Source organism: Phytophthora infestans, genomic scaffold (assembly GCF_000142945.1).
Source record: "Phytophthora infestans T30-4 supercont1.15 genomic scaffold, whole genome shotgun sequence".
NCBI lineage: Eukaryota > Oomycota > Peronosporomycetes > Peronosporales > Peronosporaceae > Phytophthora > Phytophthora infestans.
The window spans coordinates 2,399,253-2,471,341 of NW_003303744.1; the positions used below are offsets into that span (position 1 = coordinate 2,399,253).

Sequence of the window (72,089 nt, forward strand, 5' to 3'; positions counted from 1 at the left end):
AGCATGTACACCAGCCGAAGTGCGGCACGTACGGGAATCGAATGTACGAAAGGTTATAGGATTCGCGGAGGTGTATAAAACGATTTGGCCACCGCGCAGGCACGAAGAGCTGAAGTGTAGGCGCCGTCGACCTCCTTGGCAGAAGACGGGGGGTCTCTGGCGAAGATGCCAACGACCCGTTCTCGCTGAGCACAAGCAGTTCGCGATTAAGCGGAGCATATGGGCCAGATGCACTTCGGCGGGCTTCACGACGCCCATGGCGAGCCGCAGATGGCTTCGAACGTGCTGCAAGTCGCACAGGAGAACGTGGAGGAGTCTCCAAAAGCAATGGGGAGGATGTCGTAGGACTGGCAGGTAAACGACGACTAACCGGACTGCGAGTTGCAGCACTCAGATCCTGCGATATTGGCAAGTTCGACTTGTCCTTCGGCACGCGATCCGTGAGCCCGGGCGATAACCATGGAGGCGTAGCAGTCCCTGACGACGTCAGATCGGACTCTGTGCTCTGGCTATCGGGTACTTTCTTGGTCTTCGGCGATGTCCTACCCTGCATGACGTTTGGAGGAGTATTCTCGTCGTCGCTGTCAAGCACGCAGCGAACCTTCCAGTGCAGTCCGGGGTGTCTTAGATGCACCATGTCTCCTGTAGACACATACATGAGCGTTAACTAGCAACACATAAACTTCACTGCTTGTCACCCACCTCTTCTCGCCTCTGGCAGAAATCGAAAGTGATGGCCAACTTGAAGTTGCGGAGCTTTATGCCAGAGTTTAAGTCGCTGGCTTCTATCATAGTGATGGTCGACATAAAGTTTACAAATTTATATATTAAATTTTAAGATGGCTACACGACATAAATCTAGGGGTAGGTGCGTCTCGTGAGACCACATATACGTCTCACGAGAATTTATGTCATCTTAAACTTTGACATATCTGCTGCAAATATGACACGTGCTTATGCTATTTATGGAAGGCACCCACTGCATGAGCTAATGCATAATGCTAGTTAGTTATCCTGCATATCCTGCATATCATATCATGAATATGCAACTGGTACTCACATGAGCGGCGACGTTTCTGCTTGTCCGTGGCAGGCGGCTTGGGCACTTTTCGAGTGCGCTTCACTTGCGTTTGTCGCGTCAAAGGCTGCTGAGTACCTGAAGAAGATTAAAGTGGAGACGTGGGCTGGGTGGTGGCCGCTTGAGCGGGTGGTGATCTTGTTGTGACAGCAGGATCAGCAGGAGGTGCTGGTGGCGTCTGGAATGGTTCAGAACCGGTAGACGAAGGCTTTTTGGAAGCTGTAACATCATACAAACAATTAGTTAGACTGTGTAGCCAGCAATCGCCACCATCTCGCTTACCACCACTGTAGTACTCCAACAGCTCTTCCTCCCCAAGAAAAAAGTCGATGCCTTTTGTGCCGTTAACATGTCCGCCAGGGCGAACGTACTTCCATCTCGGATCTAAGTCCTTCGCTCGCGGTCTTACAGATGTCCATCCCTGCTTCTTCAGCTCCTTCCACGCCACACCAAACGGGATGTTTTGACTGCTTACGTACTTGCCTCGGACAGCAGCCATTTCATGCAGAGAGCCTGGCTCCGTTCTTTTCCAGCGCGAATTCTCGAATGAGTGGCTGGAGAGGGAGCGAAAAAATTACCTTTGGAAAATAATGTAAACTCATGTTTACCACATAAACTTTTATTTCTTCTATTCAAATTTAGAGAAATATTATCTGTCTCGTCGCTTGTTATGTGTATCTTCTATGCTACCACACGTACAGAGAGCCTGCACTTGTAGGATTCTTTTTGACTTAGATTTTGTATAGCCGAGGATTTGAAAAAGTAACTATACAAACTTTAAGTCATACTTGAGCTTAACCTGCATTATGCAGGTTATGCCTTTTTGAAAAGCTGCATATGCAGGCTCCTGGTTTGAAGGGGTTAAGAACCCCAAGGATCCGGTGTATCCTTTGGTGACGGAGTTTGCGGACGTGGTGAACAAACACCCGCCGACCCAACTCCCACCGGATCGAGGAGTACGGCATGGGATTGATCTCGTGCCTGGCACAAAGTATTGTGTCGAAGCAATGGCCTCTCCCGCGCGAACAGTGCGTGGTCATTGATGCCTTCTTCGCCGCAAGAGCGAAGGCAGGCATGGTGCGGGAGTTGAAATCCGCGCACTTGACGTCGACTTTCTGAGTTTGAGAAGCCGAGCGAAAAGTGGCGTCTAGTTCATGCTTACAACATGCTGAACAACACGACGATGCCGGCCCAAACACCAATCCCACGAAAGGATTTGTTGTTAAACAACATGGCCGGGAGCGTACTTTACAGTGCGCTGGATTTGGTAGACGGATACTACCAGATCCCGATGCGAGAGAGTGACATCCCGCCCACCGCGGTAAGCACCCCAAGCGGCATGCTTTCGGAGTGGCTCGTCATGCCGCAGGGCTTGTCTAACGCCCCGGCGATGTTCAATTGCCTGGTGACGCAATTGTTCCGCCCTTTGCGTACCTTCGTACAGACGTACTTCGACGACATATTCGTCCATAGCCGTGCCGAGGGAGGTAAGACGGCTATGGAGGTGCATCTGGGGCACCTTCGACGAGTGTTGAACGTAATGCGAGCAAACAATCTCTACGCCAACATCGACAAGTGCGTTTTCGCGTCACCAGAGATTAAAGCTCTCGGATGCTTCGTAAGCAACGTGGGCGTTCGGGCTGACCCAGACAAGGTCAAGGTCATAGAAGCATGGCCCACGCCCCGATCCCAGAAGGATCCTCGAAAGTGGTTGGGCTTGGCCAACTACCTTCACAAGTTCAGTGCAGGGTACGCGGGCTTCGCTAAGCCCTTGTCGGGTCTCCTTCAGAAATACGTCGACTGGCGCTGGGAGCAAGAGCACCAGGATGCTTTTTGACAGCATCAAGGCCAGTCTCCAAGAGGCCCCTGTCCTGGCCCTGCCGAACGAGACGAAGCCGTTTAGCGTCGTATGGGATGCCTCCGACTACGCCATCGGGTGTGCACTGCTGCAGGCCGTCACGGCTGGACATGAACGATTCATCTCGTTCCAGTCCAGGCAGCTCAAAGCCGCCGAGCGGAACAACCATGTCCACGGCAAGGAGCGCCTGCCAATGAAATATGCCCTTGTGAAGTTTCGTGTTCACCTTCTGGGCTCCAGGCCCTCTACATAGACCACGCGTCCTTGAGGACGGCAACTAACTCGCCTCACCTCTCCCAAAGGATGGCGAGGTGGCTGTCCCTCTTCGCGGAGTATAACTTCCGCGTCAAATACAAGCCGAGCAAGCTTAACGTGCTTGCGGACGCCCTTTCTCGGCGTCCTGACTATGAGTTAGCTCAATCCACACGGGTGAGAACGGATCTATATGATCGAATACGCATGGCCTATCGGGATGATGAGGCTGTCGCGCCTATCGTCAAGTTCCTCATGGCAGGAACGAGCGCGAAGTCCGACTGGCTCTCCTCGCACAGCGCTCACGGATCCACCGATATGAGTTGGAGGATGGCCTCCTCTATTACCGGGTGGAGCCCAATGAACCTCCACGGGTGGTCGTACCCAACGACGAGGATCTGAAATTCGACATCCTCGCGGAGGCGCACGACGCGCCCTCCAGCGGCCACTTGGGCGGCGGAAGACCTTTCTGTCGGTCTCTCAGGCCTTCTGGTAGACCTACAAGTACACGTGGGTCGCCCGGTACGTCAAGACATGTGAAACATGTCAGCGGGTTAAACCCGCAGGGCACTCTTCGGCTCCACTACGGAGCCTGCCCGTACCGGCTGACCGTTGGACGTCTATGAGTCTTGACTTCATCTTTGGGCTCCCCGCCGACGGACACGACAACACCGGAATTTTGGTGTTCGTGTGTCGGCTGAGCAAGATAATACATAACTTGCTCCGGTTCCCGTCACTGTTACGGGCGAACAAACCGCAAGGTTGTTCGTCGATGGCGCGTTCCACTATCACGGTCTCCCGGAGACGATTGTCTCGGACCGAGACCCGCGGTTCACGGCTGCGTTTTGGAAAACGCTGTTCACTTTACTGGGAACATGGCTGTAGATGTCCACTGCGGATCATCCACAGACAGACGGCCAGACCGAGCGCGCAAATCGAGTGCTCGAGGACACTCTGCGCAGTGTGTGCGCGACAGCCCCACGTACGTGGGATACGCAGCTTCCAGCTGTTGCGTTTGCGCTCCACCACGCGGTGAACGCGTCTACGGGGTTCACGCCGTTCTACTTGAGCGGCTTCCGTCACCCCAGAGGGCCTCTCACTCTTCGAGGAAGCACTGACTCCTCTATTCTAAGTGGGGGAGAGGCTCGAAAAGCCCTTTCCTTCCAGGTCTCGGATGTGAGACCGGTTTCTCTGCGTAAACAAGTGGAATCCTTTAAGGATACCAAGCTGAGCATTGTCAGCAGGGTCCGCGATGTCATGGCAGCGGCACAAGATAAACAAAAGGAGTACTCCGACAAATATGGAAGAGGAAACTAAAGTGTATTTAAAGTGGGGGACTTCGTGTTACTAGACACGAGGAACCTACCTCTTGACACTTTCAGCTCCGTCGGCAGCAACAAGCTGAAGCACCGCTTCATCGGACCATTTGCAGTCCTGGCCAGCCATGGTGCGTCGTACACCATCGACCTGCCAAACTCAATGACGACGCCCCCGACGTTATATGTTGGACGTCTTAAGCGGTACTTTGACCCGCAGGGGGTTGCTGACTCGCAGACCCCTCTTGACCCAGCTCCTCGAAGCGAGGGCCGGTCACAGTCGTCCACGAGGACGTTGGAGCAGGCACCCAAGCCTCGGTCGGGACGGCAAGGCTGCGGTCAAGACCGTACGCCGGAGGGGCTCCATACGAACGGACCCCGGAGCCATACGCCGAGTACGCTGAGTACGCCGGGTACGCACCATACGCGTACGTCTAGGAGTGTGCCACAGGCGGCTCCGGACGTGGCAACAGAGCCTCGATCCGTCGGATCATGCGAAAGGCCTCGTCCAGATCGGACGAAGAGGCCCGGCGATCCACCCGCAGGTGCAGGCACGCGACCTCTCGCTCTAACAGGTCCAGGCGACACGCAAGGCGAGCGGGCTCGCCCTGATTCCCGGCCTGGGCTGTAGCATCACCGCCAGTCCCAAGGCCAAGTGCAATCTCAAGCACGAGGACACTTGACGGAGGTGGTCAACCTCAGGGTCCTGTGTCGGACCCACAGCCGGAGCACTCCGACCAAAGTGGCGTTCGAAAGGCGCCGAGTACTCGTACGCGTACGAGGGCACCTCCGCCCCTGCTTGACCGGAATGGAGAAGTCCACTTCCACGTGGAGGGGATCCTTCAGGAGCAACGGCGTCGGGGTAAGCGACAGCTCCTCGTGAAGCGGAGGGGTTATGCCAACTCGGAGAACGCGTGGGAGCCGATTGAACGGCTCCTGATTGACTGCCCGAAGGCTGTCGCAATCTGGGATCAGAAGCGGCGGCAGCTTCATAAGTAGTCCGGGGCTTCTTGCCCGAACGGGGTACGGACGATGACCACACTCCGTACCCGCGCTCATCGTGAGCGCCGGAAGCCGCACGCTTCAGGATACCCCTTGGTAGTATGCGCTTGCTGACCAAGTGGGCAAACCGAACACGAAGATCACGCTGGTCCAGGATGCGGGACAGCAGCTGACCTTCATGGAGCTCCCGTAAATCCGTGGGTGAGTACTTGAGAGACTCTACCCACGCCCAGAACATGTCCTCACAAGATCGCCAGGTGGGACAGTTCTCAGGCATAACCCAGGGGTATCCCCAAAGAGGATAGAGACCACCCTGGGTCTCGAGCTTCTTACGACAAGTCGTGAAGTCCTTAAGGGGGATGCGGTGTGGCGCGGGAAGCACACACCGAGTAGCCTCCAAGTTGTCAACAAACAGCTGTTTCTACTGAACAAGGGCACGTTCGTAAATGACCCTAGAAGTGTGGCCACCCACAAGGCCACGAGGAGCGACGAGAAGCTCTAGGAAGAGGTCAGCCCCAGAGCTCTCCTCGGGAGGCCAATACCCTCTTGCGTTAATGGCAGCTCCCTGGCTGACGGATGCCACCACCGAACCCCCACGCACTCGTTGGGCAGCTTGGAAGTTCTCCTGCTGCTGGTCGAGGTCATTCGTGACCTCCCGGGGCTCAGAGATAGCACACGCTTCCTCCTCTTCTTCCTCCTTCTCCTTCTCTCGAAGATGCCCCGATGGGAGTGCCGAGTCGCTTTCTCCTCGCGGAGTGGAGACTTAGAGGCTGTACGCTTCTTCGGGAGCTTGTCGCCTTTGGCTTCAGAGGCCTTAGCACGCGCAGGACCCTCGGCAAGCGAGAGACGTTTGCGAGGATTCTCTTCCTCATCGCCACCAGCTTTGGGAGTGCCCTTGGCCTTGCCGGGCGCACTCTCAGAGCGGACAGACGTCCTGGGACTGTGATCACCTTGATCACTAGCGAGCGACCGCACGCTGTCATCCTTGTATTCACTAGGCACTAGGCTGTGCCCTTTCGCAGATCCCGCAGGAGCATCGTGCGTGCTCTCGGACTCGGCTTCTTCCTCACTGCCAGCGTTGAACTCACGTTCACGAACAGAGGGTTCGAACGATTGTCTGGAGAGGCCGGGGCGACGGGCCGCGGCGCTTGCTTGCTCGCTTCCCCACAGCCGCGTCAGCCGAGGAACCGATCGCCTCGGAGGTCACCTGAGTAGCCTCCTTGAGAGCAGATCCGTTGCCGTGAGGCTTAGTGCTCTTAACTTGCGCCTTACCGGCAGCAGCCTTGGAGCGTGTCTTAGCACCGCTCTTTGCAGTACCACGAGGCATGATAACGATCGAAGTGGAGACCCAGAAGAAGAGCGCACTGACTGCTGCTCGAGGCTCTAACTGTGAAGTGAGCCTCCGCCGCGCTCGCGCAGCCAAGTCGATGGTTTTCGACTTTGAGAATGAAAGTTTGTGACGAACACCTCTTCATTTCGATTGGTCGGTAAACCGAATCTAAGTGGAGGAGGATGTAACGGGGTACGTAGCCCTAAGTGTACTCTGGTTACACGAAGTGTGACACGTCATACTTCGGGATATTTGGTACAAAGTACCAAGGTCGTCTAAAGCCAACCATGTGAATAATGTGGATGTTAATGACATTGCATTTCTATAGGTGACTTATAGATTGTATTTAAACACAAGCTTTATATACCTAAAAATATACACAGTTTACATTATACCTTAATTCGGTCAATCCGCTCTCTTTTGAATAAAGAGGGGACCTGTTAGCTGCCGTTCACTGAGGGTTTGTATACTCTCGGAAGCTAACTTCCTCTAGCGCAAGGTGCTGTGTGACCCCGTCACAGCAGCCAAGCGTTCGTCACGGCGACGACGATAGCGTCGCTGGATGGATGCAAGTCTTGAGCGCTCTCGCTTCGCCGTCAAGGCGTATTGGCCCATCACGGACCGGTAGAGCCGGCCATCGTCAGCCCGGAGTGGGTTGATGTCAGTGTAGAAGTTTGTTAATGCAAAACACGCTCGAGCAAACGAGTCGAACGACGACTCGCCCCACTTGAAGGTGCTGTGCATGATTCTACACAGGAGGCACACGCGCTTGACAAAGCTCTCCACTAGCACTCTATCCGACGATACCCAAGCATTGCGAACGAGCTTATCCGACGCCAGCTCGCCGTTGTATGTTTTTTTTTCTTGGAATGGACCACACGCAGCATTGTCGCACCGCCTTCTGGGCGTGGACTAAGGCGTTGTCCTCCATGAGACGTCGCAGAAGCTCTGCAGCAGGAATAGATGTGGCATTTCGCACTATTTACAGTAGATTTTCGAATGAGACTTCGTAAACTTGCCCAACGCTTCCGTCAGAGCGCTGTCTACCAACCAGCAGATTGGTTGGTGTCTTTTGATCTAGCAAAGTAGCTGTTGACAATTTTGCTATGTTTCAGATAGTAATACTGAATCCAAAATTATTTGGAAAGTGCTCCATTCAGGGCAGAGGTAAATGACTATTTTGTGTATAGCTCGTTTAAATACACAGTTATATTTTTTAACTGTCCAGGATTGTCTTATTTGCCACAGTATCTCATCAATTGGTAGGTAAATGATTTTGGGGTCTAATTATGAATATGTTGTATCAAGACAATTAGAATATTTATTTTTAATAAGGTAAGCATTATGCTACTGGTAATCTAAATTATACTAGTACCCGGATTTATAAAATTAAAAGTTGATTTAGGAACATAGGTCAGTTTTTTTGAATAATTATCCCGCCGAAGCGTAGCGGAGGCGGAAAGGTATAAGAAAGTATAACTAAACCTAAACTACTACCGCGTAGCGGTGGCGCACGGCTAGCTGTAGTATTAAGTGTACTATGTATCGTGTCAAATATTTACAGCTCGTACAACACCGTGCTCATTTCGTGCAGCCTTTAGCCGTTACCTTTATTTCAACCTACTAAAAATTGGTATGTATAAAAACCGAATCAAAATATAACGTTTTTAACTAGCTAGTTTCTGCCCGTAACATTATTAAACCAACATAAATGTTCACTAAAGTTTGAGAGAAAGGACACGATGCACTAAAAGCGTGCTGTAAAGGATCCGGTATGGCACCGGATGAGCTGCTGAAATCCAATTCTTACGTCGTTAATAAGATCTTAAGCTCAAGATGTAGTGGGCCACGCCATTACATAAGTAGGTAGATTTATATTACAAAAGTAGATGCAGCAGCACACGGCTAGCGTGTGCTGAACTGCCGTCATCCTATTATGGGGAGCCAGACCCATTATCAGCCAATAAGGGTTTGACGTGTATTGGAGTGGTCAAGGCAAGCTGCCCTGGACCTAAATAAAAACAGAGTTGATTTTCCTTCAGACTAAGCACTTGGTTTCACTATCGCGGAACTTGCACGTTTCCTCATTATTACGTGTAAGCTAGTAACGGACACTCTAGGCCCGTCACACCTGGTAGCACTTTGTAGTCCTTCCCATGACCAAGTTCCCAATGAGCCAAGGCCAGCCGACTGAAGCTTCAGGGTCAACCCTGGAGCATGCTGCTTTCCCTCATCTCACTCGTGTCGAGTGGATAGCCTTTCACCGCCTTGCGGCGGTGTCCGGTGAGGCTGTTGTCGCGTCGCTGCTGAGCTCAGCGACTCCCGAACAACAACGTCAAGCAGCTCAAGAGTTCATGGAACGTCAACAACGTCAAGCAGCTCAAGAGTTCATGGAACGCGAGCTCGCCGACGCGAATCGGCGAGCGACAACTCCCTCGCGTTCCTCGAGGAATGACATCGTCAAGTTGGAAACGTCGACCTACTCCGGTGAAGGAGCGAATCGCCTTCCGTTGAATCGCTGGTTTCGCGAAGTCGACATCGCTATCGCCTCGAGGATGATCGAGGCGCAAGGAGCGGAAGTTAACTTTTTACTTTCCCGACTGGCCGGGAAAGCCAAGGCGTGGGCACTCAGCAAACTGGTCGTAAACAACGATGCGTTCTCCACCCTGGAGGCCCTCCAGAGTGATCTTCGTCTCGCCTTTAAGCCTCCACAAGACGAGTCCCGAGTCCGCGCAGAGTTCCTCGCTCTGCGACAAGACAAGATGACCATGCGCGACTACGTCCAGAAGACACGCCACCTTGCGTCCTGCATCGTCACCAATCCGATTGACATGCATCTCAAGTCCATGTCTTCGTGTTCGGCATGCGTGAAGGCATGACGCGATACTGCCTGACTCGAGCGGAACCCTCCTCACTCGAGGAGGCATTTGCTCTCGCACTTCGTGAAGACTACGTGGTGAGGGCGTCGTACGCGTGGGCAATGTCCGCGTAAGCTCAAGTGTCAGCTCCGGAGCCGATGGAGATCGACGCGATTGGCGCGTCGAACAACCGCCGTCGTGCAGTCCCTCGCGCGAATAGTGGTCGTCCCAGTCGATCCCTCACTTGCTTCCGCTGTCGGAAGGTTGGACATCGCGCGGCTGAGTGCCGCGCGCCCGCGCCAGTGCTCACGCACACTGTCGATGCCTCTCCTACCGATCAGCCAAAAAACGGTCAGGGCCAGTAGGTGCGGGGCGCCCTACTGGCCGGAATGGAGGTCCGGGTCCCCCGGTGGCAACCCACCCTTCTAGCCCTCGCGTGCTACACCCACACTTCAATGCCACCACAGCGTCGGGCGACACAAGACTGATCATCATCAGCCTCCATGTCGCCGGCGCCCGACGTCCACTTCGCGCGCTTGTGGACTCAGGAGCGACAAACAACTTCTTCCGTGAGTCGTGTTTGTCGACGCTACCCAGCGAAATCGCTGTCCGCAACGGTCGCGGACAGGCTGTAGTCAAGCTTGCTGACGGAAAGCCGCGCCACGTCGCGCGGCGAGAGATTACGTTGCCGTACACCTACGACGGCTTTCGCAGCAATGACGACTTCCTCGTGATTGAGATGAACTGCGCATTCGATTGCATCCTGGCCATCCGTGGTTGTCACGGTATCAACCAGAGATTGACTGGTTGGACCGCTCGGTTAAACACCGCAGCGGTTTCGACGTGAGCGAGGTGTTCACCCACCTCCTGGTTGCCCAGAAGGACTGGCCCCCGTCACCGTCGTGGACCGGTCGTCCACGACGCAGGCTGGACACAGAGTGAGGGATGGCCCTCTCTGCACGGCGTGCGCAGTGCTGTTGCACGAAGGCTCCTCGCCGCGAGGCGAGGGCAAGAACACGATGGCGGTCGAGCAGGGGCTCCCGCAATACGAGCAAGCGGTCGAGCATGGGTTCCCGCAGCGCACAACTGCGGTCGAGCATGGGTTCCCGCGGCGCATCACGGCGGTCGAGAGTGAGTTCCCGCAGCACAATATGGCGGTCGAGCATGGGTTCCCGCAATGCAACACGGCGGTCGAGCAGTCGAGGCTCCCGTCACCCGAGCCGGTGGTCGAGCAGTTGGAGCTCCCGCTGAACGACCACGCGGTCAAGCAGTGGCCCCCGCGTGTGACTGGCACAGTCGAGAGTGAGCTTCAGAGCCTAGAACGGGGTGATACATCATCCAGCGAGAGCGATTCTTCCTCCTCGAGTACACACTCGAGGCGCCGGGCAAAGAAGTCGAAGCGCCGTAATTTGAAGCCACGACGTGAAACTGCACCGAACAGCATCTCACAGACGGAGTCGGTCTGTGTCATTGAGCACGTGGACGACGGCATGGGCCGTCAGCGCACCGTCGATCTTGCGTGTCCACCTCGCGACGCTCAATCGATCACCCGGCTTCCAGGTCGCTCCTGGAAGAGCTTCCTTCGTGGTCTCAAGGTTGGTGAGGTTGAGCAGGTCTGCCTGATCACAGACACTTCGTCTACGCCACTCGAAGGAAAAACAGTCAGTGATGACGACGGATCCACCCGTCCCAAGAGCGCCGAACCGAAGTCCGCTCGCGAGGAGCGATTCGCAGCGCAGTCCTGGGAGTCCTTGCGCGAGCCTGGACATCCAGTGTACGAGACCGTCCGCGAATACGCGGACGTCTTCCCCGATAAGATTCCAGCCGAACTGCCTGCCGATCGAGGCGTCCGCAACGAGATCGATCTCGCGCCGGTTCGAAGTACTGTGTGAAGCGGCAGTGGCCGCTGCCGCGAGACCAAGTCAAGGCCATCGACGACTTCTTTGAGAATCGCCGTAAAGCGGGTCACGTGCGTGAGAGTGTCTCGCCACATTCGAGGCCAACGTTCTGTGTGAAGAAGGCCACAGGCGGATGGCGCATAGCTCATGCCTTTAACAAGTTGAATGATGCGACCATCCCCGCGCAAACCCCAATTCCTCGGAAGGACATGGTGCTCGACACCATGGCGGGCAGTGTCGTCTTCAGCGCCATCAACTTGACCGATGGATTCTATCAGATCTTGATGAGACCGAGCGACATCTCCCTGACAGCGGTCAGCACCCCCAGCGGTATGCTCTGGGAGTGGCTTGTGATGCCACAAGGCTTGAATAATGCTCCCGCCACGTTCAATCGCATGGTCTCCCATGTGCTGCGTCCGCTTCGAGACTTCGCACCGAGCTACTTCGACGACATCTTCGTGCACAGCCGCGCTGAGGGGGGTCTCAGCGTGATAGAAGTCCACTTGAGGCACTTAAAACAGGTCTTCCAAGTGATGCGCGAGAACAAGTTGTACGCGAACCTGAAGAAGTGTATCTTCTGCGCGCCGGAGATTCCGGTGCTGGGCTGCTTCGTGGGCAAGGACGGCGTTCGCGCCGACCCGGAGAAGGTGTCCTCTATCTGCGCATGGCCGTCACCAAAGAACCCCACTGAGTTGCGTCAGTGGTTGGGGCTAGCAAATTATCTCCACAAGTACACGAAGAATTAGGCCGGATTGATCCAGCCCCTCTCATCACTCCTGAAAAAAGATGCCACATGGGTCTGGTCAGCCGCGCACCAAGCCGCCTTCGACTCAGTGAAGAAGAGCCTTGCTGAGGCGCCGATCCTAGCTCTTCCCGACGACTCGAAACCATATCACGTGGTTTGCGACGCGAGCGACTTTGCCATCGGCTGTGCGCTGATGCAGTTTGACGACGAAGGACGTGAACGGGTCGTCAGCTATCAGTCTCGACAGATGAAGCCAGCGGAGCGCAACTATCCTGTCCACGACAAGGAGCTTCTCGCGATGCGCTACGCCCTGATTAAATTCAGAGTGTACTTACTCGGCGAGCAAACCTTCGCAGTGTATACCGATCACGCATCGCTAAGGACAGCGATGAAGAGCCCTCATCTTTCCCAGCGAATGGCTCGCTGGTTGTCGTTCTTCTCCGAGTATAATTTCGTGGTTCACTACAAACCCGGCAAGAACAACATCCTTGCAGATGCTCTGTCTCGTCGTCCAGATTACGACCCACGCGATTCGCTGGGTCGACAACCGCTGCATGATGAAGACGACGAAGACAACTGTCCTATGTGCTTGGCGTCGGGATTGAACCTGACGAGCGTGTCTTCAGAAACCCCACTTCGCGACGAAATCCGGACTGCGTATGAATTCGATCCGGTCTATTCGAGTATTCTGGAACATCTCCGCTCGCCCAGTGAAAAGACACTGAGTACTTTGTCCCGCTCCACACGCCATCAGATCGATAAGGATCGGATTGAAGACGGGCTGTTAGCGTACAGCATCGATCGCTTCGATGCTTCGCGTGTAGTGGTTCTAAACGATCCTGACTTGCGCTCGCGGATCATCCACGAGTTCCACGATATCCCCCTTCGAGCTATCAGGGACAAAGCCGCTGATGTCGACGGCCGCTCATCCGGAGACGGATCGCCAAACCGAGCGAGTTAATCGCGTCCTTGAGGGCGTACTTCGCAGCTATGCGACGTCATTTACGAGCTGGAGCTCGTTCCTTCCGCCTGCTGAGTTCGCGCTGAACAACGCGGTCACGCGTCGACTGGCTTGACTCCTTTCTTCGTCAACAACGGTCGGCACCCTCGCCTTCCAGCTCTCCTCGCCGTGGGACGGCCCACGGCGCCGTGTGGCTCCACTCTGGGTGGGGGTGAAAGAGGCGACAACCACTTTGTGACAGCTCCGGTTTTGAGCCCATAACCCGTTACCATACCGGTTGCCGACAAGCCTTCTACGCCAACACCGGTAATGGACCATCAACCGGTTTCCATACCGGTTGCCGACTCCTCCTCGAGTGCAGCCTCATCTTCAGAGACTGTTAACGCAGTGACACACGCCCAGGCCAGATAGGCCCTGACGACCCCCCGCGACGCAGTGTCCCCTCTCGCCTCGTGGACGAATCGTGCCCTGATCAGTCCTGGCACCGCTAACGCGGTGTCTCCAACAGCGAACTACGCGCCAAAGCTACCGGCACAACCGGCTGATAAGACTGCTGTCTCAGACTCCCTTCTCCAGCGCCAAGCAGTCATCCGATACGTCCGCGACGCGCTGCAGACGGCGGTCGACAAGCAGAAGGAAAAACGCGGACAAGCGCGGCCGCAAACACACAGTAAACTTCGCGACAGGAGATCGAGTGCTCCTGTTGACTTCAGGAATCAGAGACTCTGCCGTCACCAACCTCGGCGCGAGTAAACTCGCACCGCGCTTTATTGGGCCTTTTACGGTGACATAGGTTATTGGCGAGGCTTACACACTGGATATCCTCACGTCGCTGCGACTACATCCGACGTTCTACGTCGGACGACTCAAGCAATACCTGCCCGCTACGATTCCTTCTTCGACTCAGTCTCCTGAGTCGCCGGCGCATACAGCGGCCGCCCCACCCGAGGGGCGCGCCGAGCCATCGCGCCATTCACACTAGGCGACTGCTCCACCGTCCCGCTCTGCAGACTACCATGTACCGCGCGCTCAAGAAGCCTCACGCGCGCCAAGAATTCCCGATTCGACTGACGAGTCTCAGTCTACTACTGTAGTACCATTGTAGCATACTTCAGGCTAAGTGCCATTTATCGTAGTAATTGTATGATCCAACAATCAGAAGTTTTGATTATAAAAAACGAAAGGAAGAGAAGACACCTCAAAGAGGGAAAGGCCAGCTCTCCAAGCCCTCCCGGGCCCTTTGGCCGGCCGGGGTTCCTGGGCCCTCTCCCGCCCTCCTGGAAAAGCCGTCCAGAAGCTCCCCGCGAGATCTTCCTCGCGGCTCCTAACCAGAACGTCAGTCGTATCAGCGGGACGGTCCCCCGCCGATTGTCGACTCAGCTGGCGAGATCCGCTGGATAGTCGAGAAGATTGTCGATCACAAAGACCCGCCCCGTCGGACGGGGCAGCGTCATGTGTCCACCAGTCGCACGGCTCCCGCCGTTCGCCGCTATAGGGTACGATGGCTTGGCTTTCCGGCGGACCAAGATACGTGGGAGCCCCGCGCGAATCTCCTTCGCGATGTCCCGGATGTGATCCAAGAGTACGACTCCAGTCTTCCTGCGCCAGAGAGCGCCGCGAATAATCACGCGGCGGCCGAGAACGAGATCTCCAGTCTGCACGACCACGCGAACGTGATCGAGAACGACGCTGCTGGCCAGGATCTCAGCGTCTCGTCCATCACGTGGGTGCCGCGTGCCGCGGTCGTCGTGCTCGTCAGCGACGTCGCCGTCGCTGGAATCTGCTGTTGCTGTTCCATCGTCCGCTCCTGTTGTCTGCTGTGCAAGTCGTGTTGTACTTCTCCTGCTTGGCGCAGGATCTGTCTCGTCCCCGCCTCGATCGTTCCTGTTGGCCACGTTTTTCTTCTCGTTTCCCTTTTGTTTGATTTGCTCCCCGCCCGTCGCTTATGTTGCGTAAGTGCAACTTTAAGAGGGGGGTGATGTAGTGGGCCACTCCATTACATAAGTAGGTAGATTTATATTACAAAAGTAGGTGCAGCAGCACACGGCTAGCGTGTGCTGAACTGCCGTCATCCTATTATGGGGAGCCAGACCCATTATCAGCCAATAAGGGTTTGACGTGTATTGGAGTGGTCAAGGCAAGCTGCCCTGGACCTAAATAAAACAGAGTTGATTTTCCATCAGACTAAGCACTTGGTTTCACTATCGCGGAACTTGCACGCTTCCTCATTATTACGTGTAAGCTAGTAACGGACACTCTAGGCCCGTTACACAAGAGGTGTAGATGCCTTTTACCAACGCTGTTTACCCCTTCCAAAGAAGGTCTACGAGAGTGAAAACCTTCCAGTTCATGATACCATATGTTGCTCAGTATTGACCGGGTAGTAGCCCGATTAAACCTTTTTACACGTTTTTTGCGTTTGATTCGCTATAAAAGACCAAGCAATACAGCGTACAAACCAAGACGATTTAGACAAAATTTTAGTAATTTATCCGATTTGTCAACTATCCATAATATCGTATTCCACTACACTTATGTTTTGCTTCCTAGATCTAAGTTCTCCTGTGATATCGATCGAGCTTTGCAAAACCGAGTTTAGTTGGTTTTAAGATTCAAATAATTTTCGAGGAGCTTCCATAATCCAGTACTATTGTATTGTTTTTTTTAAGAAGGTGACTATTAATAGAACTGCTTTCAGTACATTTTGAGCTCGTCTTTAGCTTTTTACGAACTTAAGCTAGTCGTTACTCCTGATTCGCTACGCGTTCGCTGCGTCATGTAGATAGTCTTTTGCGTCATCTTAGTCGACTTTGAGCTTCCACGGAGGGTTTTTAACGGTCTCCCGTGTTAACCAACCCATTGCATCAGATAAAACTCTAAATTAGGAGCCCAGCGCTTGACGTAGAGGCGTTCTACATCGTAGAGCTCTTCGATCTTTCTGCGCCGAGCTCGACAGCTGCCAAACAAACCAGACCCCCCTCTGAGCGATCGCCGTTGTTGTCCAAGCCTCTTCGTTACTGGGAGGGCGAGTAGGTAGGTTTTTGCTAATCTTGAGCTTGAAGAAGGATCCGTCTGCCTTTTGATTGAAGTTCCTGGCGTGGTTTTTTGCGCTTGTTTTGCGGCGGCATCTTGATAAATCTAAAATGAGGCTTTACATCTCCAGATGTCAATGTAGAGCTTTTATCGGTCAATTTTTCCCAGAGATCCTGTGTTTTTAGCGACGATTAACTAAAAATATTCCTGGCGTTTCCGAAAACTTTCCACAATGTCGCCTTTGAGCCGGTCGTCAATATCACTTTACATCCGTGAAATTAGATTTGGGCCCAATCGAAGCAACGAGATCGGAGAAAGTCACTGATTGGCATACCGTTATGGGTATCCGTTGAGCTTGCGTGCATGTGCAACATGCCATATTTTCACAAGCGATGTAAGAGCTTAAACGTCTTGTGTACACCATTTCAGGTTCGTTCTCCCCACCGCAGGAGTTCGATACAACCACCCCAAAGCCGACTTGCACATAGGACCGAACAAATCTCAGTTCAAAACACCCAATACCTGAGTTCAATACACACAGGTGACTCTTTTATTTTTTTGCCAATTACTGCGAAAGTACCAGCTTTTGTCATTTCGAGACCATTCTAGAATTCGAGACAATTCCACCCAAGCCCGCGTAGTCTCCACCACAACGTCGTTGTGAGCTGCTACCAATCGCCAGTTCTCACCCTCCTTCGCTGCCTCGAGAACACGTGCACGAACGTCTTCAGGGTAAGTGTTACCCATTCTGCCAAAACGAAAGGGGCGCGAGGCGAAGCGATGAATGGATGGATGCCTTTGGATTCTCGAATGGTCTCGAAATGACAAAAGCTGGTATTTTCGCAGTAATTGGCAAACAAATAAAAGAGACGCCTGTGTGTATTGAACTCAGGTATTAGGTGTTTTGAACTGAGATTTGCCCGGTCCTATGTGCAAGTCAGCTCTGGGGTGGTTGTATCGAACTCCTGCGGTGGGTAGAACGAACCTAAAATGGTGTAGTGTTACGAAGAGCAGTTGATGGCTGTGAAATTGAGCCCTCTACACACGGAACGCGTGTAAACCCGACATGTTTTGCGTGATTGTGAGCAAGGTTTGCTTTAGGCAGTTTCCACACGGCGTTTAACCCATTGACATTCACAAAAAATGGACACTGCAAATTTTCCGAAGGGGTTATTTGATCAAAATACAGGACGCCATTCAGTTTCTTGCAACCATATTTTGCGTTACCAGAATTGGTGGTCTTGACGTTGGTTTGCTGGACAAAAATCTGAAATCCGCACTGCATTGCAAATGCCTTGACACGACCTCGACCAAGCTCTGCGAGGGGAACTCATCTTCTGCAATATTCGCGTTGCGATTGTATGCAATTCCGTAGGATTGCTGCGAGGAATCTTCGATCTGGACTTGAACTGTAGGAAACAGAATCCTTAGCTCTAGTGCAGTTGCTAGATCCGCTGTGTCGACAACGAAAGTGCTTTGCAAAACTTTTCTGAGTTGGTACAGATGCTGCTACTAGCTTGAGCACAGCACTGCGCCGTGCCTTCTGCAGCATCGATACGTGCGTCGGCAGTTAGTTCTGGAGGAGAATGGGCATTTGACGGACAGTGTGCTCTTGGAGACGTCAATTCCAAAATGAGACGACAGGGGGGGAAATGACAAAATGTGAGTGGATACACTAAAGTTGTGACAGAAAGTTAAAGGTGTGTCAAAACGTGAGCAAAGTGGGGTCGGTATCGCCGGTAGGTGTGGGCGTCAGTAAGTGAGGAATATAGGGAACAAACGTCACAATGTGTGTCCAAATGATTGAATGGCTGAAACAAGGTGGGCCGGACTTAAACCCGAAACCTGTTGCATACTAGTGTTCGACATGCGTATGAAGACCCAAATCGTACACTCTTGTGGAATACGGCACACTAAGTATCAGACGACATTGCTTGAACAGACTCAGCGAATACCGAGAGGAGGCGCGTGCCTCGATGGCTCGTGTTTCGCTCTTGCGTGCCTCCAAGACATATCGGCAACCCGACCGGCGACAGTGAGGGGGCGGCACACGCCGGCGACCAGGAGTAGCCGGTGGCACGCGGCTACTGAAGCAGCAGTAGGAAGGACAGGTACCGCTGCCGCAGGAGCTCGTAGATAAGGATAGTTTGAGGACTCTTTGACTAATCCCACTTCGCAACTTGGTATACAGCGCGCAGTACGTCATAGCTCTTAAGTCTTAAAGCCACTTAGTACGACTGAGGGACGCAAAATGACGTAGACAATCGACGGCATCGCTGATGGATTGGACAGCGGCGATGCGGAAAACACAATTCAGGTCGGAATGACTTTTGATACTGCTTCACATGTTCCTCATGCTGTTCAAGACTACGCCTTATCTCATGGGAGGTCTGTACAGTACGAGTTTTACGTGCGTGTCTATACTCAGTACTGCGACCGCTGTAGCATAACATGGTTTCATGCAATACCAGTGTCTGGTGAGCCACAAGAATACACCGCTACAGGTCCGGATCACCTAGCCCAGCTCGTACTTGAGCAGGAAATGGATGGATTTTCAGTGAGCGATCTGCAGGCCTATTATACGACGTGGCTGTGTTTGTAATATATCCCCCTGAGTCAGAATAATTAGCGCGAGTTAACCTGACTTTCTCCTTGAGTCAGAATAACTCGCGCGAGCTAATCTGAATTTCTCCTTGAGTCAGAACAACTCGCGCGAGTTAATCTGACTTTCTCCCTTGAGTCAGAATAACTCGCGCGAGTTATTCTGAATTATCTGAGTCTGATTCGTTTTGAACGGCTGGTTCCGGTGGCCAATCCCGAATTAAGGGCGCGATGTCCAAGCGCACGTGCACCCAGCGGGCCGAGAGAGAGAGAAGATAGAGCTGCTGAAAAGTGGAAAGCTTATCCAGAATGGACTGCAGCAGACGCTTCGCGAGAGCTAAACGTCAAGGAGCCTACCCTGCGGGGATGAAAACAACAGTATTGGGATGCACTAGACTGGGGGTTCTGTGATTACCGGTATCGTCTCCCAATTGGGATTGGCTCCCACCGACCAACAAGGGATTTGCTGAATGCCAAGTTGTGACAGTAAGTGAGTCGGTACGAAAGCTGTGTTAACCATCTTCGTCTGATCATTTTACACTTTTTGTCACAACTTTCATGTATCCACTCACCTGGTGTCATTTTCCCGACAGGGGGGCTGTACGTACTACTACTTCTAGCACTACCAGGAAAAACATCAAACAGCATAAACTTGCCGGAAAGTCTCCCCTGGCTTTTAAATGTCCTTTACAGGATGACCGGCGATTTGCAATTTACCGCTATCTAAAGCTGATTTGGTCAGTGCATAGATTGCTACTAATAATTGTCAACCTGAACTAGGTATTTGAAAAAATCATTTTTGCCTTTCTTCTACCAAAATCAAATGAGGCTGATGCTTCCGGTGATCTAAGCTACACCACAGGCTGGATGCTTGTCCAGATGGCACTGACCACATCAAGCTCATCACCGCTTCTGCCTGCGAAACCACACAGCTGATAGCCATCTTTTGCATTGTCCGATCCAATCTTGTCTGTCCGTGTGCCGCCTTCGATAAAGTTCCCCAAATTGGTGGTGAACTTAATATACTTGACACGCGTGCGCCCCTTGTGTTTACCCGCGTGTGCCTCCATGACAGTGATGTATTCACCTTCAGCCAATGCTAGAGGGGCTTTAAAGACTCCACCATAGCCGCCGTGGTAGAAGGTATTCTCCTCCCCGGATGGGTTCTCGACGGTGAGGATGACAGCATCGACGCGCTCGCCAGCGCGAAGGATGATCGACAACACTTTTTGACCAGACTTGACCAAAGGCGCGTCGGTATAGTCGTCACCATGGGGACCACCAAATGACGGACCTGCGTAAGTACCGGGTGGCAAAGTGGGATATGCACTTTTTACATCTCTTCCATCTCCGTCATGGTTTCCGGGCCCCCCACCTCTCCCACCACCACCCACACCGCGTCCGCCAAATACCCCTCCTATTATTTCTTCCGATTCAATGTCTTGACTTGCTAGGTCGGTTCTGAGCGCCATGTAGTCGTTTGATTATGACCTCGTCGCGGTCTTGGAAGCGAGTGAGACACCGTCGTCCCTAGAAACCAAGGCGACCACAATCGCCAACACGAAATAGAGTACGCGCATATCGTTGCAATTGGATGATGAAAGGAACGCAAATTCGCGAATGAGGTATTAAAAAAAAACGAAGTGCCACCAGAACAGCTACTGTATTAATACTATATTAATACATACGACATGTACTTCATTGCTGTAATGAGTGGCGTACATAATAATAATGTACATGTTATCTGACTGGATAATCTATCGGGAAAAAATCCATCACGTACCTTGTAGTACTAGACATCATGATATTATTATTAGTAAGAGGAAGGTTTTTACAAATCTCCGATTCATGACCGTATACATGTACTGTAGTACAGGAACAGAAATTCGGAAAGGCCGTCATGGTATTAATACATGTACAGGCTAATTTAGTCGGAAATCCTCCAAAGGTAATCAATTGAGTGACAGCAGGGTAAATACTGTCCCTGACTCGTTATAAAATCAGCTTAAGTGCTCTCCTTTTAGATGTAGCGTGGTACATTATTAATATTCGGAGGCACAAGTGTCTCTGAATTGGTCAGTCAAGTGTACACTTTTATAATAGTGCCCTTGTTTACGTATCGCTTCTATTCAATGGCAAATCTTCTAAACCCACCATATTGCTGCTACGGTTCTGTACTGTACTACATGTATAGGTTAAGTTGAACTTTGAGCTGTTTATCTGCAGCAGTAGTACTAAACAATTTGCAAGTACACCATTTCCTGGAATTGCTAAATTCATACATGTAGTGAGAATGCCGTTACTGACATTATAGTGAGATGAAGTGCGGTATTTAAAAAAATATTAATCTTGGAGGGGGACGGGAGAAAATGGAACTAAACTATACCGTAATACGCATGCCGTTGTAACAATTATGATCAGTATTTTCTAAACACGATTCCTGCTTTAGAGGGGTAAACGTTTACTCATCTATTAACAGCTGCTCTCTGTAATTTATGGTGGAATTTCCTTTATCCAGTACTAGTGTACCAGGCACTGAACTCTGAAAATCGGCGAGTTTGGATTGGATTAGAAAAATAGTACCTCGGTCACGCTAATTAGTCGTAGCTCGCAATTAGTCGTGGATTTGCACTTTAGTGACATCACAAATTCGGGATATTTGGCAAAAATGATCATATCTAAAGAAAATACCGGTTTTGAGCAGATCTCATCGAGCTCTTTGTTCCAGTATGCAGTATACCGAGCATACTATGCTCGGTTTAAAAATTAAACAGTGTCACGGTGTACAGTTAGATGGTGTACTAACGATGCTGACTGACTGCCTGCAGTAGGTCTACTCACTCCAGACTCTCCGGACCACGTCCAAGCAAGCGGGACCTGCGACCAAGACAGTGATGTTCCAAGTGTGAAGTCGTGAAGCAGCTGGTCGTGGCGGGAATTGGAGCTGGACCGCCACACACGAGGGATCTGCATAAAGGTAAGAAGCTCGAAAACCCTTAGCGGGGTGAAATGAGGAAGTCAGCCATGGATTTTCTTCTTACAAGCATCACAAGAATATATCAACTTTTACATTACTATCCCAGTAGTGTCGCTAATACTACTACCTCCTGCGTCGGCCCAAGATACTCACGACCCCGATTAGAGGAAGATCGCGACGATTTGGTGGAGAAGCAGGGTATCTTTTAGCCGAATATCATAGGGGTACAAGCACGAGAAGAAGTCTTGGATACGGAGTGTATAGGAATAAGGATAAGGAAGTGGGAAAAGCATAAGTGCTCATGGATGGTCAGGCGAAGGACTTGGAGCCAGTGAAGGGGTAAGGGGATAGGCTCCTCCGTCAGAAACGAAGCCCGTGGAGATCCTCGAGGAGGAAGAGGAAGTGCGCGCTGAGAGAGCTGCTGGCGGGCGGCACGCCGCAGAGACCTCAAGGACGGGAACGCCAGGGAGATTGCGAGGAACGTGGTACGCCGCAGCGAGCTGATCCCGAGACGAAAGGGCACGAGACACGAGCGGTCCACGTGGAAGGAGAGGACATGTTCGAAGTTGCGTCTCCGTCTCCGAGAAGGACGGTTGAGTCTGTGTCCGGAGCGCCTCAGGGTGGACAGATGTCTAACACAGTCTTTGATCAGTGGGCACGCCAACCGGCGCCCAGCGAAGGGACGATGCCTGCAAGGACGACGACGGGTACGCGCTAGGACGCTTCGGTGATGAACTCGGGAGGTCGCCGCGAGGTGGGGTTCGCCTTGGATCGGACTCGTCCCTCGTTGCAACCGATGGACGACTCTAGAAGAGACGTGTCCATGGTCATGCCAGCGTACGGACAACTCAACAACAGCGTACCGGGCCAACAAGGAAGCAGAAGTGCCCCAGGTGCTGCACCTGTTGTTGCTGGGTCGCCTACGCGAGCGTACGTGCTTAGTGAAGGGCGAGGAGCGACGCCTGTTCAATCGATGAGAACGCCGACGACGGACCCAGCCTTACAGACTCTCATCATGAACGGTCTCGCCCAATAGTTACAGAGGGCTGGGATGACAAACGGAACGCCCGTGTCGTCACCAAGACCTCAAGCTACGGGACACGTTCCACGTACCGTGCGGACGCCGACCCGTCCAGTGACGTCTTCAATGATGGGGTACCAAGGACCTATGACCCCGAGAATGAGGACGCAAACGCCGGTTTCGACACTAAGCCGAATGCCGATGGCTGCGACTCCCTCGTATGGCGTGTCAATTCCCATGGCTGGTTTCACGTGGATCGGTGAAGGTAGTGGAATGCCTCAAAGGAGTGCGTTCTACCCTCCCTTCCAGCTGCCAATGACGTCGAAACTTGGATGGGCTGCTGCTGGAACGATACCCGCGTGGTCTGCAGCGTATGCACGGTAGACACCAACCAGCCCCAGAAGCGGAACTTACAGATTGCCGTTCCAGAGAACGTCGTCTATGAATGTTGCGACGTTCCAGGGACGAACAGGAACGCTGAGGCAAGAAGGGAACGTGGGTGCTCAGGTAGGAAGGTACGCACCTAACGCAATACCTCCCCTAGGGCAAGTGACGAGTCCGCACTCCGACCAAGGAGTCCGCAATAGCTCGCACAGGTCAGGAAGAGGCGCTCAGCTGGACGTTCCGATTGTTGGTATCCCGACGGAATTGCGGAACGCTGGGAAAGTTATCGTCCCGTTCTACTCAGAGACGACCACGTACGAAAGGGCGGCCGCGTTATGGCGTTCATGCAAGAAGTGTACGCTCGGAATGGACGACCAAATGCGGTTGCCAGCCTTCGAGCAGTGTCTGAAGGACAAGTTGGGCTAGAAATGGTGGTACAATGCGAGGATTAACGACTTTAAAGCTCTGCGCGTGAAATTCCATAATCGCTGCATCGTTCAGACGCCTGCTCAATTGTGGAGCCGACTCAAAGCCGCTAAGAAGAACTATGGCAAATCTGCGGAAGAGTGGAGCGACAGGATTATCACGATGTGCGAGTACCTAAACTATCACGAGCCTCGTATGCAGTACGAGTTCCTCCTCGATGGGTTAAGGAACAAGCCGATGCGGGCCGTTTTGAGCGCGAACTTAGCTCCGTCGATCCAGGAAGCGTGCGTTATATTGCTGTACAAGAATCTGCACCTCCCTGTGAAAGAAGAGGACGACTTTGCGAATAGTGGAACGACGCTGAGGAATGTGAGCGCCGTGACGACCACGCAGTCGCAGATGCTCCAGCAGCTTCAACAAATGAACCAGTTGATGCTGAAGCAGCAGCAGGAAGCCGACACTCGCAGAAACGAGTGCCGAGCTTAAGATACCGGAAGACATGCTGGAACGTACCCGGGGGGTCTCATCTGGAGATCTCAGAGCGCCAGAGTATTGGCTGGACTGGTACGCTCACACGCTTGAGACGTCGACTGAACCGAAGCGTGCAAATTGGAACTTCAAGGATATCGGGGGGAACGGAAGAGAAGTCGACGACGGTTGTTGGTTCTAGTACGAGAGACGAGGACAAGAGCAAGGGTTTTTGCGAGGTTGTCTGAGGACGCGCTGGAGAACGAGCTTATACAGAATGTTTGTGTCGGACTCGAAGAGGACGTCGGCCGATCTCGGAACTCCCTGCGGAGGTGACGTGAACGTTACCATTTTGTTGGCGTTCCATAATTCGTAGCCGAGTGTACGAACTCCTCAAACAAGAGCAGAACGCTACGAAGGGTCGTCAATTCGACGTTCCTGAGAGCGAGGGGAACGGTGATGCTGAAGACGACATCCCACCATTGCGCGACAAAGAGAACATAGTTTTATTGAACGAGGACTCGTTCCGAGACACCTCGTTGGAGTAGGTGGAACGCTGACTGAGACGTTCCTAAATCGAGCATTGGCCTGGGCACGAGACTATTTCAAGACAGAAGCTTCCGTTATTTGCGACAAGCTGTGCGACAGACGATACAAGACGTCAAAAATAGTGGCTGCGATCGTTGGGACGAGTTCCAGGAAGAGGGTGACTTTCGGTGCGATTATCGAGGACGGAGATCCCAAAATAGAAGAAGATGAGTCTGAGGTCTATTTCCTAAACGTAAGAAGAGCTCCCAAGCCGCGAACCTGGACTGCGCGAAGTGAGTGGTGGTGATGCCTTTGACGACGGTGGAAGTGTCGGGCCTGATGGCAAGCGTGTCATCCGCAGCGTTGGGGGTGTGCAAGCGCTGTCGGACGGCTTTATCGATTGCTGCCCGTCCAAAATGCTGGCTGATACAGGTGCGGTTGCAAGCCTTGTCGACAAACGCGTGCTGAAGCGTCTCGGCCGAGCCTCCGAACCTCTAAGACCTTATACGGGGAGCTTGGATAGCGTCTTGGGGCACAAGATTGGCGTTAGTGGGGTTATCGACTTGCCCGTCACTCTTTGAACGCTGGTGCAAACGCTTCCTTTCGTCGTGACCGATCACTTGTTTGCAGACGCAATTTTATGAAAGGTTCACCAGAGCCCTGGCACCAATTCGGTATGGATTTTGGATGGCGCCTCGATTGACCGAGACCCAGAAATAACTTAGTTCCTCCGGAGTATCGGAGTGATTCCTATTTTCCTGCCTAATGTTCATTCTTCAATCCGATTGAGTTTATGTTCAGCTATATCAAGCCGAATTTAAACTCAATCAAGCCGAACTTAAACTCAATCAAGCCGAACATAAACTCAATCGGATTAAAGAAGGATCATCTCAAAATCATTATGTTGAGTCAAGTGGTAGCGATCTACTTCTGTTTGTGATTGAAACGCTTACACGTTTCGAAAAGTTCAAAATAGCGAACGTCTTTCAGTACTGCGGCTGGGCAATGCAGGGCCATTTCGATCCGACTGTCCCATTGTCAAGGGAAAATCGACACGACGCGAGACAGGAGAGCTTGGATGTTCAAGGTATTGGTAAAAATAACAATTTAGAATTTTTACAAGAAAAAACGTTTGGTTTAGAAAGATAGTACAATGACTTGCTGAAGCACTACTCTTGGTGTTCGATGTCCTCCATGTTCTCCATTGAGACTAGCGGATCAATCACAGCCGAGATAGGTCGTAGAGCAATATTGGCGCGGATACCTTAAAGTATCATTTTGGGTACTACAAGTGCGTCCTTCTGATTTGATAACGCAATCCAAACATCTCTTAGTGATGGTGTATCTGTTCGTTTTGTTTAAGCGATGCATCAGCAACTTAGAGAGCCAAATTAGCCGATTTGGTGAGGCCTGCTAGATGTTGCTCAACTCGCGCATCAGCTGCCTGAAGCATCGGCAATATCCTAGCTGTTGGAGGGTCCAACACGGCATTTTCCCACGTTGAGCGATCTAAATTACGCACAATTTCATTCACATTTTCCATGCTGCAGCGCTGGCTTGAAATATTCCTCCCCAAATTTCACGGAGTCGCTCCAGCAGCTCAAGAATTGACGCCTCTGTAGCAGCGCCAGAACGGTCTGTGTGCTCTGGTCGGATACAGGTCACATTGAAGTCCTCGAGAATCCGTGCATTTGATATACTTAGACCATAGGTGTAAATCATCAAGATGGCCGTGTCACCACGGCGTGAAGCAACCCAGCGGTTCCATAATTCTTCAGACTTTGATGTCGGAATTATGCGCCCATTCATCTTAAATTACACCACCTTGTTCCACGTAGGATCGCTTGGCTCACAAGTCCATGTCTCACCATCTTTTACAGCCTGGCCTTAAAATGGCACTTGAAATTCTCCCAAAGCTTGTGCATGATAGCGTCAAACGTGGCTCCATTTGCAGCAAAAACATCTAGCATTTTGCCTGATGCGTCACGCATCCCAACAGTGGCTTTGACGACGCCTTGTATCACTAGTGGTAGGCGGTGTTGCTCTGGCTTTTCTGGCGATGTGCTCAGTGGTACGCGGGCTAGGTGACTAGCTGGATATGCTCAGGATGGAAACGACTGAAGAGACGTTTGCTCCCGCGATGGGTACGGCGAAACACGCAAGGCTGGCAGCGTTGAAAGTGGCGTCTCTCGCACGGCCCTAGGCGATGTCCTGACACACAAGGTTTAGTACTTCTGCCTTGCTGTGCATCGGTCGGTTCTTGTCCTGAAGTCCCAGGCTTGCTGCTTCATCGGCCATGCTAACACTGTCCCCAGCCAGACTTGACTGCCAATGCAGCAGCGGCTAAGGACATTCTCCCAGCGCACTGTACACAAACCAGACGGGCGACTCCGACTGGAGTACTGCGAGCTTGAGGCGGGTGAACACTGCAGCCTTGCAGAGCTTCGTGGGTCGTACATTCGGACGTAGCTAGCGGCTCAGTGAGGTGCGCTGCAAAACACAATGGGACCTACTATGCATACTACTATCCCTACTTCTACTACTAAATGTATTACGGCTATCCGTGATATTTGTTACTTCATGGCCTCCGTGACATCGCCTCATTTCTGTGGTCACTGCAGAAACAGTTGTGGCGCAGTATTTGCACTTCACCCGCAGTCTTATACGAGCTATTTAGGGTATCCCCTCGTTTAGCGAGCGGGAAATGAACTAGAAAACGTTGCCATCCACAAGCGTCCAAGCACTAAGATACCCACCTATTTAGTTACTCACGTCGAGTACCATCGAGCGATTAAGTTGCAACGGCAAGTGGACGGCAAAAACATTGGAACCAATAAAACTTTAAAAAAATTGCCAAAAAATGAAAAAAATACCAGTCGAGTACCATCGAGCGATTAAGTAGCAGCGGCAAGTGGACGGCAAAAACATTGGAACAATAAAACGTTAAAAAAAATTGCCAAAAAATGAAAAAAAAATACCAGCATATGTCTGATACTGGGGAAATTAGGCACGGTACTACTAAGTATTCAATTAGCACTCGCCAGATTATGATCATCCCTTTGTCGGCGAGTTGATAAACACTAGACTACTTATATAAGCCATAAAAAGTTCTTCGTCTGTTGAAGTACGCCGCCATCGCACGGTTCAGGTACGGTTCGGAGCTACGGTCCGTCCCGTTCTGTCTCAGAACGGATTACGTCCCGATCAGGAACGATTGTGATAGGATAATAGGCATAAATTACAGTTTGGCTGGTTCAGGTACGACAGGAGCGGTGCTATCACAAACACTTACAAGAAGACAACAAGGGGGACAATCGAGGAATAGTGCTTAGAAAGACATGTAGGAGGGTTTCGGCTAACCCTAATCTACTCACTTCGGCATTTGCCTCCAAGAACGCAATCAGCGATTCAACAGGTTAACAGCTGCGAGAACGCTCTACACGCACGCTCCAATCATCACGATCAAGAAAGTCGAAGACCTCCTGGGTAGTGGAAACTACTTCCACTGGGAGTATAGCATGCGCATTAACAATGGCCCGTAAGGGTCTGCTTGCGCATGTATGGGTGGTCAAGCCGGAAAATGAGGCCACAGAGGCCTGATTGGTCCAGGACGGAAAAGCGCTCGCTATCATCGCTCAAGGCGTACAGCTCCAACATCAAACAAAGATTTGCTCTGCGACCTGTACAATGCAGGCCTGGCGTACTTTGTGAGAATACTACAGCGTACGACGATTCACAATCGTGTCGCGATGTCACGACGCCTGCAAACCCCCCAACAGGTTTCGGAAACGGAAAGATGAAGCAGAGCCACTTGGTCTCATGCAACTGTACGCTCAATGTGTGGTGCATGAGGCTGGCGCTGACAGAGTGAGTATTGCGTGATGCCATCTGTACCAGCAGAAATCCATTCCTCTAGTCGACAGTGTATACAACTGCTGTCTGCAGTGACACATCATAGCAAAGGTATCTTATCCGTTACAGTATTATTAATACTATTAGGTGCTCCTGCTGTCAGCTCGAGCTGAAAATCAAAGTCGAAGTTGGTGGCCGGGGTCGCCGTCGGATTATTAATACGAAAAAATTATACCCAAAATATGTACCTACCACGGCTCCTTCACCAAAGAGTCAAGCAACAGGACGCGTTCGACGAGCTGGTCGTCGGATTCCAGACGCTGGGAGAGCCACTTGACGACGCACGACAAATGGCTGGACTGTTGAGCAGCTTACCGTCCGAGTACGAGTTGATATCGTCGAACATCAAGTGCGCAACAGATGTGACACTCAACGATGTGAAAGAGAAACTCTTGAAATAGTACGAGCGGTTGGAAAAGAAGGAGACCGCGGAACACGCGTTCAAGGTGAATGGCGGCCGGCTCAAAGGTAGACAAGGAAACGGTCGAAAGGAGAGCGGAACGGGACAACGGAATGGACCACAAAAAAATGGGCTCGGTTTCAAGGGCAAGTGCTTTAAAATGCGACCAAGTCGGTCATATGAAGCGGGACTGCCCGGTCAAGGACGGAGATCGTGAGGGCGACTTCGTATTCGAAGTGGGGGATTGACGGATGGCTGATCGACAGCGGTGCCACGTCCTACATGAAGCCCCACCGCGAGGATTTGTTCGAATACAAAGATATGGCCACCGGGGTTGAGGTGAAAATCGCGGACGAAAAGAAACGGCACGTAGCAGGACAAGGAGCGGTCCGGTGGACTGCTTTGGATGGAGGACGCATCAGGATGATCGAGGTGCTCTACATCCCCGGTCTGGACAGACGTTTGCTTTCGGTCGGAAAATTGGCTGAACGCGGTCTAAACGGGGAGTTCCAAAGAGCGTCATGTATCGTTGGGGGGGGCCCAGAGCGATCGCACAAAGTAATAATGTCACCAAAGCGTTCGTTCTGGATTGTTAGGAGGAAGCAGCACAGCTTGGGCAGTACGCCGGGGCTGACAGCGAGTGGGAGCTATGGCATGCTCGGATTTGACATCCCGGACGGGGCGGGCATTTGAGAAGGCTCGTATGTATTTTTCCGTCTCTGATTCAGCCGCTCCGTAATCCCCTCTCCTTGTGGCCGAAATGGAGTGATCCTCTTCTGCTCTACTAAAAGTAACTCACACATTTGCGTCCAGAAGGCTGCCGTGAACTTCGAGTCTCTGTCTGATAGCACAACGTTAGGAAGCCTATGCAGTCGAAATCTCTCTCGACGGTATCGTTCTGCAATGTCCTCAGCTTTATCAGTCGTTTTCCCCGCCACAAAGTGAGCCCCTTTCGTGGGTTGGTCGATCACCACCAGCACGCTGTTAAATCCACGCGGCGTTGTCTGTGACGGGGTCACACAGCACCTTGCACAGAGGAAGTGCTAAAGGGTATTTACTACCCGACTGGATGTTAGGCCACGTGTTCCCGGCCTCAAAGGAAACGGTTTGCTACAAAGAGGAGTAGATGTTCTGAGACTCAGCGAGCCCCAGACACCCTCGTGCAGTCTCACTACTGCACACATTCTAACCGGCTCCCGCTACCAGCTAGAACAACATGTCAGCATCGTCAACGTCAGCATTGGCTTCGACCAATCTGACGTTCCGACGCAACTCTGGCAGACCTCTCTTCTTCCGATCAGCATCCTCAAAGGCACGTACCATCGTTTCAAACTCCGGTGCTAACGCCGCTCGAGACAACCAGAACGTCTCCGCGGCGGTGAGTACGAGATACCGCAACTCACGCTTTTCGACTCTCTTTGCGATCACGTCCACTATCGGCGATGCCACTCCCGAGAACGCAGTTTCTTCTTCACCAATAGACAGACGTTCCACAAAGCTCGGCGACAGCAAGTCCTCGACGTCCAATGGACCCGTACCGTCCTCATCCTCTTCTTCTTCGACTCTATCAGGCTTCTCGTCTGCGTAGGGTCGGCTCCAGTGTTCTTGAAAGCGCTTCAGACGGTTAACATTCACCGTGACGACCTTGTTCGGGTGCATCGAAATTGCGATCCTGTAGGCGTTCTCCCCGACTTGGCCAACAACACGGTAGGGACCGTGCCAGAAGAACGCCAACTACTCTGTCCTGCGTTCCCCCACCCGGGCTCTAATGTACTGGTTCCCCTAGACAGCGTCTCCTTCTGCGTATGTCACCTTCACTTGGTTGTCCAACCACTGCTCGTGTCGATCCTGAGCCTGCGTAGCTCGTGTCGATCCTGAGCCTGAGTAGTTGTCGTTCCACAAGACGACGAGAGCCGCGCAACGAGTGATACAATTTTCTTCGGTACGTTGCAACTTCGTTACTCTTCCAGTCCTTCCCAGTGTTCAGGAACGCCAAGTCGATAGATAGCACATGATCACGCAGGTACTTACTAAATAACGGGGTGTCACCGAGGCCTTCGTGATACACCGTTCGGTACGCAAATAGGACCCTTGGCAGGTGCATGTCCCAATCCGTCTGCGTCTCGTTCTCAAACATACGTAGCATACCCATCAACGTTCCGTTGAAACGTTCCACCAGACCTTGCGTTTGCGGGTGGTACGCCGCTCCGAACAACTTCTTAATCCCAACGTCTGATACAGTGACTTGGCCAGATTGGACTTAAAGTTGGACCCACGGTCACTTAGTAGACATTCCGGTACTCCATGTCGGCAGATAACGCCCTCTACCGTAGCGTTCACAAACGAGATCGTGTCCAACGAAGCGACCGCAAATGCCTCGACCCATCGTATGAAATAGTCCACAAACAGTAGGATGTACTTGTTTCCACGAGGAGTGACGAGCAAAGGTCTAATTTCGTCGACTACGAGTAGCGAGAACGGGCCCGACAAGTCCTGAACTGGCATCCGTTGCATCAGTCCAGCTCTCTAAGGTCTATGTCCATTTCCACCACTGCATATAGAGCATTCACGCACGTACTCGGTCACGTCCTTCCTCCACCCATGCCAATATGCGTGGCGTCTCACCTTGTCCGTCGTCTTCGCTCTCCCTAATTGTGCAGAGAAGATGTCGGCGTGACAATAGTGCAGGACCGTCTCAATGAACGGTAACGGGACAGTTGGAACGCACACCGTTCTGGCTGGACCGGTACGTGCTCCTAGATGTACGAGACGTGCCAGAACTCCGTTTCGAATCAAGTAGTGCGGGGACATCTGCAACACACTCACTCTCAGTTGAGGGTCAAGAGCCAAGGCTCCATCTTTCAGGAACACCTTCAGTGCTCGCATACAGGGCACACGTTCTTGTTCAGCCACGAACTTGTGATAGCCCAACCCAACCACGTCAATCGGTGATGAGTTCGCCTGTAGAGCCTTCCCTTGCGAGTCTTCTTCCTGTTCCGTTTGCGTGGCTACAGACGCATCCTCTGTCTTTTGGTTACTTCTTTCAGTCTCTCCGTTAGGATCCGTAGCCTCGGCATGCTCCCCGACTGGGATTGGAACATCGGTGGCGATCCTACCCAGCGTTCCGTTTAAGACTTGCGTTCCAGATTGAGTCTGCACATCGTCTGAATCGGCACTTGCACGTCAGAAGTCTCTTCCTCACTGTCGTTGAGAAGGTCCGCCATCCGGATGGCGCTAACAATAACTGCGTCCGGTCGGTGATACAGTCTCGACAAACCATCAGCATGTCCCATCGACATTCCAGGCTTGTGGTATATCTTAAACCGTAGCTGCGACAGCTCCATGGCCCATCGTACCAGCTTGGCGTTTGGCGTTCTTGTTGTCTCGCCGAAGTTCCACGTGAGAGCTTGATAGTCCGTGTACAGGTCGAATTCCGCGTGCCTTAGATAACACCGGAACCTGCGTGTCGACCATTCGATTCCCCAGCACTCAATTTCTGTCGTTCCTCTTGTCTTGTTAACCCAGTTCCGTTGCGATCCAACCAGCATCTTACTCGCGTACGCGATCGCCCTGTCTCTTTTGTCGACTTCTTGCATCCGAAATGCTCCTACCGCTAAGTGTGACGAATCCACGTAGAGCTTGAACCTTTTCTTGAAGTCCGGAGACACCAGCATCAGTGGTTTCACTAGTGCTCGTTGTAGTTGACGGAATGCGCCGTCACAGTCGTCGCTCCATCTGAAATCGACGTCCTTTTGCTTCAAGCGTCCCAGCGGCGCAGAAATCGCAGCGAATCCCGGTATGTTGAGTCGAAAATAGCTTGTCGGACCCATGAATGCTCTAACCGTGTGCAAGTCGTGTGGTCTCCCGATGTTCATCACCGCGTTCGCCTTCTCAGGGCTCGGTAGTATTCCAGTCGGAGTCACGGTATGCCCTAGGAACGCCACTTGGTCACGTCCCCAACGGCACGTCTTCATTTTGAACTTGAACCCCGCAGCTCGGAAACGTTCCAGAACCTGTCGTACCCGAATAAAATGTGTCGGAAAGTCGTCACTGAAGACAACGCAGTCGTCTAAGTAGACGAGACACGTCCTCCACTTGAGATCAACGAGAACGTCCCCCATCCGTCGCTCCAATGCAGGCCCGGCGTTACACAGGCCAAACGCCATAACCAACCACTCGTAGAGGCCGAATTTGCTCGTGAAAGCCTTCTTTTCCGCGCTGTCAAGATCCATTAGAACGTTCCAATATCCCGAAGCGATGTCCATCGTGGAGAAAAGCTTCACGTTCCCCAGAACGTCCAGGATGTCGTCGATCAAAGGCATTGGGTAGCTGTCCTTCACGGTCACTGTGTTTAGTTTCCGATAATCGATGCAGAATCTTACGCCACCATCAGGCTTCCGTACCATCAGCACAGGACTAGTCCACGGGCTTGTCGACGGTCTGATAAGTCGGAGATCCAGGTACTCTTGAATTTCAGCCTCCATGACATCTCGTTCAGCTTTCGACACTCTGTACGGAGGCTGTTTTATTGGCGCGTGGGCTCCAGTGTCAATGTAGAATCGTAGCAGATCCGTCCTCCTAGGCTTCTTAGAAGATTCAACGAATAAGTCCCTCAGGTCCTTCAACATCTTCGCGAAGAGGCTCCTCTGCTCTGCTCCAAGTGACGAGTCTTCAACGTCCTCTTCGAAGTCGTCTTCCTCGCTGTCGTGCATGGCGGCACTCATCACAGCCTCGCTCGCTCCAACTCCGGCCGTCACGTTCTCTTTCACCGTACTCAGCACTGCGCATATGTTCCTGGTCGCTCCACCTGGCTTAGAAGTCCTGGTAGTGACCGCAGACTAGGGAACGATAGCCACGGCAACGACGTCCGCGCCCGACTTGATCTCTACCTCTTCCACGGAAGCATTACGCACCTCGACCAACGCCGTTCCATCCGTCACGGAACACAACGTCCTCGCGACTCTCAAAGACGCGTCCGTTCCGGGAAGAACGCACTCGACCAACACAAATGAGTGGCCCTTCATCGTTCCACGAACGCTCGATCTCACTAAGGCCTGACGTCCGGGTTCCAAACGCACCGTCGACGATATTGTAGCCGCGTAGGTTTCTTCTACTCTTGTCGCACCTAACGGGATAACGTCTCCCTTCTTTTTCAGTGTCATCGACCGCTCCTCGAGGTCTATCACCACGCGGAACGACCTCAGCGAGGCCGTACGACTTGAAAAGGCAAAATCGCTGCAGCACGTGAATAACTTGATTTGCTCGAATGTTCTGTCAGTGATATAATAGTCAATGATGCCATCAACTCCCAGAAACACCAGGACTGAAACGCGTGGCTTACGTTGAAAATCACCACGAATTGCAATCTTGTGTCCCCCAAGCTAATAACCTCGCTTGCGGGTCATTCCACTTTTATCAAATGAAACTTCATCTAAAATACAATGATTCGGTGGCACCGGTCGACAGAGCTGACTCTTCCACAAAGCGAAACACGTCTTTGTCTTTGATATGCATCGCTCTTCGCTAAAGCGCCTTGTGAGTAAATCCACAATCGTGCAGTTTTTTCAACACAGATGTTTTCAAAATGCTCATTTGATGAGCCTTGAGTAAACTTCTGGGCCTCTTCGAAATAGGCTAGCGGTTGCATCTTGTAGCGCTCAAATAGCTACTTTAGATGTGCTTTTGTCAGTGCTCGCGTTGAACTTGCTTCATCATGCTGGTAAGTCCCGGTTTTTTCGTAGACGTTGATTCAGCTCCCAATCGTCTTTGCCGATTTGTGATAAATTCGAGCAAGGTCCTTACGCGAATATCCGAGGCAGTAACATCCGTAGAGGCAATGAAATTCAGTGTTGGGGTGGTCATGCCGGCTTGTTACGGCTTCCTCCATTAATACGAGAATGTTATGACTAGGCTCTTTCTGTCCAACATTGCAAAACAATAACATTAGCTTAATGAAATTGATATGCATAATACTACACATCTCCACCAGGTTAGACGCTGCACCACCCTTGCATAATAATGCACACCTCCGCCAGGCAATACGTTGCTGCAGAAGTGCGAGTGGGAAGTTGCTGAAGCGAATTTGCTTAGCTTCTATTTTGACCAATCAGATCAGCCTGTGGGTTTAATGTGCGATTCGGTCAGTAGGTAATAAAGTAAGAATTTGGACGGAATTGACAATAACTTCACCAATTTTGGAGTTACTATAAACCCTTTAACTACTGATCCTTTGTTACGGGTCCAATATGACCTCTACCAAATATTAATACAATTCGTCACATGTATGTTTTGCTCATAATTTGCAAACATTTGTTGGAAAATTATGAGGTAGAGACCCCTATCATACAGTATTACATCAACTTTTGCAAATCATATGACTCTATTATACCCAATTGCGATTTACATTTTTTAATCTGTATTACGTCAGCTTTTACAAATCATTTGACTCTATTATACCCAATTGCAATTTATATTTTTGTTTTATCTATCCGAACCTCTACGAAGGGCAAATCCGCCCAGTAGCTAAAATGTTAACCCCTGCCTCATTAGACTGATCGAATAGAATTTTTAAGGCTATTTCGATGACACACGGAAAGCGCAAATCGTTTGGCCAATCATCGCTCCGCTTCTAACCTTGTAGCGTGTCTGTCCGTCTGTCAATAAGTCCGTCCGGTTCCTTTCTTGCTGCTTTTTCTTGCCTTTTCGCATGGCTACACTCGGCCTTTCTAATAGAGTTTCTTCCCATCGTACCGATCGCGCCTATCTTTCTGACTTGACAAAACCCTCCCGGCTAAGATGGTGCTCATCTTGCAGATCACGATAAACCCTGGCCATGTCTACCATAACATGTGAGCACTATAGATACTGTGTGCGGTGTTGTTTTGGAACGTAGCATAAGTAGATCACAGCATACTTATATTATATGTAGCTGTGGTCCAAGTAGAAATTCTAAGCCCACCGCAGCGCAGCGGAGGTGGTCGCCCCTCTCTACACCAACCAACCATGCCCTAGCGTCCGCGGAGCGGGCGCCCAGAGCGCTAGTCGCTCCGCTTCTAACCTTGTAGCGTGTCTGTCCGTCTGTCAATAAGTCCGTCCGGTTCCTTTCTTGCTGCTTTTTCTTGCCTTTTCGCATGGCTACACTCGGCCTTTCTAATAGAGTTTCTTCCCATCGTACCGACCGCGCCTATCTTTCTGACTTGACATAAATATACCAAAATTACAAATCTATCCAAAAGCGTCACACAATAACTCGCGCCCTGATTGGCCAATATCTGCCGACCTGCGACACTGACTGGATCTGTTGCACGACCAGACCTTCTCTCGCCCTCGCGATTGGACGAAAGGTTAACATTACTGCCGCGAACGAAACACATTGATTGGATGTAAGCACCAAGGCGAGCTGTGCTGACGATTGCGTATTTACATTTAGCTACGCAAAACCTGTCGTATGTACTTCAAATCGGGCACAGTAACCACTTTATTTTCTAAGAGCTCTCCATACTTCTCAAATATATATTTATTATTATTAATGTAGACTTCACAGACCAGTATTTTGTGAGAGCTCTGGGATGTTATTTTCCACACACTTTTCAAGGTAAAGACGACATTAATAGTATTAATATTATTAATATAAGCTTCACAGGCCGCATTTGTAAGAGCTCGGCGATGCTATTTTCCACACACTTTATAAAGTAGAGACGATAGTATTTTTTAATATTAAAGTAGGCTTCACGACCAGCGCTTTTTGTAGGGACTTTGCGAATATCTATCTTTTTTACTTCACCTGGCACTCACCACTGCCACCGTGCAATGAAGGCGCGCGGCTGCACGGTCATTGCGCTATCTGCTCCCGTTCACCACACTCGACGAATGCATGCGCGCACGGTACATAATGTTTTAATCACTTTTATTGTATGTAAAGTATGTATTTGTTTAAACTTTTATAAAAATATTATTATAGCAAAACCAAAATATTAATACTATAAGCATTTTTATATTTTGCTTAATAATAAATACCCGCCTTACAGTACCGTGCTATTGGCTAATTAGTTAAAGAGAGCGAAGTGACCTAAATAAGGTAGATTGTAAACTGAGTATATTTATAGGTAGGTTAAGTTTGGGTTTAACCCTTTCGTGGTCAAACGCGGCAAAATGCCGCGCTTGACATGTTTTTCAAAAGAGGGTAGGAAAACGACCCTTTAAACGCGGCATTTTGCCGCGTTCTACAAAATCCACACCTTGTTTTGTTTTTTCCAATAAGATCTTCGGATTACGGCTTCTGGTAGATCCTTTTGTGCCGACTGGCGAAACTGATTTGTGAATATCGCGAGAGCGTGTATCTTTTTCGGCCAGCATAGCGTCGTATTTGCGGTTCGGCTGGTAGCCGCATTAGACGCAAGAGAAAAACGTGTTGTAAACAAGGCTAGCAGATCCTAAGACCTATCCTAAAAATTTGGTCGAGGCTCCAGCCCGAGAGCCACCAATCGTGCTGGTATCAACTATAGTATTCCTAGATTAGATGCATGCCTTCTCTCTCAGTATGTTTTGCTATGCGGGCCAGCTTCACCGACGCACAAGACAAACGAATTGTAGCGCTTGCACTCGAGTATGAATCCCAACACAAGCGAGTAGAGTCACCTATAGAAATGCAATGTCATCAACCAATAGTTGGCTTTGGACGACCTTGGTACCTTGTACCAAATATCCCGAAGTATGACGTGTCATACTTCATGTAACCAGGGTACACTTAGGGCTACGTACCCCGTTACAAAGTGGGTCGAATGGAGCTATCTGATTGGCTGATCCCAAATGGTTAATGTCAGGGTCAGATTTGTGCATATCCAGTCCACATTCAAAACTTAAGTGATTTACGTCGGCAACGCCTATGACGAGTATAGGCGTTGTCGACGAAATGTATCTTTTGTATATGGATTTACATGTGATTAGGAGGACTATGGAGGAAAGTAGAAAAGAGCTAGCAAAGCAAGACAAGAGCAACTGACTCAATACACTTTCGATTTCAGTTTTTTAACTACAAGCCTCGAACGCATACTCTCACTTCCCCGGACAGCCTCTAAGTGATGCTTTCAGTTCAGATTTCAAGAGCCTTCCTGTACGGCTTACTATACAGACATACTAAATTGACCAAATACTACTAGTAAATCCATTTAATCATCACGACCTTCGTACTACAGTGGTATACAGTAGTCTGTACATGTAGTGGCAGTGGAAACAAGAGAAACAGCGTTTACATTGTGCCAATAGACACAGGAGAACGTACGCAGAATCACTGAGTTGTCAGTGGCAACACGCCAAACAGTGAACGCGAACAAGATACAGGTGCTGGCAGTACACACCAGCACTAAGGTCAGCTATATGTACAACTGCGAAAAAAATGGTGTTCCCAATCCAGTTTTGCTGACGTCGATAACTGAAGCCAGCATGGTAGCTGAAGGGTCAGTTTTAATATCGAAAAAAAATCGGAAGACGAAAATTGCAAAAACATTTCTTTTTTTAGAGCGTAACCAACCCAACCAGTATATCTCCAATACTTGCGACTCACATGCTGCTTGTTCAAAACTTCACTTGCTTGATCCGAAGATGCACAAAATCACCCGCGACGCTCATACGAAATCATCGAGGATCTCTTTGTTTTGCGACTTTGAATCAACTGATTCAGAAAGTCTTTGTACTTTTGGTACTGCTCTGCCACCTCATTCAAGTACGCAGTGTTTCTGGTAGCTTTCGCCACGTCAATCCCCAAATCATCACCATATTTGGCTGGTGCCGCGTAGTCTTTGGCACTAAGACCCCTCTCTGCGGAGTCATCTTCGTCTTCAACAGCAGCGCGGTGGGCCCTTAGAAGTCTTTGACCTGGCGCATCAAGTAAAGTCACCTTAGATATCTTAGCTTTGCCGGGACTCGTAGCGAAGGCTTCACTGGAAGCTAGACAGGCTGCAGCGATCACAGCGAAGATGAGGGCGAGGCGCATGAGTGCACTGGGTGTCAACATCTGACAGCTTTGGAGCAAATTGCAATGTGGGAATCGAACCTTCACCCGATGTGGTCTTGTTCCTCATCGAGATTAATCATTCCGCATCTTTCGTTGTCTTAGCAGCCGCGACAAGTTAATTACGGTAGCGAGCGGTATCTTGTGTTCTATCATCGCTGTTATAACTAAACGATATTTTCACGGTTTATGGCTCATGGCTCTGAAATGTTTAAAGACGAACTGTGCTGGGGGGGTTCTTACTTTTGAGAAATTATTTGGGTTTCTGCGCTGCCTTACCGACCGCGCAATCCTGGATACCCTGCGAGACACTCGTGCGGGTTTGCTGCGGCACCCCTCGCTCACTTCCACTGCTGTATATTCGACATGGTTTTGTCAGCTCGCTGGACGCTGTAAGCACCATACAGCAAGATGGAAGAATTGCACGATTGACGTAAGATATATCTGTTTTACGATCATAATCCATACTTTCATTGTTGGCCGCTGTTTCCGCAGTCACGGCTAGCCTGAGTAAATTACCGTCAGTATGGTAGAATAAAAGCGTGTTTGGTCTCTGCAGCTAGGTAGATATTCAAATTTGATCACTGAGTTCGATACGACAAACAGGAACTGAATTTACTGAATATTTTTCGTGGCTGTATGAATACGAATCGTCGTGCTGTTGCCATGTACATGGGCTGTGATTAGTAATCACTGATTACCGCACGACGATTCGTATTTTTACAAACACAAACTGAATATGGTGAGTATTTTTGATATGACAAACACAAACTGAACATGGTGAGTATTTTTCGTGATTGTAGTATCGATTCGATACTATCGATCACCGTGATCAAATACTAACAGCGTTCAGCTACATGTACTCAACTGAACGCTGGAAGTTATAAGTACATTTGATTACAACGTTCGACGTGCGGTATACTGTAGTACTCGTCACAAGTCCTTGGACCAGAATGTTGCAATCTGTTATGAGGATTCAACAACTCATCCTTTAGTAGCAGTTAGATTTAAGGGGTACTGTACCGTGTGTAGATTTCAAAAATGTCCTCTGTCTCCGCCAGTACTTGTAACAAACGAGAAAATAGGAGAAACACACGCCCATCGCTGGGATAACACACCAGGGGCTGGGCAACGTGGGTCCATAGCCGCGGCGCCAACTAAGGTGAGCGGGTGCGAGGCGGGCCCAGTGCTGAGCTCACCAGCGAGCCGAGCACTACACTTTCCAGAACATTCTATTTCCATATTGCGAGCGCGGGGGCGCCGAAGGGGCGCCCAGCCAAGCGGGTCCCTTTTCTGCAGTGACCTCTACACCGTTCACCCTAATTAGTCGTGGCACGACTATTTACCGTGCATCCCCCAAATGCTCAAAATTGCTCATGATCAATTTTGGTGCACGACTTAATTATGTGAACGACTATTACCGGTTTATACTAAGAAAGGTCACGAGCGACATTTTTGCACTTTCGTAATAAACGACGGCATTGGTGGAGAGATTTAGCCGCGTCGTTCCACGCGCAATATCGGGGGCTCGAGTCCGCGTGCAGCGATAACACAGAAGGATCCCTTAGGGGTCTGGAGCTGCCATGTAAGTCCTTTTGGAAAAAGCAGAAAATACATTTAAGCATTATGAATACAAACAATGTACCACTAAATATCTGCAGACCTGGTAGCTTCCTTGTATCTGTAGACGATGTTGTAGCGCTCCAAGAAGTCTTGAGCGCGACGAGGAGTCAGAAGACTCGTAAATAGCTTGTTCTTGACACTAAAGCGAGAGTTGAAGCGTGGGTGCTTGCTATCCTCAATGAGGACGGCACCCATTTCAGCGACAAGCTGGTTCGAGAGCTTGACACCAGCTCGCCGTAGTCTTTGAAACTCTGTCAGTAAAAATGGGTACAGCCCCATCCAGTGCTCCGATAATATGCCGCCCCTACCATCCAGAGCTTTTACAAAGAATTGATGTCGGATACGTTGTCTTCGACTCGCATACTTGAGCTGCTTAGGGTCCTCTAGGCTTGTAGCTGTGTCAACACGCTTCTTCCATCAGTCGCGAGCCTTGTTCATGCTCACCCTTCTATCCGAGGAGCGAAACAGCGAAGGAAATAAGTCGATAGTTCTACCATAGAGACCTTTAGAGCGTCGGAGAGCTTGAGCCAGCTCCATCCAGTCTGTGCACCGTATACGATCGCAGAGAGGAACGATCTGCCAAAGCTTGCGCGGCACTTCTTCTACCATGCCTGTTTTAAAGTTAGAAAACACTTGGAGGTTGCGAATGAAAAGTATAGTAACAGAATACATGGCTGCTGTTGCCTAATCTTGGTGTATGTTTAATTGTGGTGTATGACTATTTAAGGTGTATGCACAGTATACTTTCGTATAAGTACGATGCGTGACTATTTAAGTCACACGACTAATTAGGGTGCACGGTGTAATCGTCGATTATGTCTTATTGCGACACTCAGAAGGTCAAAATAATACATAAGTCAAGTCAAATGATTTGCTGTGTGCTGAAACAGTAAATGCATATGTTTGGCATGTTCTGTCGTACCAAACCCACGCTTTAAACCATGGATTTCTAGCTAGTATGCCATTATGCTTTTACAAATTTGACATTCTCTATGGTGCGTAAGCCAAGAAAAGCTGCAAAATTGAACTCCATGTATTTTATAATTTACAGGATACTATTTCGCTGTCTTTCTTAAGCCTAATATAATTAGGCTTTCTAGTATGACCATTACTCATCGAAGAGCGCATTTAGTGGGCACAACGAGGCAGCGGGATGGTTTTGGGTAGTCTCCACCCTTATCTTCAAATTGATTAAATACCACTTTAACTTTGGCTTAGGGGACGGATGTAGGTTACTGCGCAGATATCTAAATAAAAACCTTGTTGAAGTTGCTACTAGCAAATCCACGTGAGGCAACTAGCTGCGATCTGCACGCGAGAGAGAGACTGCGAACAGGACTTACAGGTGTGTTTGCAGGCTCGAGAATGCTCGAGAGTAGAGAATTCTAGAAGCACAGGTAGAGCTAGCAGTAGTGAGGATGATAATTGCTAAACGACAAATACGATCACTGCCAAACTTACCGTCAAAGCGCAAAGTGCAACAGGTTATGAGCACAAACGCAGAGAACGAGAACGAGATGCTCCGCGAGGGAAATTACTTCCTATGGGAGGTTAACGCGCGTATGGCGCTAGCGCGCAAGGACCTTGCAGAACATGTCGAGTACAAGGAAGAGGACGGGATCGACACGAGCTCAGCGCAGTGGAAGTCAGCCGATCGCAAAGCACTTGCTGTGATCGCGCGTATGCTGAGCACGCAGTACCAGACGATGATTCGGACTGCAAGTACCGCCAAGGAGGCGTGGGAGACGTTGGAGTCCTTCTTTGTGAAAAGGACGATGCATAACCGCATTCAGCTCAGGAAGAAGGTGCACGAGTTCAAGATGGCAAAGAACGACACGATATTGGAGCATTTACTGAAGTTTGACAATCTGGTGATGGCCATGAACGCTGTTGGTGAGGTGCTATCTGAAGATGAGCAGCTCGTGATCTTGCTGGGCAGCTTGACAGAAGATTTTGATGCGATCGTAAAGATTATCGAGAACAAGGGCGAAATGAACATGATGGAGGCCAAGGAGATGCTGCTACGCGAGAGCGAGAAGATGAAAGAGCGCGAAACGGGTGAGAGTGCACTGCGCGCGAGTGGACAAGATGAGAACCAACAAACTCCTCGACAGCAGCGATTTGGGCAGCGAGGAGGCCGTGGAGGACGTGGAGGACGCGGTCGTGGTCGCGGACAAAATGGTGGGCGTGGTTTTTTTTGAGGTCGCTGTTTTAAGTGTGGTGCATTTGGTCATCGGCAAGCAGACTGCCGGTCTGGCGATCAAAGATGAGCATGTATTCTTCGCTACGACACAAGCTACGTCGAACTGGCTGATAGTGGTGCTACGTCACACATGACGTTCTGCCGTGACGATTTTGCTACGTACGAGCCGTTAGACACGGTATTTTGTATCTCGAGTGCAGATGGAGGATCGATGCGAGCTGTGGGAACTGGATCTGTGAAGGTTCAGGCTTTGAACGGTACGAAGGTTACGTTGACAGGGGTGCTGCATGTGCCTAACCTCACTCGCCGACTGATTTCGGTTCCGTCGCTGACGGACATGGGTGTCACTGTTGTGTTTCGCCACAAGATTTGTGAAATATCGTTTCAAGGAGAGAAGTTGATGGAGGTAGCTCGGGTTGGAAAGCTGTACGCAACCGTTGCCGAGATGGCGAACCAAGTGCAAAGCAGTCAGGAAGTGACAAGCATTGAGCAAGAGCAGGAGGTCGAGCTGTGGCATGCTCGCCTCGGACATGTGGCTACTAGTCGACTGGAGAGTATTGGGAAGGCGTGTGATGATTTACCGAAGCAAGCTGCTGCGCCTGCGAGCACCACAAGCCTCTGTGATGGATGCATGAAGGGGAAGACGAGCGTGACTAAGTTTCCAGTGAGTGTGCGAGGCAACGTGAAGACTACGTCAGTACTACAACTCGTACATACGGACGTGATGAGACTTATGAGTGTGAGCTCGCAAGGCAAGGCTCGCTACGCTTTGACTTTTATCAAGGATTATTCTACTTCGTGGTGATTTATTTCCTCAAGGCAAAGTCAGAGGTGCTGGACTATTTCAAGAAGTACAAGGCCATGATGGAGAACCAGCTGGACGCGCGAGTGAAATATGTGCGTAGTGATAATGGCGAACAAGAAGTTTGACGAGTTTTGTGCGGAACATGGGATTATCCACCAGACAACCGTCCCTTACTCGCCGCAGCAAAATGGTGTAGCGGAACGAATGAGCAGGACGATTGCGGAGATGGCGCGGTCGATGATCTATCAATACAATATGGAGAAACGTTGGTGGGCTGAGGCAATGCACACAGTCGTGTACCTAGTGAATCGACTGCCGTCCAGCGTGAGACCGACGGTATCCCCCTACGAGTTGATTTATGGCTCGCGACCATCACTTGAGCACCTGCGGGTGTTTGGCGCACGTGGATACGCCCATATTGGCAAAGCAAAGAGAACCAAGCTTGACGCCAAGGCGTTTCGGTGCATGTTCCTTGGCTATGCAGAGGGGAGTAAAGGCTATCGCGTGTGGAGCTTAGAGACGAACAAGCTGACTATAAGTCGTACTGTGCAGCTATTATCCCGGCCACCAAACCTTGGACAAACTTTGGTCCAAAAAAGGTAACCCTTCCCTTCACAAAACCCATAACGATAGTTAGATATAAGGGGTAAAATCGGGCGTAGATTCCGATTTTGAGGTCTATTTTTGCGTATCTGCAACCATTGATCTCCCAATCGGCCGTTTAAAAAAGGCTCTATATCTTGCAGAATTGTTTGCAATTGTGGGCTTGGCACGTACTAACATGCATGCATATTCATTGGCAGAGCCGGGATAACAGGTGGGGATTTTCAGAACCGGATGGATAAATTCCAAATATTACCGCAATTTGACGATTGTTAGAAAATTATAAACTTGTTAAAAAGAACCCGTCAAAAGAATATCTAGAGTGTAAAGAACATACAACGGGTCACCCGTTCATATTTTTAATCGGCTACAGCTTCATTTTGGACCTTCCATCTGTCATAATTAATTTGTCGACCACTGAAATGATAAATATCAATAATAACTGAAATGATATGAAGTACAGCCTACCGAGGTGAAATTCTTGTCGTGGTGCTGCTCCCAGTGCGCCCATATAGCTGAAATGGTGCCCGTAGCAAAGCCTAAACACTCTTTGACATGATAACGAACTCCTCCTTTCCATAGATGCGGTGCAGAGGCCTTCTTTTGGCGGAGGAACTCGTAGGTCTTCACAACCAAGTACTTCTCAGCAGCAGTCAATTTCTTACCGGCGACCATTTGAAAAGTAGTGAACATTATTAGATGCTGTGAAGTTCTTACGAGAATAAATAGACACCAAGCTATCTATTAAAGGGACACACAACGAAATCGGCTCTACGGTTGCGGAGTTACATTCCTCTAATTTAAGATAAAATATATTACCATTTTTGTCCAAGCCTTTTTGGCCGGAATAGACGAGGGATTTGTGAGACCTATACTACTGTGAAACCTCAAAGTGATGAAGCCGTTCGAACGATTATTCGCGATGACGACATGTTTACTGTTCCAGTGGCAACTATAAACGCAACTGACAGCGAGATGATGGAGGTAGGTAAAGATGTCCGTGACAACATAAGGTGGATGAAGAGCCTCACAACGAAGTGTCAACTATGGGTGAACAAATACCGGCAGCCCCAGCAATGACTATGCAACAGCCGATTTGTGAACAATTACCAGTCGAGAGCCGTCCACAACTACCACCACCGGTCTAGGAGCAGCAGCGACTCGGGTACGAATGTGAGCTAAGCGATACAATTATTTTTAAAACACCTGTTGAGCGAAAGTGACGACCTGGAGAGCAGCACCGCGTTTTAACTGCCCCTCCTGAAGACCGATTAGTTGTACGTGAGCCAGCTAGAAACCAGTGACTGCACACGATGATCACGGAGCTCACCAACTAGTCGTTCGGCAGCGCAACGAAAGCTGGATGAGTGAACCGGAGCCGAAGCGACCACGCCTACAACTAATGGAGCAAGCCAATTTGTCGGAGGAGGTACCGAATTCGTATCGTGAAGCGTTGGCGTCGGACGCCAAGGACGAGTGGAAGCGGCAATTACGCGTGAGCTGTACTCACTTGGTGAACATGGAGTTTGGGAGATTGTGCGATCACCAGCAGACGCGAAGCTTGTCGGGTGCAAATGGGTATTTGCGTTGAAGAGGAACGAAAAGATAGAAATTGTTCGGTTCAAGGCCAGATTAGTCGCCCAAGGTTTTAGCCAAACTTTCGGTATCGACTTTGATGAGACGTATTCTCCCGTAGCCAACAAGGCGTCGATCAGAATGTTCATGGCGCTGTGTTGCCAGCTAGGCTACATGATTGAACAGTGCGACGTTGACACTGCATTCTTGTACGGCATTTTGAAAGAGGTGATTTACATGCGTGTGCCGGAGGGCGTGCCGCACCAACCGGGCGTAGCATGTCTGCTGCGACGGAGTTTGTATGACCTTCGACAGGCATCCGCAGTTTGGTACAATACCATTCGGAACGCGCTCAAGGAGCTTGGGTTTAAGCAGTGCAAAGCAGACCCGTGCATTTTTGTGAAACAGAGCGGCAGCAGTTTTGTGTACGTGACGCTGTACGTAGACGACTTGTTGATCGGATCTCGCTCGAAAGCTGAAATCGCGGACGTGAAGCAGTCTCTAGCATCCCACTTCAAGATGAAAGACTTGGGTACGGCGCGATTCGTGATTGGCATGGAGGTATAGTACAACATGGCGGAGAAGCGCCTAGCGCTATCGCAGAAACAGTTTATCTTGCGGCTGATCGAGAAGTTTAACAGGAAGGACGCGCACGGTGTGCTGAATCCCTGTGACAAGAGCCAAGTGATGACGAAGTTGAAGACACCGGCATCTGATGAAGAGCAAGAGCGGGTGGAGCGCCGGCCGTATCGATCGTTGATCGGATCACTGTTACACATCGCGATGGGGACGCGACCGGACATTTCGTTTGCAGTGGCACATTTGAGTCGATTTTGTGAGGAACCGAGAGAAGTGCATTGGAAAGCTGCGATTAGAGTAGTTCGCTATTTGAAGGCTACTATCGACTACGCCATTCAGTACCGTGGCAACAGCAGTGGAGTGGTGAAGCTTACCGCGTGGAGCGACGCTGACTGGGGCAGCAGCGTGGACACTCGCAAGTCTACTAGTGGTGTACTAGTCTGTATGACAGGAGGCCCCATCATTTTCAAGTCGAAGATGCAGCGCACTGTGGCACTTAGCTCCGCGGAGTCATAATATATGGCGATGGCGATGTGTGCAAGAAAGGTGCTGTGGGCGAGAAGCCTTTTGGAGGAGATGGGACACCTGCAAACAAATCCGACTACAATGTGCGAGGACAACCAGAGCGCGATGGCGATCGCAAAAAATGCTGGGTATCAAGCGCGTGCTAAACATGTCGATATCAAGCTGCATTTTGTGCGTGATCATCTTGAGAGCGGCAACATTGACTTGCAGTACGTACCGACCAAGACGCAGCTAGCTGACTACTCAACGAAGGCCCTACCGAAGAAGGCCTTTCTCGACCTGGTGACGAAGAGCGGTGTATACGTAGCGAGTTGAGGGGGGCGTGTTGAAGTTGCTACTAGCAAATCCACGTGAGGCAACTAGCTGCGATCTGCACGCGAGAGAGAGACTGCGAACAGGGTGTTTGCAGGCTCGAGAATGTTCGAGAGTAGAAAATTCTAGAAGCACAGGTAGAGCTAGCAGTAGTGAGGATGTTAGTTGCTAAACGACAAATACGATCGCTTCCAAACTTACCGTCAAAGCGCAAAGTGCAACAAACCTGCGATTTAAGAGCCGCGCGGACTAGAACCCGGGCTCATGCAGACCAGAACGCTACCTACGGTTTATAATGAGTGCGGAGCACTCGGACGACAACCTTGAAATTTTGGTATTATCACTGTTTTGCAAGCTGAAATTTCGTTTTCAATTTGCTCCTTTTTGCACTTTCATGTCGTCCCTTTAGAGTGTGTCAAATTTAAGCTTTAGGGGCGTTTGATCAATTCTTAGGAGCTTTCGCTATGTTTTTTTACGCGAGATTTAATGCCAAGTGTAGAAAGTAGATGTCTTGCCTTTTTTCTTGTAATTCCGTCCATTTTTGTTTTGGTGCTGGGAGCCATCCGCGGTCACGAAAAAAAAATGAAGCAGTTATCAAAACCCCGGGGTCCATATGAAATAGTATCAATTTTGTTTTGGCTGCCGATTTCATAAAAGAGCCCTTGTTCGTATGGGAGGTGTGTGGCTAGCAAGAATGGCTGAAACCCCGTTATTTTTACTCATGTATTATACAGACACTTCATCGAATTAATGTCAATTTAAATGCTACACACCTCAGCGAATTGTTTTTGCGGCACACAACTCGTAAGGTGTTACAGTCAATTCCTATTATATTTAGGTTGGTTCATTCAGTCGCCAACTCAATCAACAAGCGTTGATCATTGGTCAAAATAGAAAATGTATTCATTTGATCAGTCGAGAACAGCATCATATCGCCAGAAGTATTCTATATGTCAGGGGCGTGAGAGTTAGAGCCCACAATATCTGACGTCAGAAAAGTATCCAAATGTGGAGATAAAAAGCCGTCTAAAATTGATTCTTATAATAACGCATATTTCGTTTTTTAGAAACTAAACTTCGCCGGATCTACTCCCGCATGTTGGACTTTGATGTCTAAGTAGCTTAAAAATGCGAGAAATTTCACTTGTCGTCTGGCCGATGAGGACTTTTTTACAGCTTCAGACTGCCACTAACGTTACCTGTAGACTACATGCTGTAGTATGTGATTCGCTTGTACAGTTGAAGACGAAAGCCCATCTAAAAAAAGGGAACCGTTGGAGGCCAGGACTATAATTAGGGAAACGTACATGATTTCAATCCTGAATCTGTCCATGATCGTAAGTTAAATTTGTTTCGGTCTCTGCTATTTCCGATCTCTTTAAATTACCGGATTGTCTTTCATTTTAGTTTCTTCCGCCAGTTACGCGAAGCATTCGAGGACGAAGTGGGAGATATGCACGCTCGGGACAGTTCTCTTCGCCGTAGAGGACCAGGTCTATCGGGCGCTACGCGTGCTAGTGATACGGAGCCGCCGGTGCCAGGCGCTGAACAGTTTGTAGATTCAGCTGAGCAGGAGGACGAGGACGCTAGCGCTGGCTTTGACAATCGTGAAGACGTGGAGGAACTGGATGATGTGGATGTATTGACTGTGGAAAACGATGGTGAGGAGGCGTCTAATGAGGAGGATCGTAACGATGGCAATGTGTCTGTGACTGTGGAGGCCCCAGCTACGTGGCATGCGGATTGGGACGCCTGGCATGCGTATTTGTTGCTGTATTGTAAGCGTACCATGCAGGTCCTTCTCGTAAAGGAGACGATGTCCCGTGCTGAGAGAAACAAAAGGTTGCTGAAGACTAAGAAAGATGAAACCTCGTCACAGCTGGTTCCTGGGGGTTTCGATCCATGCCGGCGTACGTACATCTGTACGCATGGGTGGAAGAAACGTAAGTCTCGCAGTGAAGGAAGTCGGCCGCGCCAGCACATCCGGCTGACGGAGTGCCCCTTTCGCTTTGTCGGCCAATGGAACATGGCCAAGGGTGAGTTGCAGGTGAAACACGGATGTCTTGCTCATAACCATCCAGTTTCAGTGGCCGCATTTGCAACATACCCTACGTCACGTGGTGTAGATGATGCGATTGTTACTGCCCGTGTCGATGGAATGCTGGCTGTTGGAGCCAAGCGCTCTCGTATCTACGATTATCTTCTGGAGCATGATCAGAACGTAATTCAGATTGACGTGGATAACCTGGTTCGAAACTACACGTCCGCTAGCAGTAACGTGGACGACAACGAGGCTACTGCTCAAGAAATCGCACGGTTTGCCGCCGCCGATCCTGAAAACGTGTCTACTATTGCAGAGACGGCAGCTGGTGAAAGTGGGGTGATTTCGCTTGCTACGGCTCACATGCGTCGCATTTACGGCAGCTTTAGCGAGGTTCTTTTGGTTGACTGCAGTCATAAGACCAACAGGTAGCTCATATTATATGTTACAGGATTAATCCTGTATTTAACATGATTTTTTCGTGATTTGTTTGTAGGTACAATTATCAACTGATTACCTTCATGGGGATGAATGAATTTGGGGAGGGTGCTGAGGTGCAACAGTCTCTTATTGAAGCGACCGGAGATTGGCACATGGGGAGAGCAATTGCGCATTTTAAGCGGTCGCACCCGACTCGGATTAAGTTGCTGAGCGTTATTGTGGTTGACAAAGATCTCAATGAGATTCGGGTACTGGAGGAGCATTTCCCAGAGTCTAGAGTGATTATCTGTTACTTTCACGTTATCAAATACTTGAAAGAGAAGCGTTCCAAGCCAGAATTTGGAAAGATTTCGTCGGAAGACGCTTCAAAGATCGATGCGGCTATTCACAAGATGGTTTACGCGCAGTCGGAAGACCAATACACTGAGGCGCACAATTCATTGTGTGGTATTTGCGATCGCACAGGGATGACTGTTTTTTTAGTACTTTCAGAAGAATTGGGACTCATGTCAAGATCGTTGGGTTTCTTACTTACGGTCAAAGCTCCCTCACTTCAAGAATCACACGAACAACCGTCTGGAGAGTTTTTTCGGGAAGTTGAAGGACGCGGTGGATGGCTCTATGAGTATGGCCTTGTGTGTGAAGGCCATTGTTGCTTACGATCGGCGGGTGCAGAACGAGTACGAGTACCGCTTGTCTCGGATCGGACGATTTGTGAACAGCAATTACGACGAGGAGATGACCAACGTTCTTCGCTTCACTACACACTACGTAGCGCGACAGATTGAAGGACAGTATGCTGCAGCTCTGGCTAAATGTGCGTCGTACAAATTCAGTGAGGATCCGGACGTTGATGGAGATGTTTTGGTATCTAGAAAGTTTTCGGAGCATCGTTTGAGGACATCCGATTGGAAATGCGACTGTGAGTTTTCCATTTCGATGTGCTTACCCTGTCGTCATGCAATGGCTTACCGTAAACACGTTGGTGTGTCTGGGCCGTTCATTCCATGGTGTTGCATTGATGAAAGGTAAATGCACAGTACTTTCCAGTATTATAATCATGTAAACGACCCAGTTCTAATCATGTCTAATCCATTATTATGATCCTGTGTTTTTCCATGATTGCGCAGATGGACAACGCCGAATAGACCACTCAAGCAAGTGAAGCAGTTTGCGTATGAGAAATTCACCATCACTGGTTCAGGATCTGTCCGAAAGAAGATGCGTACTCAGTCTGAGCGGTACCGTGAAGCTGTCCGAGCTACGCATCTTATAGCAAGTGAAATGGCTGATATTCATGATGAAGACGAATTCGATGACATGTTGAAGTTTGTGTTGACTCAGTGGAGAAACGTTCGTCAGCGTAAGATGGGCGATAGTGAAGACATGGATCCAAGTGGAATTTCAGCAAAGGAGAGTATTAGAAACCTGAAGGCAAAGGCAACTAGACGCGAATTCGACATCAGCTCTAGTGACCTCGAAGAAGAGTCCTAGGAGTCTAGCAGCGAAGGTCGGCATGTATCCCTGGCGGAAGGTGCTGCGCCGGTTGCGATCCGCTTGAACCCCAAGGCAAAGAAAGTTGGAGCTCCAAAAAAACCTAAGAAGAACACGGTCGCCGGCGAGAAAGAAGGTCGTCAATGGTTTGAAGCTACAGAATCTGGACGTAAATTAGCAGGCGCGAAAACTCTGAAGGAACTGTTGAACGATTTGGATCGGGACATGCCAGGCTTAGCGGAGACAGATAAACGCCTCTCAGGAATAATTGTCCGGCACACGGACTCGGCCAACAAGAAGCCCAAGCTGAAGATGTCGAAGAATCCTGTACTGGTACAGGATCCCTTCTATGTTCTCCCATCCAAGCTTCTAGACGCGCGCATGAAGGTTTTGCCGGTATCCAACACGAATACGACAGCTGTATCTGTCGATATATCGCAACCAAGTCAGTCTCAAGACGCAGAAGATGACTTGGCTCCACAGACATACGAAACAGTGTTCATTAAAGACGTCGGCCAGTTCTCCAGAATGCAAATAGAGATATTCAAGCGAGTCAGGAATCTCAAGGACATCGTAGAAATGGGTCTGGACACGTACAGGTGGATGACAGAAATCGGCATCCCAGCGTTACCAGCAGAAAATCATGCCTTCGCCAAGGAGATAGCCGCAGAGGTTAGGGCTACTTACCCCTACAAACAAATCCAGGGTCTTCCGGCTGTCGCTGATTTCCAGTACGCGATGCTCTATCGTGCTACACCACCAGCATGGCTTTCAGATGCCTCCATACGTGCGCTGTGTCTGCGTCTATGCCAAGATTACCGAGAGTATCGCTTCGCCGGCTTTCAAGACGCAGCAGTCAAACCGAAACGTACGAGAACTACAGAGAAGACTGTTTTGAGCGACGCAGTCCGCAAGTGCGTGCTGAATCAAGTCAAGAAAGAAGGCGTGGAGTCGGTATTTGTTCCCGTGAACTATGGCAACTTGCATTGGTGCTGTGTGGTAGTCAAAGTGAGCGCGAAGAGGATCTTCTACTACGACCCGATGAACCAAGCGGCGTATATGAACGCGACAAGGGATGTTGCCGTTGGACTGAAGATCGCAGGCCTGAATGACTTTGGTGTAATTCCACAGAACAACCCGATCCAATTTGACGGATTCAGCTGCGGCGTCTTCGTGTGTTGGATGTTTATCCGGCCCATTGCCGCCTTACCTCCTCAATATATGAGTGACGCTTCGCTTCCAAGGCGTCGTTTGGAATTATTTTGCTACCTGCTTACTGGTCGACTACTTCTAGCGGAGACTACACCGAGTACTTTGACGGAGGAAAACGCTCCTGCACCGCAGACAGATGACACAAATTTGGACGACGACGAGGTGCCTCCAACCCAAGTTGCAGACAAGTAAGTGCTCGGAGGTAGCTTGCATCTTAACGTCGAATACATTTAATTCTGCATTAAGATTCGTGCAGACACAGATCAAGTCTTTGATCCGAGATTTTTTTCATGGGATAAAACAAGACTAATCCTGTACAATGAGGAAATTATAGAAGTACAAAACTTCGATCCATGATTAAGTAATGGTCGAGACAGGATTAATCCTGCAAAGCGTATAGCCACACGTTTCGAATCATACGCGTCCTCGACGAATCTTCTCTTAAATTACCCATATGGCTACTCATTTAAGATGGGTTTTCACATGCAGGATTAATTCTGTCCGCGATCATGTCTGTTTCCAAATATATAATCCTGGCCTCCAACAGCCGCCAAAAAAAATACAGTCGTGCACCTCGTTTTCGGCCCCGGTATGGCTTAATAACCTGCACAATCTAATGATTGGGCCACATGCATTGCGCAAATGAGTTGCCCATCTCCTTTGGACCAAATAACTCAAGGAGGGATGAAACGCCGCACTTCCGCCACGATGTATCAGCTCAATCACTTCACCATACAACAGCTCATTATAAATTTTCGCAAAAGGCGATGGCACGTCGCCCGTCCGCCTATTCTACGTTGAATCTCGCCAATAAGCAAACATTGTGCAGGAAGGCAGCCACAGAGCCATCATGGACACTGTCTCTGTTATACAAAGGCGAGACGTATACCCCCGTCAATATTTATACAGCGATGAAGTGGTGCTCAGAAGGTTGGCAAGACGTATCGACAATGACCATACGAAACTGTTGGAATCACACTGGTATTGTGTCGAAGATGGATTTGAGATTTGTACTTAATTAAGGTAATACAAAGTAGTACATTTTGCTTTTATCTGCTCCTCTATAAATATTCGCAGCTCGTAGACTCTATATGGTCCACCCCTTTTTTAAATGTCCTATACAGGATGACCGCCGATTTGCAATTTACCGCTATCTGAAGGTCAGTGCATAGATTGCTACCATTAATAGTAAAATGTCAACCTGAACTACTACCTTCGTTCGGAAATAGACAATGCCGTGCGGTGCACGGGAAGCTCTGGATTTAGTGTACTTTTATACTGGGAATACCGAATAGAATGAGGGATGGACGGCCCCAACGGATTAACTCCACGGTACTGCGTAGCGTAAAGTTTTACGAGCCTCCACAGTTCCCGAAGCTAGTGCAGAGTACGCAACATGCCGTCAACTTGCTGTCGTGACGCTCTGTCAGGCTATCAATCAACTGGATCGATATTCCAAGTCGACAGCGAACCGTATCGTGTCTGGTCTTACAAACGAAACTAGAATAGTGACAGATGAGTGCCTGGGAACCCAGTGAATGTTGCGCTAGTATGGACCAACACTCCTTTAATGTGTATTGACGACTTCGCATTTCGTCTTGTAATGATTGCAGTATATTGTGATATAATATTAAGTTTCCGTGTGCTATCATTTCAAAATTCAGACCTCCAGTCAGATTGCCATAACAACTCTGGATTAAAATCCAGAGAATAACCATTTTTTTTTGCGCAGCGTTCCGCCTCGTTCATTTGAGCGTTTATTAATTTGTGAGAGCTAGCTTTATGACCGAGAGCTGACAGTGAGAAACTAAGCAAGGCACAGGCGTTCATGCTCCGCCGTGCAACTACAGATACAAAAACGGATCTTAGACGGCAACTACATCGCCACATTCTGAAGGGGCGCTCAGTGGGGTTCAGCGGTAGGCGGTGGGGGGCTGCTCGCTGCAAGAAGCAGCATGTACGCGTTAACATTGGCGAGTGAGATAGCGTCACAAGGCAGTGACGTAGGGAGAGTGACAGCTCGTACTTGCTTGTCCTTGTGCCGGAGGCGCGCCAACTTGTGCGTGGGTGTAAGTAGTGGACGGGTCTGTCCGAGCGCACTCCGTATGTAGCCTTCCTTGATCAGCTGCTGAACCAGGTCGCAGCTCATGTTGGACACGCGCTGAAGCAGACGCTAGTTTTCGCGCTCATCGACAGGAACTGCAGCGATTCTCTCGCACAGCTCAGCTCGATCCACCTTCTTCCTGCCACATGCGCTCTTCCTTGACCTGCTACTCGATCTCCGATCGAATTGATTCCACGCCTCCAAATTCGTTCGACAACTTGCGGCCCACACGGAAGTACGCTGCAACCCAAACGATTTCTCCATGTTTGAGCACTCCTCCCACGCTGCGAAGCAGTAAGGTCTCTCCCAGACGGCCTGGCGCTCACTGTCTGGTGATCTCCCCGAGGTGCCAGCTTTCAAAATGAGAGGAGCCAGTCTGGTCGGGAAAGCGCGGGAAATTCGAAATCCAAAAAGGGATCGGCATAGAGGGGGTATTTTATTGGGTAGGCTGAAAGATAGGTTGAAATGGTCATCTTTTTCCGAGCGGAGGTAGTAGGTACCGCCTTACCCCTCTCATAACCGACGTTTTCTCATTGCCGACAGACCATATTAGCCAATAGAAACCTGAATGGAGCTCATATGTTGTGAGCTTCTGTCCGCACTAAAATGCTATACCGACACCGCTAAAACGGAGCTGACACCCACTTGTGATTCTGCTTCGTGTCGACATCGAACATCTTGTATTTCCAGGTCTGTTATGGGGCGTCAGTGCACCACTGGTACGGGTAAGTCCAAAAACTTACAGTCGCACGTCATTTACCTACAAGCACAAGCTGGAAGTGCTTGTTTTTTTTTAACGTAATTCATGACACTGGTAAAGCGCTAGAGAAGTTTTATCCATCTGTGACTGACCAAGGAGAACGGAGAAAAAGGATGCAGCTTATATCGGACTGGAAGTCGTCCCGGGTCCTCATCGAACTGATGTGCTTACAAGTAAAGGGTCACTATGAAAGGGCGCGCAAACTTGGCGACGGTACCATTCTCCCGGACGGTGCAGAAGCGTACACCTCGATGTAGATCAGCTCGTTAAGACGAGAAGGTTATCCAGTCTCGGAGCAGATGCTGCATTTTAAGCCCGTGGGGTAGCCGATGACCGAGGCATTCCGTCGTTGTTGTTTAGCGCATCTCATTTTTGGCGGAGGGGTTTTAGGCGGCGCAGCTGGTTCTCCATTCGCGCCAAAACCCGCCAGGGTCAAACGACACCCGAAGATACACAGTTGAAGGCGGAAGAGTTCAAGAAAGAGGTGAAAGAGCTGATTCTCGAGCACAACATCACTACAGCGCTGAATGCGGATCAGACCGCGGTGTTCTACGAGTACTTGCCTACAAAAACGATCAATGGAGAGTCCGATCTGGATTAAATGTGCTGGCAAGGATAAGGGGAGAGCGACAGTTATGCTACTGGCAGACTGGCACGGCAACAAATACCCCCCAATAATTATCTTCAAAGCGAAGGATGCAAAAGGTAAGTGCAGACAACGCAGCAACAAGATGAACCAGCACGGCTTTGGACCAGTTTTGTGGCCCAAAATGGATGCTCTTCAGACGCAGCATCAGTGCCAGAACTATGGCAATTCAGCTGCATGGTGGAATTCGCAGATCTCTCTCCGTTTCTTGGAGTATCACTTCGCAAACGGCCCCAACATAGACGACAAAATGCTGCTACTCTGGGACGACTTCTCGGGGCACTGGACCCCAGAAGTCGTAGAGTATGCAGCATCTATCAACATTGTGCTGCATAAAGTACCACCACGATACACTTACGTCTGCCAGCCAGCAGACGTAGCGTGGAATCACCCGTTCAAGAGTAAATTGCGCAAGTTTTGGGTCGACCGACTACGACAGCAAGTCGCAGATCATCACGCTCTTGAAGTGAGTCGGGCAGTGCAGCGTCTTGGGATCACGACTTGTACTAATACTGCGTTTCGATTGGAGATGCAAGACGTAGCTCGAGAATGCGTCGCAGACATTCAGCGGGAGGCACCGAGTTCTGTCTTTCGGGTTACTCCTCCTGATAGAAATGCTATTGTGTCGTTGGTCTGTACAAGCTGGAACAGCTTGACGGCATCTATCATTGTAGGGAGGTTTGCTCGAGTTGGTATTCTTGGTGATACACGGGTACATGAAGACGAAGGCGATGAAGCTAATGATGAGATTCCTGCTCTGGTCAAGGAGCTGAAGAAATTGGGGGTGGTGCGAGAAGAGCAGGGCCTTACGTGCGATGAAGATGAGGACTAGATAAAGCTTTGTGTGGTCGCATCTAAATCGTAGTAAGATTCCCCTACCCCATTACACATACTTGCTATCACCACAATCCCCCATGTCGGCAATGACAGGGGCGTTGCGGTATGTTCTTCCAAAATCAAATGAGCATGATGCTCCCGGCAATCTAAGCTACACCACAGGCTGGATGCTTGTCCAGATGGCACTGACCACATCAAGCTCGTCACCGCTTCTGCCTGCGAAACCACCCAGCTGATAGCCATCCTTCGCAGTGTCCGATCCAATATTGTTTGTCCGTGTGCCGCCTTCGATAAAGTTCCCCAAATTGGTGGTGAACTTAATATACTTGACACGCGTGCGCCCCTTGTGTTTACCCGCGTGTGCCTCCATGACAGTGATGTATTCACCTTCAGCCAATGCTAGAGGGGCTTTCAAGACTCCACCATAGCCGCCGTGGTAGAAGGTATTCTCCTCCCCGGATGGATTCTCGACGGTGAGGATGACAGCATCGACGCGCTCGCCAGCGCGAATGATGATCGACAACACTTTTTGGCCAGACTTGACCAAAGGCGCGTCGGTATAGGCGTCACCATGGGGACCACCAAATGACGGACCTGCGTAAGTACCGGGTGGCAAAGTGGGATTTGCGCTTATTACATCTCTTCCATCTCCATCATGGTCTCCAGGCCCCCCACGTCTCCCACCACCACCCACACCACGTCCACCAACTACTCCTCCTATTCTTTCTTCCGATTCAATGTCTTGACTTGCTAGGTCGGTTAGTCGTTTGATTGTGACCTCATCGCGGTCTTGGAAGCGAGTGAGACACCGTCGTCCCTAGAAACGAAGGCGACCGCAATCGCCAACACGAGATAGAGTACGCGCATATCGTTGCAATTGGCTGATGGAAGGAACGCAAATTCGCGAATGAGGCATTAAAAGTTACGACGAAGTGCCACCAGCACAACTTACTGTACTAATACATACGACATTACTTCATTGCTGTAATGAGGGGTGTACATAATAATACTGTACATGTTTTCTGACTGGATAATCTATCGGGAAAAAATTCATCACGTACCTTGAAGTACTAGACATCATGATATTATTATTAGTAAGAGGAAGGCTTTTACAAATCCCCGATTCTTGACCGTATACATGTACTGTACTTACAGGAACAGAAATTCGGGAAGGCCGTCATGGTATTTATACATGTACAGGCTAATTTAGTCGGAAATCCTCCAAAGGTAATCAACTAAGTGACAGCAGGATTAATACTGTACCTGACACGTTATAAAATCAGCTTAAGTGCTCTCCTTTTATTAGATGTAGCAAGTGCCTCTGAATTGGTCAGTCAAGTGTACCCTTTTATAATAGTGCCCTTGTTTACGTATCGCTTTTATTCAATGGCAAATCTTCTAAACCCACCATATTGTTGCTACGGTACTGTACGTACTGTACTACATGTATACCGGTAGTTCATACTACATGTACAGTTCAAGTTGAACTTTGAGCTGTTTATCGGCAGCAGTAGTACTAAACAATTATGGTACAAGTACACCATTTCCTGGAATTGCTAAATTTGAACATGTTGTGAGAATGCCGTTACTGACATTATAGTGAGAGCGGTATTTAAAAGGATATTATTCTTGGAGGGGGACGGAAGAAAATGGAACTATACTATACCGTAATACACATGCCGTTGTAACGATTTGGATTGGTATTTTCTGAACACGATTCCTGCTCTAGAGATGTAAGCGTTTACGCATCGATTTACAGCTGATCTCTGTAATCTAGGGGGGAATTTCCTTAATCCAGTACTAGTGTACCAGGCATGAAAATCGACGAGTTAATTTAGAATTTGGATTAGAAACACAGTATGTCGTTTACGCTAATTAGTCGTCAATTAGTCAGTTAGTCGTGGATTTGCACTTTAGTGATATCACAAATTCGGATGATTCGACAATTGGACAGGTAGTTTTTACATAATGGACGGCTGAAATCCCAGTATAAAGGGCTTCGATCTGTACACTACAATTAGTCAGGGTACGACTAATTAGCGTGAACAGTGTACAGCCCCGAAAGTTCGCGCCACGTTAAAATCCAGCACACTGTTAAAGTACGCACATCTGACAGCAAATATTGCAGCATTTTATGAGCGAAGTATTTAAATTATATACTCGCAATACAAGTAAAGAGATATAGTATGTATCCAGCCTGGTATCCAGCTGAAAGTTTTCTGATAAGAAACTTCACCAATATTTAAATAGGCATAGAATGATACTTGGATACAGTCTCGTATGCGATTGTGTCCTAGATTTATTTCTACTTACTTGCATTCAAACCTGTGGGTTTCATGGCTGTTGGTTATTTTTATATTATCGTGATATTTTTGAGCTTTGGAATGTGCCCTTTCCCCCTGTCGTCTCATTTTGGAATTGACGTCTCCAACAGCACACTTGCCCGTCAAATGCCCATTCTACTCCAGAACTAACTGCCGACGCACGTATCGATGAGACTGACGCGGCAGAAGGTACGGCGCAATGCTGTGCTCAAGCTAGTATCAGCATCTGTACCAACTCATAAAAGTTTGACGAAGCGCGCTTCGTTGTCGACACAGCGGATCTAGCAACTGCACTAGAGCTAAGGATTCTGTTTCCTACAGTTCAAGTCCAGACCGACGATTCCTCGCAACAAAACTACGGAATCGCATACAATCGCAACGCTAATATTGCAGAAGATGAGCTTTCCTCGCAGAAGCTTGGTCGAGGTCGTTGTCAAGGCATTTGCAATGCAGTGCAGATTTCAGTTTTTTGTCCAACAAACCAGCGTCAAGACCAACATTTCCAATGACGCAAAATATGGTTGCAAGAAACTGAATGGCGTCCAGTATTTTTATCAAGATACTCCTTCGGAAAATTTGCAGTGTCCATTTTTCGTGAATGTCTATGGGCTAAGCGGTGTCTGGAAACCGACTAATGCAAAATTTGCTCACAATCACGCAAAACAAGTCGGGTTTACATGCGTTCCGTGTGTAGAGGGCTCAATCTCACGGCCATCAACTGCTCTTCGTAACACGCAAGACGTTCAAGCTCTTACATCGCTTGTAATGAATGACCACGCAAGCTCAACTGATGCCCTTAACGGTATGGCAATCAGTGACTCTCTCCGATCTCGTGGCTTCGATTTGGCCCAAAGTAGACTGTATCCAAGTATCATTCTATGCCTATTTAAATATTGGTGAAGTTTCTTATCAGAAAACTTTCAGCTGGATACCAGGCTGGATACATACTATATCTCTTTACTTGTATTGCGAGTATATAATTTAAATACTTCGCTCATAAAATGCTGCAATATTTGCTGTCAGATGTGCGTACTTTAACAGTGTGCTGGATTTTAACGTGGCGCGAACTTTCGGGGCTGTACACTGTTCACGCTAATTAGTCGTACCCTGACTAATTGTAGTGTACAGATCGAAGCCCTTTATACTGGGATTTCAGCCGTCCATTATGTAAAAACTACCTGTCCAATTGTCGAATCATCCGAATTTGTGATATCACTAAAGTGCAAATCCACGACTAACTGACTAATTGACGACTAATTAGCGTAAACGACATACTGTGTTTCTAATCCAAATTCTAAATTAACTCGTCGATTTTCATGCCTGGTACACTAGTACTGGATTAAGGAAATTCCCCCCTAGATTACAGAGATCAGCTGTAAATCGATTTACATCTCTAGAGCAGGAATCGTGTTCAGAAAATACTAATCCAAATCGTTACAACGGCATGTGTATTACGGTATAGTATAGTTCCATTTTCTTCCGTCCCCCTCCAAGAATAATATCCTTTTAAATACCGCTCTCACTATAATGTCAGTAACGGCATTCTCACAACATGTTCAAATTTAGCAATTCCAGGAAATGGTGTACTTGTACCATAATTGTTTAGTACTACTGCTGCAGATAAACAGCTCAAAGTTCAACTTGAACTGTACATGTAGTATGAACTATACATGTAGTACAGTACGTACAGTACCGTAGCAACAATATGGTGGGTTTAGAAGATTTGCCATTGAATAAAGGCAGTCGTTATATCACCCGAATGGCAACATGCTTTAGGATTTGCACACACCCGAGTGCGCCCGAATGTGTCCGAGCTACCCGAATGGGGGCATTCGATGTATACATGCGAATCATGTATAGCTGGATAAATAGCTCAGTGAAGTGTAGCCAAGTTCAATGACATCCCAGGCAGTGTCAGAGTAAAATGCATCAGAAATGTAAAGTCTCATATTATGCCGAAGAAACTTACACAAACATACAGAGGTACCGGTATCGTAGAAGCTGCAACCTTTGCTTGTTCACATATCCCACGTCAGAAGCTCCCGTAAAGGCTTCGAATGCCAAGAGAACGTAAATGCCACAATTGTAGTTGTCGGTCTGGATACCAATGCTCGATACGTACGACTGGTGATGATACCTATCCTTCGGTATCGGTAGGCCCCCCACCAATTTGTGCGCGATAGCTCGGACGCTGGCCGCATAGGATGATGACATCGGGTCGTAAGTGTATATGCTTTCGGTCGATAGGTCGATCATGATAGCGCACCAATGATTTCCATTACAATTGATGGGAACGAGCACCTTTTCGTCCGAAACCCCGGCGAAAAGAGACGCAAGGCCCTCCATGTCTGCAGTGTTTTTCCCGTTGACAACTACACCGACGTGGCTCGAATCAATGGTGACCACTTCTGGTGTGGACGCAAACATCACGTTCATCACCGCATACATGCACTCGTCCCCGAGTGACCCTCTGGCAGCAAGGTCTAGTAGATGTATCTGTGCTCCAATGTTAGTCTTACTAGCCTTATTTCGAGGTAGTACAGTGACAAGATGACGTACCGAGTCAGAGCGAATCTGTAGCTGCTTAAGCTTGCTTGGTATCTCATGGTCTGCTTCAATAGTGTAGTCCGGGCTAAGCGGCTGGGTGAAGTCGATTCGGCTGATCCAGTTCAGCGTTTTGCCAATAGAGTCGAAGATTGTAATTGCGTGATGCCAACCTTTCATCATTCGTAATGTCGTTGTTGAGAACACACCCAGACTAATAATCTCGACCGATACGTCTCTCTTCGATAATCCAGACGTTTTGCGTTGAAGCGCGGAAACCTTCGCGTCACACTTTCTGAGTATGTCTTTGGAAAGCACTCGAGTCAGCAAACTTGAGTCTGTCAGCGTCTTGCCTGCAGGGAGTTTGCTCGTCTGTCGGGCCACTGGGGGTTTAGGCTTAGTCCCAAATGTATACACTTGTAGTCGTCGAGCAAGTTCAGCGGAGGATGAATAGGTAGCGTTCGTGGAAAGGCTTTCGTGAACGGACCGCAAGCTTATTTGCAAGTCAAACAGCGTTGAATCTGCCTCTACACTCCGAATCAGCCTATTTCGGTTTGCTTTCTTTGCTTTTGGCGTGACTTTAGGTCTCCCTCGTTGACGCACTGGACTCGCAATTTCGAACTCCACATCTCTGTCTTCAATATCAGCTGTAGACAATCTGGATGTAGTCGCCTGTTGATCTCCTTCACTGGCTTGAGCTACTGATGGTGTTTCATTGACTGGTTTTGATAGTGCAGAAATGCTATGTTCGGGCACAATCGGTCTCGGTTCAGGCACAGTTGGTCTCATATTAACCGCGGCTGTAGGTGGCTCCGGTTCACTTGGTTCTTGGATACATGCACCCGCACCTGTGGTCTTTAAAACCAGGATGGTAGGTCGCTCCGTTTCGGTTTGAAGAAGCCTCTCAAACTCCTTGTGCTTTATGATACGAGACACCGATTGGAGAAACTTCATTGCAAGCTGGTAGTCCTTCGTCCCGAATCCGGCCATTGTGTCACTGATAGAGCTAGCTATCAAGTTTGCCTCCCGATATTTTCGGTTAGAGTCCCATGTGGAGGTTGGCAACATGCTTCATCTCCTTATCGTAGTGAGTATGCTGGACGGAAGTCACTTTAAAGACTTGGTCGTTAAAGCTGCGTTCCTGACGACTCTGGTAGTACATGATGGAGGCAATGCACTCGTCCAGATCCATGAACGCGTCAACCCACTCTTTAAGCTGCTTCCATGCCGACTCTAAGCGGTTGTTAGTATTGTTTCCAAGAGTAACCGTGTTTTGACGCTTGTATGCACACCATAGCTCTCTGCAGCTATCCCAATTCTTCGTAAAGTAGGCTTCAAATGCATGCAGATTGGGGTCGCATTCCTCTTCGGCTTCATTGTGAGCATCCGAGCCGGCTTGAGTCTGAACTAAGTCCGCATCACCAACGCGAAACCCAATTGGACCCGAATCACCCGCTGAGTGCCCGACTGAGCTCGAATCCAACATTAAGTGCCCAACTGAGCCCGAATCAGCCACAGCCTGCCCGAGTAAGCTCGAACTGCCCGAAGCAACGCCAAATGTCACAAGGTGGCGGAGGTAGCGACGATGCTTCAAATAGGCTGCCTCAGTAGGAGCATACACGAGCAAATTGAATGTGCTGCGTAGCTGGTCCTTTTGCCATGAGGTGAAACCATAGTCCGAAGATGCCACAGCCTCTCTCAGATACTTTAACACGTGAAACTGACAGAGCAGTATAGAGGCATCCAGAAACGCTGCCCTGAGTACCGACAACTCCGTAAAGTCTTTGTCGATAAGTATGCTTTGGACTCGAGTCCATGCCGGATTGTTCTGCTTAAACTCCTCGATTGCAGTGACGAGAGTGTGACGACGTTCATTCTGCAGAAGGGCGTGCTGAACAAACTGTCCGTGGCCGAAAACATCGTGCGCCATGAACGAAAATACCTTGTACTTAGAAGCATTGGTGCCGTGGGTTGCATCGATCAAAAGAACCTCCGGGAATTGCTCGAACATCAGCCTCATGTGCTGGGTTTGCAATGTAATGCAGGTCGCAACTCGCTAATTACATTCAACACTGCACGTTAGCTAAGGTATCGATAGTCAAATTGAACGAATACTATATCTTGGTCTGCATGGTCTCGACAAATATACGTCCAATATTTCCTGGTGCTTCACAGAATTCTTGCATCCATGTTTTCAACCGTTTGGCACTGTTACGCAAACCACGCACGTTTTCGCTCTGCTTGAGGCTTCGAACCATGTTACGCACGTCCTGAATAGACGGGTTGGCGTCCGTGTTCTCGATGACGAACTTCATAATATTCTTGTGTTTTGCACCCGCCTTGCGGAGCATATCCACCGACTCAACGACGCCATCATCTAGCACCTTGTGGATCGAGGAAAAGCGATAGAAGGTTTGGCGGTTGGCGACATGATTGTGTACGGGGTTACACTTTGTGATACAAACTGCAAACGCGTGCTTGGCTTTGTCAACTAGTCGAACGCAGGCGTTGATCTATGCCAGATTTATTAACGTTAGTACCGATAATTGAGACAATAGTACCCGCAATGACCGAACAAACCCGAACGAACCCGAGCATAAGTAAAACTTGAGGCCGTATCTTACCTAGGCTTTGCAGTCCGATAACCGGGTCTCTTGACGTGGGCGCTTGCTGTTTCCCTTCGACTTGTACCTGCCGAAGCAAGTACAGACTAACGTCTTCGCGGAGTATTTCCATTCGGACGGGATTTCAGGTGCTTTAGAGTTCTTGTTTCGGATGTCTGTTTCGACGCTCAACGGTCGTGTTTGTACGAACACGGAAGACCTTCATAGCACACAATGGGATCAGCAAAGAAGCCTATTGCAGTGTAAATCCACTTTACCTGGTAAGATGCGGCAAAATACCGGTCTAAATACGAGTGGAAAGCGTCCCACGATGTGAAGTGGTGCTTGTCGGGCACAGCCAGCGTTACATTGATAGACTCAGAGTCGTCGGTGCTGGTCCAGTCGCTGGAGCGGCTGCTGCTGTCGCCAGATTCCATCGGGAGCGATTCGTCGACCAATTCCTCTTCGCTGGACTCGACCGAGACGTTGGATGCGTCATCATCGCTTCGTGACCCTGATCCACGACGTTTTTGAGACGTCCGCGCCCTTAGCTCCATCTACAACGTTTGCGCCGATCGATTCTTGCCCTGTGGCTGACCCGCGCTCGGCAGCACGCGCAGATTCGTGGCGATCGTCCAGCAGTATTCAGACCCCGAGGCGGGAAAAATGTGTGGTCGCCCCCCTTTACTATACGGTATACTTTGTCCGGAAAGGGGTATTTATCTGAGGAGGTTTAGGGTCGACTCGACTCAGATTTGGCAGATTTTCATTCGGGCAAATGAATCACTCTCTTGAATAAAAGCGATACGTAAACAAGGGCACTATTATAAAAGGGTACACATGACTGACCAATTCAGAGGCACTTGCCTCTGAATTGGTCTAATAAAAGGAGAGCACTTAAGCTGATTTTATAACGTGTCAGGTACAGTATTAACCCTGCTGTCACTTAGTTGATTACCTTTGGAGGATTTCCGACTAAATTAGCCTGTACATGTATGAATACCATGACGGCCTTCCCGAATTTCTGTTCCTGTAAGTACAGTACATGTATACGGTCAAGAATCGGGGATTAAATCCCCAAATTTTGTAAAAGCCTTCCTCTTACTAATAATAATAATGATGTCTAGTACTTCGAAGTACGTGACGGGTTTTTCCCGATAGAATGTCCAGTCAGATAACATGTACAGTATTATTATGTACACCACTCATTGAATCGGAAGAAATAATAGGAGGAGGAGTTGACGGACGCGGTGTGGGTGGTGGTGGGAGACGTGGGGGATCTGGCGACCATGATGGAGATGGAAGAGATGTAATAAGTGCAAATTCCACTTTGCCACCCGGTACTTACGCAGGTCCGTCATTTGGTGGTCCCCATGGTGACGCCTATACCGACGCGCCTTTGGTCAAGTCTGGCCAAAACGTGTTGTCAATCATCCTTCGCGCTGGCGAGCGCGTCGATGCTGTCATCCTTTTTTACATACCTAGTTCAGGTTGATATTTTATTAGTAGCAATATATGCACAGCTTTAGATAGCGGTAAATCTAAAATCGCCGGTCATCCTGTAAAGGACATTTAAAAGCCAGGAGGGGACTTCCCGGCAAGTTTATGCTGTTTGATGTTTTTTCCTGATAGTGCTACGAGTAGTAGTACGTACAGCCTAATAGGGATTAAATCGAGATTATGAGCCCACGCCAATAGTAGGTATCGATTCGATACTAATTTTAAATGAGTTGGTTTTATTTTTCTGCCAATTTGTATAAACTTCACAGGTTTCACTCCAAGTAAGGGTTTGACATGGGTATAAACTTATAGAACCTTCGTGTACGAAAGAAAATACTGCTTACTTTACAAATGGTTGGAGATGTTTTTTTAGAAACCTTACTTTTTTCAGTTTCTCTTACACGGCTAGGTGTTGTGCTAGAATACCACTATTATCGTATTTGTAGATCTTAATAACTATAAAGAGGTCTGTAAGCAGAGCTGTCGAGGCCCACAGCGGCATTATCCGTCCATCGCTAGCCCTTGTTCGGTAGAAGCTGCAGTGGTTTCAATGCCTTGCTACTGCCACTTGACGCAGCGTCGAGACGCTGAGGATCCTGGACAAGGTGATTTTGGAGCTCTCGGTATTTTTCACGAAGTGATAAGTCCGCTCGTATGTGTCGTTCGTTTTGGGCCGGCCGCCGCGGGCGTCACTAGTGGTGAACTCGACCGGCCCAAAACTTCCCCAAGCAGAGCGGAGATAAGTAAATAAGTGGACGATAAGTAGACGAGCAGAAGAGTAGAGTATCATGTAGGTAGAGCAAAGATAACCGCAGCAGCTCACTCAACGCCGCAACGGCAAAATATAGTGCCCTCGGGCGGTGGTCGCCGCCTCGCTGAGAAATTGTGGTTGTGAGCTTTTGAAAGAAACAATCTTTCCGGTGATAGAAAATGATAACCTCACTCAAATCGTATTACCTTCTTAAACAGAATTACAAATTCTGGATGTGCTGGAGTTTAGTGTGGTAATGTATCTTATACTGGGATAGCCTGAATATGCTGGACAGTCCAAGCCGAATTTATGTGAAGCCGGTTACTGAAGCCGGTTTTCAGGCTGCGGTAGAATACCGGTATCTCAAAATTGCTTAGAGCGGTCAATCCCGTGCATTGAGCGAAGCATGGATGCTTGCCCCAGGATTGATGGCGAAAACGGTCATCATTTTCAGTATGTCGCGTCGGTGCAGGTTCGAGCAGGCCCATGCGACAAAGCGTATGGAGCGGAGACGAGCGTGGCTGGATCACGAAGACCATGGAGACTGCACGGCTGATCAACGGTCTGTTGGTGCTGACGAAGGAGAGGAGGCTTCTCGGCCGAGGGGGAGGCGTGCTCAGCGGCAAGAGCGACAACACACTGAGGCTTTGACAGAGGAAAGCCGTTTATGAAGAAACGCTCAGCAGAGAGAGAGAGGCAAGCTCGCCAGCGCAACCAAGAAAACAGTGCAGATGCTGTAATATATGGTAGCCGATGTCTCGCCGAGGAAAGACATCTAAGAAGAAATGCTCAACAAAGGGAGAGACGAGCTCGCCAACGTGACCGAGAATACAACACAGACAGAGACGTCTCGCGAGGCTTAAGCGAGCGTGTACTGGACGCCCGCTCCCTGACTATGAACGAGATCGAATGGCTCGCTGAGAGCCAACATTATTTGCGTGATCCGCGTCTAGCATTGGCGTACTATCATTGCTGAGGCGTCGACCCTGCGTCTTTTGTTTTCGGGGACGAGAATCTTCGCGGGGAAGTCGAAGTGGCGGCACGAGAGCGGGTTTCGGCGATGCTCGGTGACTTTCCCGGCCCCCGCGTTATTGTTGAGTGTCAGCAATTAGTAGCATCATGCGGGTCCGAAGCAACTTCCGCTTGAGCTTGTGCGGCGTGTGGACGGATTTTGCTGCAAACAGATTCGGACGGTGTCCAGTTTTCATCGCTGTCGTAGCTGGATACTGTTCTCTTGTCTACTACCGAGCGGGGGTTATTGTTTAAAGAAATACCGGAGCCGGCATCACGGTGTTATCGACAGCTTTTTTTCCGGAGGAGACATCTATTATTTGATATCCGAGCTGGTGCGAGATCCAGAAAAAAATCCTCTTTGTCACAAATGCACAAGCGATCCACGTAAGAACGAATTTAGCGTCGCGGTTGGTCACGATTATGGGCGTATCGCGATGCTTCCGGTTCTGACTGACGCCACACTGTGGTGCATATCTCCTGCTCGATGCTTCCGGTTCGAGCTTTCGTTGTCCGGTAGACACTCAAGGGGCCACGCGATCTGCTTCCCCACAAATGGACCTTTTGAGCTTGCCCGGGAACTACCAAATGTGCATTCTAGCAGCATGCCTCGTGTGACGTTCGTCGGGTCTCGTGAGGCGTGGTCTGGCCAGCGGAAAAGACACTCGGCATTGTATACGATTCCGCCCGACGACGTGTACAAGTGGTTGGCTGTGTTGAGCGGCATCAATTACGGCTTTCGAGAAGAGGGCATTCAAATTGTCGATACCCCCAAGCGGCGGGGGCTTCTGAGAGCGATGGCTTCTTCCGTCGAAGCCTGTGTTCATATGTCTGAGCCCGCCGTTGTATCTGCTATTGATGAAGAGACCAAGGGTGATAGCGGTGTACGCGATGAAAGTTTGAGCGGTGTGGACGACACAGTGATTGTTCGCTCGTCCGCCGTTCTCCAGAATATTGAGCAAAATGATCCGGCGGTTCTTCACGAGGTAATAGATGCTATGGCTGCCACTTTCGGAGACACGCGGCCGGGACAGGACAATGAGGCGCCGGTAATTCTCAGAAAACGCGGTAGGTCCCCATTTGTAGAATGGGTCGAAATTGCGAAGCTATTAGCTAGTGTTTTTCCAGATTTGTTTTGAACAGGCTCGCGTCCTCTTTCGTCCAGGCCTCTTCCCCAACGTTACGTCGACCACTTTCTGCGCTACTGGGATGGCCGATAACCATCCCTCCGGAATCGACGGAGGCAAAACGTCTTAACGCAGGGCTACTGAGGCTGCTTTCTTTGGTGGGAGGTAGTGTCCCGTTCTCGCCGTTTGGGAGGGCGGCGACACGGCCGAAACTTGGCGCGATGCGCGTATCGACGACCTGAATGCCCTCTTCTTGTAATACGTTAGTGATGCCGCTCAACACAGCCCACCACTTGTACACGTCGCCGGGCGGAATCATTTACCATGCCGAATACCTTTTCCGCTGGCCAGACCACGCCTCACGAGACCCGACGAACGATTCTCACCTCTCGTCTCGGCTTAGGGCTCCCCTCTATTTTGTTAATGCATTTACAGTCATGTGCGTCAATATGTTAGGGTCTACAACTTATATATTTAAATACATGACATGTATACATGTACATTATAGGACTGTCGATCGGGCTAAGGGACCAGGATTTGCAGAGCCTACTGACATACACGTACCGTCGATTTATTGCTATCCCAGCCTACGCTCCAGCCCTAGTCTGTATATGATTATTAGAGCAGATACGGTAAAATTTAACCGATTGACAAGTGATCGAGTCTAGTTTTAAAAATGAGGTGTTAAAAACTGCAAAGCAGCAAGAAGATAAAAACACTCAGGACAACGAATCCCTCCCGGCTGATTGGAAATGACTACGAATTTGTAAGTTTGCATTTTAGTGCGTTTAGGAGAACAAAAGGCCACGCTGATGGTAAGGGAGTTGGTGCGAAGCCTTTGGCTTTCCAGGACTACTAGCACTGCGCAGCAGCACTACCAGCCCAACCCTCTAGTTTTAGATGGGATTTCGTCTTCAACTGTATAAGCGAATCACATACTACAGGTACAGTACTGCACCCCGTTTTCGCGCCCTTGGACCTTTGATAAACTTCCGGATGTGATGATCCTAAATCCAAATGAACGATTGTTTGTAAGCTAAAATCTGATTTATTTGCAAATCCGATACGGTCCCCCCCCACCCCCCGCGAAAACGGGGTGCAGTACTGTAGTGGCAGTCTTAAGCTGCTATAAAGCTCTCACCGGCCAGACGGCAATGACATTTCTTGCAAATTGAAGCTACTTAGATATCAAAGTCCAGAGTGCGAGAGCAGCTCCTGCGAAGTTTCGTTTCTAAAAAACGAATTAGCGATACTATAAGAATCAATTTTAGACGGCGTTTTTTATCTCCACATTTGGATATTTTTCCGACGGCAGATATTGTGGGTTATACTTCGGGCGCGAGCCTGATGGATAAAATAATTTATCAACTTCCTATCAGTCTTCATGCCAGGATCAAATGGATACGTTTTCTATTTTGACCAATGATCAACGCTTGTTGAGACTGAATGAACCAACCCTGTGTTCTAAATATAACCGGAATTGACAATTACTGTAACACCTAACGAGTTGTGTTCCGCAAAAACAATTCGCTGAGGTGTGTAACATTTAAATATAAATTAACTCGATGAAGTCTGTGTAATACTTGAGTAAAATTGACGGATATGTCAGCCATTCTTGCTAGCCATGCAGCTTCCAAACGAGCAATGGCTCTTTTAGGGAATCGGCAGCCAAAACAAAATTGATACTATTTTATATACATTCATCTATTTTTCGTGACCGCGGATGGCTCCAAACACCAAAAAAATAAAATGAACGGAATTACAAGAAAAAAAGGCAAGACATCTACTTTCTACAATCGGCATTAAATCTCGCACAGAAAAACATAGTGAAAGCTTCTAAGAATGGATCAAACGCTCCATAAGTTTTAATTTGACACACTCTAAACGGACGACATGAAAATGCAAAAAAGAACAAGATGAGAAAACGTAATTTCAGCTTGCAAACAGTGTAAATAAAAAAAATTTCAAGGTTGTCGTCCGAGTGCTCCCGCACTCATTCTTTAAATCGTAGGTAGCGTTCTGGACTGCATGAGCCCGGGTTTCAGTCCGCGCGGCTCTTAAATCGCAGGTTATTATTTAGATATCTGCGCAGTAACCTACAACTGTCAGAAAATAGGCGGGAGATATCAACTATTATCGATTCAAATGTACATGTACATACCTGCGCTGTTCAGAAGTTGTAAAAGCGTCCTAATGGTTAGGATCAACGCATCCCAAGTTTCTCAGGTTTATTTTTAGTTAGTAAAGCTACATCGAGGTATACGAAACGAAAAATGAAAGCAAGATTAGGTGAGGTGTCTGCCTTAAATCTGACGGTGCATGTTCCTCATTTCTATGATCGCTACGTAACCGCCGCCTCAACTGCATTGCCACACGACCTCATTCCAGCTTTTTCCCGACGTGGGCTGCCTTCCAATACGCAGAGAATAAGGGCGTAAAGTAATGGGCATCTTCCGGCGTCAAGACCACCTTCTTTTCCGCGATGTACATTTTCACTTTGCTGGGAGTGAATCTCCGCTCATCCATCATTTGGAAAATCGTCATCGTCCGTGCCATCATGTCTTTGGAAACATCATCAGCGTTTTTTCCAGCGAGCATTGCTTTAATTAATTCGTCGATGTGGTCTGCTTGCCCCAATCGTTGGAGCGTGGGTATACCGTCCATTGCGTCAGCAACCTTCCCGACGGTCCAGATACTTTTTAGCTTCTCAGCAAATGCTTTAACAGCTGTTGAAACATCTCTCTCTTCGTTAGTTGACTTTTTATCATGTTCGGTGCCATCATTGACATCCTCATGCTTTCTCAGTAGCCGCTGGACGTTGTTGGTGACATGGCCAGCAACAGCAGGATCTTGGACAATCCCAGATCGAGTGGTTGCGAGCGTTTCGATGTCGACAGCACCAGTACCATGGGCAAGTATAGTAACAGTGACCTGGATAGCCAGCAAGATGATGAACCCGCGCATCGAAGGTTGGGTGTAGATCGAGGAGAAAATGAAGAATGGTTCAGAATGACTTAGTGCTCTTGGCACGCTTTGTTGATTAGTCAGGGTTGGGTGTAACATGCCTAATCGATCAGCCTGTATCTTACTTTATAAAATCAAATATTACGAGCTTTTATACAGTACTGCACCCCGGGTTCGCCCCCTTGGACCTTTGATAAACTTCCGGATGTGATGATCCTGAATCCAAATGAACTATTGCTTGTATGCGAGAGTCTGATTTATTTGCAAATCCTATATGGTCCACCCCCGCGAAAACGGGGTGCAGTACAGTAGCTATTCGGTTCGTAATGCTAGCTCAGATCAATCTCATTTATTGTGGTCCACATTTGGACTTTTAATTGGACAAAACACTATTCTATCTCACTAGCCGAGCGCCGCCGCTACGCGGCGGTAGTGTATGACTTACCTT

At 49.3% G+C, this 72,089-nt stretch overlaps 4 protein-coding genes across 4 annotated transcripts; 2 read left to right on the forward strand and 2 right to left on the reverse strand.

The window, feature by feature from the left end:
* Positions 1 to 17,348: 17,348 nt before the first annotated feature.
* PITG_09737 (uncharacterized protein) lies at positions 17,349 to 18,401 on the forward strand (the record flags this gene model as incomplete). Its single annotated transcript, XM_002903287.1, has 3 exons — positions 17,349 to 17,386; positions 18,022 to 18,086; positions 18,274 to 18,401. 3 exons carry the CDS (start codon positions 17,349 to 17,351, stop codon positions 18,399 to 18,401), a joined length of 231 nt encoding a protein of 76 aa, XP_002903333.1.
* A 6,084-nt stretch (positions 18,402 to 24,485) lies between these two features.
* On the forward strand, positions 24,486 to 26,347 carry PITG_09738 (uncharacterized protein; the record flags this gene model as incomplete). Its single annotated transcript, XM_002903288.1, has 4 exons — positions 24,486 to 24,540; positions 24,995 to 25,168; positions 25,727 to 25,823; positions 26,287 to 26,347. 4 exons carry the CDS (start codon positions 24,486 to 24,488, stop codon positions 26,345 to 26,347), a joined length of 387 nt encoding a protein of 128 aa, XP_002903334.1.
* A 12,311-nt stretch (positions 26,348 to 38,658) lies between these two features.
* Positions 38,659 to 39,039, reverse strand: PITG_09739 (secreted RxLR effector peptide protein, putative; the record flags this gene model as incomplete). The annotated part of the gene is made up of 1 exon (XM_002903289.1): positions 38,659 to 39,039. The coding sequence occupies one exon, from the start codon at positions 39,037 to 39,039 to the stop codon at positions 38,659 to 38,661; it is 381 nt and encodes a 126-aa protein (XP_002903335.1).
* Positions 39,040 to 71,056: 32,017 nt separating this feature from the next.
* Positions 71,057 to 71,641, reverse strand: PITG_22896 (secreted RxLR effector peptide protein, putative; the record flags this gene model as incomplete). The annotated part of the gene is made up of 1 exon (XM_002903290.1): positions 71,057 to 71,641. One exon carries the CDS (start codon positions 71,639 to 71,641, stop codon positions 71,057 to 71,059), a length of 585 nt encoding a protein of 194 aa, XP_002903336.1.
* Positions 71,642 to 72,089: the final 448 nt, after the last annotated feature.